Source organism: Haliotis cracherodii, unplaced genomic scaffold, assembly GCF_022045235.1.
Source record: "Haliotis cracherodii isolate W230 unplaced genomic scaffold, xgHalCrac1.p SCAF_1, whole genome shotgun sequence".
In the NCBI taxonomy this organism is placed as follows: Eukaryota; Metazoa; Mollusca; class Gastropoda; order Lepetellida; family Haliotidae; genus Haliotis; species Haliotis cracherodii.
The window spans coordinates 53,660,985-53,733,073 of NW_027266264.1; the positions used below are offsets into that span (position 1 = coordinate 53,660,985).

Below are 72,089 nucleotides of genomic sequence, written 5' to 3' on the forward strand. Positions count from 1 at the left end.
GAAATATGTAAGGTGGGTTTGGGAAAATCCACGATGGCTGTTACTGACGGTATACGATGTCATATGAGGTCAGTAACAACCATCTTGGAGTTTTACAGGCTCATATGGGGTCAGTGGTTCTGCTCTCTGATTGGTCAACCTCACTTTGAGGCATACGCATGGAAACATTATTCCCAGCGTATATTTACATCATCAGTGTGTACCAAGAAAGGGAAACGTAGTAACATCTTTGTAACCTGTTGCTGTGCTAAATTATAAAACGATGGTACTGTGCAGTCACGAAACATGTCCTCGTGGTCTAGCAGAGTGAAGCAGCACTTGACATGCTATACCGGAAACCTGCCCTCGGATGCCCAAATGGTTTTGGTAGTTGGTATCTATTGGTATCTTTTGATAGACTATGTTGGACATCCTCATGGAGTGTTTAACCCAGGTCCAAGTTGTAAATAACATCCAGCCAATGTCCTCATACAGTTATGTGAAGAACTTTTACTATCAACATTTGTTCATTTTTAGGCGCATATCGCGTCACGTTTTGTTTCCTATCACGCTGCAGTATGTTCCTGTCTTATAGGAACTTTCACGCACACATGTTCTGCCCTGTGAAGTTATCAAGGAATTCTTTATATTCATTTGTAATTGGGCCAAGAAGTTTAACCTAGCTTCAGGTATGTCGATGATCTGATATCGTTCTATAATCTTTAAGTCGCCAATTCCTTTGCTCTAATTTACTCACCTGAACTAGAAATAAAGGAGACCAGTTAGTCCGCTTCCTCTGTTTCATATTTAGATCTATGCATAAATAATCAGAGTGACAAAGCACTCCCCACAAGACTGTATGGCAGGAGGGATGACTTCTACAATCAACTTTCCCTTTATGTGGACCAATATGCCTGCAGCTCCAGCCCTTGGTGTCAGCATTTCACAACGTTTGGGGTAACATCGAGCATGCTCTTTCTATCAAGATTTACAAAAGTGCCACACAACTCTATGGCTGGAGTTTGTTTTTGTGGGATTTTTGGGGAGTGTGGGTGGAAGAAAGAAAGGCTACATGAATTTTAAACATGGAACAAATACTTGGAATAAATTTCTTTCAGTTGAAACAAATGCTCTATGTGTAAAAATACATATTTGACATTTTCGTTAACATTTGAGAAAATAACGAACTATTAAAAAATATCTTAAGTATGTAATGATGCTGTTATATTATTCGGCTTCCAACCCAACAGCCGTAGTGTCGACTGCTCGTTTGTTAATTTTATTCTTGAAAACATGGTTGTGGTTTGGGATTCTGTATTCTATCCGTTTCTATCTTAATTACATGTTTTCACGTTTTCCTTTATCCTTAATAAACCGGTATTTGTTTAATGCTTATTCTTTTTTATTATACCAATTATTTTAACTTTAAGATGATATACATTACCTATTCATATCTGTGAAACATATTTTTAAGAAACAGCAACACTTTCTTAATATTAAAGGAAAACCAACCTGTCTTATAACTCTCACTGATTCAGGATGAAGAATCAGTTTTCAAATCCCCATTAAATTGCAGAATTAGAAAACATCATGATGGAAGCTTGGATTATACATGTAAACTAAGACTAAAGAGCATGCTTGCATTGGTCCCATACTCTGAAGTTTGGCTGTCCACAGCTGGCCTCATCTTTTACCTTAAGTTGATGTTCTGAAAATGAGCATTCTGAATCTTGTCAGGTTTCTTCTGGTTGTAGATGTGATGCTCGATCATGGGAAATTAACATTGAAGGGTTCTGGAGCCTTGGGGACATAGTGAGCAGGGATCTTAGCCTCATGGCTCTGACGATGGAGCTGGAATTGGTATAACCTGATAAATAAAGGCATGAAAGGACATTTCATGTAATGATTACAAGATGTATACGTATTTTGATATTACCTTCTTTGGATTCTACACCCAATACGCTTTCTCTTGATATCCAATCAGGGAAGAGTTTTATACCGTTCAAAAAAACGTTCCCAAAACACACTTGAGTACAAATCAACACGGTTTAAATAGAATATAGGATTACTCATAAGATGTCTAAGGTAAAGTGATCACAAGTCGGTTGTCTACGTCAAAAACTGTTCCCAGATATATCCTACACCTCAATTTACCATCAGATCATATCGGTGACATATCTTCTCATTACACATTGTGTATTTCCAGTGCCATAAAAGACAGAACGACCATATCAGTGATTTAGGGTGAAATCCTCAAGCATAAATAATATGTTCCGTCTGATGTATGAGAAGACCAATTTGGTTCTGGAACGCGCATCATATTATGACTGTTCAGACATAATGGCATTCCTTCTGGTTCTGCCACTTTGATTCAAGTGAAAGACTGCTTGCAAAGGGAATAATATACAGATGAATATCATCTTGAACGTGTACGTCACAGTTTTTAGAATCAGGATTGGGACTAAGGAATTGGAACAAACAGAGGCTTGTGTCTGTATTCAGCCCGGGAAGTAAGATCGTTGTATTGATAAAAGGAGACCACTCCGTCCAGTGCAATTGTGCTTAGTTCGTTATTGAATAAGTCATGATGTTACAGAAGTAGGAGTCAGAGAACTGTTTTGCATGTGGAAACTTCGGATTAAAGAACGTGGTGAAAAGGCGTGCACGAAGGTAAATACCCCATGAATATAGCTTTGTACAATAACGTCGTGCGCGTAGGACACTAAGTCCATTAGATGTTGCCTTAAACAACGGAATCCTGTTAATCCGGATGATACTGTGTCAGGTTGAATTGTCATAGTTAAAAGAAAGTTGTAAAAAGACGGAAGTAAAACGCATGATTACTGTCTTGGTCTTATATGGCGTAGCGTAATACTACAAAACCATAGTCCGTTTTGAAAAAAATCCGGATAAACAAATCCTACCGTAATCGTCCAGAACGTTGAGGTGGAGTAGCAAAAACAAGATTTCAACGTAATTGACAAAGCGCACACACATCTAAAAATCGCTCAAGTTCATTGACAAATCACATAGCGTATGTGACCACCCCTTCCTTGAAGTCACCCCAAAATTCCCCGGCGCACAGAGAAAGTCGTCTTGGATACGTCGCACTTCTTCTTGGATCAGTTCTTTTCGGTTGGCCTGGGAATGTGGTCGCTGTCGAACACGACGATCGATGACACCATAGAGGTGTTCTATGGGGAACATGTCTGGAGAGCGTACAGGCCACGGCAACACGTTGACATTGTTGGCTGCAAGGAAGTTCTGTACGATTCGGTCTGGCGATGCTATGCTGATAAAGGACACCACCTGGCATCTGTTGTAGAAATGATAGGTCATCAATCGAACGAATAATATCATCCATGTAACGCTGAGCTGTCAACTTTCTGTTAACGATGACTAGTTGTGTTCTCTCCTGCTCACAAATTCCTCCCCATACCATAACACCACCCTCCACCATACGCACGTCTCATCTTACTACCGTATTGAATACCTGCATGTATTTCGCTGATAGGATTATTTTGATGTCGATTTCTATAATTTTAGTCGACTCTTACAATAAGCAGTGGATCACTGAAAATCAGTGATGAAAGGATAAGCATATCCTGACATACTAGTAGCACCCACCTTACGCATACAAATTGCATACAAACGGGATTAAGACACCTGTTCTCACTTTCACACAAATATTTAAAGCGAATGAGAACTATTCTACGCCGCTTTTAGCAATCTTTTATTTGTTTGTTGTTAGCAGTATTCCAGCTATATGACTGTTTTGCAGTCTTCCAGCAATGTCATGAAATATGGGCTTGGACCACTAGGCTACTCCTGGTGCTGAAGACTACTGACGCGGCGTACAGCAATCACTCAATCTGCTGTCTGTTTAAATTGCAAGATGTCTTATTTTACTGTCACATAGGCACACACTAATGAATCAAAACACTCAATAACGGTGTTAAATTAATCTGATCCTATTTAGAGATGAAGATGGCACTAGACAGTTCTTTTGCATGTCTTATTTGCTCTGTAAACAGAGGCATTAATGCAGGAATGGCGAAAGAGCAATTATAACAGAGTCTGTATTATTTTGCGTTAGTGTTGATTAGGAATAGTGCCAGCGATAGATTGCATGGGTTACGGATATCAGTGGAGTATGTGAAAGAAAGAGTTTTTGACATCTCATGTTTTATTGTTTGTTGGTAAATGATAGCTAGTTGGGATTTAACGTAGCTTTCCTTACTTCATTTATATGTGACGGAATAGTAATAATCGGGTTAAATGTCAGAGCCTGAGCCTTAAAGCTGAGGCGATGATTTTTATAAAGCTTTGTTTGTGGTTCCATCAACTCCCACACACCCCATGACAGCATGCATATCAACAAAAACGCTGTTTTTTAAATGGATGCAGAACTGTTGCAATGTTTGAGAAGGATGAGAAGTATAACATTATATTTATACTCTATATTTCATACATGTTTAGATTCAATTATGCGTCGAACAAAACGCACGTGCCATTGTAGAAAGACCATCATCATTATATACAGTTTGATTTTTATCATCTAAGTTATTTTTATATAAATAATGTGCTCATGATAATCCACGCTGGTGCGATCAACGGTTCTGGTATGGAATACTTCGTACCAAATATGTCTTTTTTACTTTCATTTTAGAGACACCAACAAATGAGTTTAATCGTCTTTGTAATGGACAGGCCTATGGACACTCTTTTCTAATCATCAGTCGCTTCAAAAGAATACTAACCAGAAACAAAGAGGACCTGTGTCTAACTGGTTCAATGAATCTCCAAGCCAATGATGACACTTGTCCTCGTATCCTGACGCAGATGGTTCTGAAGGAGCTTCAGGGTCGCCACACAGATGGTGCAAGGACGCATGCGGGGACTGTGGAAAAGTCTAAGTGAAATTGAACTATCATTGATATGTTCTGACGGATACCCAGCAATGGAATATTTGATATACATGTTATAAACTATAATGCAGTAAATTGTATATTGAATTATTGACATAACACTTTAAGATATATAAATTGACAGAAATGACATACAAAATATATATGAATAATGGTCGTAAATGCTATGAAATATATAAAAAAATGGACGCAATGACTACTGTATTTTGTATATAGAAACATTAAGGAAACAATCATATCTAAATGTATTATTGCTTCGAAATGGATTTTTAAAAAGCTTACATACATGTATCTGAACAAACAAATCATGTCAGTTTAACATTTGATCAACTGTCGCCTACATAGAAAGCCTTCATTCCATTCTCTTGATGAAAAACTTCCATTGAGGTCCTTTGAGGACACTAAGTTGAATCCACTTGAGACAACATTGATGTAGATTACCATTGAAGAAACAGTTCAAAATCGATATAAGTTCTGGACAGCGTACACCTATATTCAGCTGAGAGTAAATTTCCATCACATATCCATTGATTGCCCTCTCAGCACTCAATTAGGATTTCTGGCATTTAAAGGGACTCCCACAAAAGGAGGTTAATAGTTGAGAATAATTGGGTCCTCGAAAAAAGGAAGGCACATGGATCACAAATCTTGATATAACACAAAGTAGTTATGATTGAAACATGTATGCTTGCGGCCATAATAAACAAGTCTCTACCAGACAATCTAGTGATTGAAATTTGAGTAGCGGTTCACTCTGCTTGGATATGAGGACATGCAATGAACCAAGTCACCGCCTATTACGCCCTGGGGACGACATCTAACACGAACTCACTACAAGGAAAGTACATACAAGGACGCTGATGTAGACAGAAGGAACCTTCCTGCAACAAGGCAGGGGATGTATAATATTTCTATGTTCATTGAGTTGCACCAGTGGCCCAGTCGACAAAGGCACCGCAATACCTGTGATCGTGCTTTCGAATCCTGGTTCACCACGTTATGTTCAGCACAGGTTTGTCAGCACCATACCCGTGCTCTTGGGTTTTACCAAAGTGGTAAACGTCTTAGTTCTTCATCCCTTCGGGCTTTCATCCCACATGATGTTGAAATGCCGTGATATAACTGGAATAGAGTTAATTGAAACTCCCTCACTCTTTGTTCATTGCGCGCAGTTAATCCTGAAATTAAAAGACTATATAACACCTTCTCCCAATAATGCAATTAACGTGGAAGAAAGAAACGATGCTAAATCATTTGAGATGTGTCTACATCACTAGATTCAATTATGTACGAATGAAAGAGTCTTCAATTAGGTGTCTGAAAGCAGGAAGGGGTCTGCTTCGTGTCTATAGGATTTCATTTGATGAGGGTGTTTCGTGAGGTAGCCTGCTAAAGGGAGCATCTTTATTATCATAATTCACGATGTACATTATTATTATTTACATTTACACATTTCGGTTGCAAACTCACAATTACTAATCATAATTCATTGAGTCTTATATTTATCAAGACGAATTATTTCAACGGGAACGGTACAGTCTGGATTGTTAGAGGTTTACAATATATACGTTAATGTCTGCATTCATTCGTACGTTAAGTAAATCAAAGACTGTGTTATGTGTTCTGACACTTATTAACCGTGGTTACACAAAATATACATTCCAGATTATAACTTTCACTTGGAACGACACTGTCATTAAGATTTGTGCAAAGTATGGTTTATGAATCTTGGTTGCGTTTTATAATACACCCATTCTCATAATTATTGTCACCCCAGCATATATCTTGGGGTGACAATAATTATGAGCACGGGTATATAAACAAATTTTATATAATAGAAGAGGGGCGGTGGGTTAGCCTAGTGGTTAAAGCGTTCACTCGTCACGCCAAAAAAACAGGTTTAATTCCCCACATGGGCACAATGTGGGAAGCCAACTTCTGGTGCCCCCGCAGTTATATTGGTGGAATATTGCTAAACGCGGTGTAAAACCATACTCAGTCATTTATCAGATGATGGAGTTGTATGGACCGTGGTAGACATTGGTAGACACTTGTCAATCATCACAATAATATGTTGAATACTATGATATCTACAATGTACTTGCAAGAACTACCTTTTGTATAACGTCTGGAATTATTATGTCCTCAAAACATACATAGGGTAATTAATCTGTTAACCCAGTACATCACATCACAAAGACGAATGTGATATATTTACGTCTATCAATGACAACTATTTAAAAAAAACAGCGTCAGTCTCCTCTGGTCGAGAAATTGATTTGGTTCCAAATGGTCGAGTATTATGTTTGTCGTATTCCGGATTGAAACACCATCTGTTAAGGTTATTTCCCCTCTAGGCAGGACGGAGTGGTTGACGCCAATGTGGGAGGATCAATGTACTTGAGGATAGCCTTTGAACTTGTTAGAAGATAGACGTGTGGTTGTATGCAAAAGACCATCAAAATTGTAGTGCCCCCAAACCATCAAAGAGTATCAAAGAAACAAATATCAATCGGTACATTCAAGGAGGCATTGTCAGTTAGAATATAAAAAAAGCACGAACACATATTCACAACCGCATTCATATCCGGAATAACGGTGTATAAATTTCTTTTAATTCTTCGGAAACGTTCTATTAGAACTGTCTGCCTCCGTGGAGTAGAGAATAGAGCGTCTGTCCGGGGTCATACAAAAAGACGTTAAAAGGTCGTACCCTTGTTTCTTTTTTTCTCTCTCGTTTTTTTATAATTAATAATAGTTTTTTTTGTTATTGATCTTTAATTATTAATTTCACAAGACTGATATGTTACATTTAACATACAATGGGTGAAATGTTACGGCGTTTTAACAAATAAAACTTGTTGTTACCCTGACTGGCGCTCGGAATTAAAGGGACTTGTCGGTTCGGAGTCAGTATACTGTGTCTGGGTGGGATATACAATGTTAAACATGGTACATGTAGTTCAGTGGGCTAGCACCATAAAACAGGAGTCCATGTACATGCAGCCATATGTAAATGCAACAATCTTGAACGCGACGTTACACCTAATTTTGATCTCACCTCACTGTGTCTTTCCATTATGACTACTGTTTTATAACTTATACTTCATGGTTTAGTGACTGCTAATTACTACCTATCACGTCTGTATATCTTGTGGAGGCAATGGTAACCCAGTCGCTTAAGGCGCCGCAATTAATTGTGCATTGTTACGTCTCGTGAGCACCCCAGAAACCTATGATCGTGGGTTCGAATCCCGGTTCACTCCGATTATGTTTCTAGGTGTATCAGCACCATACGCCTTGCTCGTAGGTTTCACCAAATTGATAAACATCTGAGACCTGCATCACTTCGGGATTTCCTCCCACTTCAAGCTGGCACGCTGTGATATAACTTGAATCGCTTTAAACACAACTCACTCACTCAGTAGGTGAGGCTAGATACGGATTTGGAGAAGTCAAAATGGGTAAAAGACTTAACAGATTCCTTGTATTCGTTTGAGTTCATATTCATGAATTACATATTGAAAAAGTCACACTGGGGCTGAATCGGGTGGTGCTCCTCGTCGTATTCATATTCATGAATTCATCCGTTTCAAGTTACAAGTGTCATACCATGTCATTCAGCACGTGTTCGGCAAGTTATGGTTATCGGTTCTAAATTTAAGAATAATTTTTTTTTATGAGAAGAGATACTTTTCAAAAGATCAAGTTTCAAAAATTCTTTGCAGTACAAACCCTTTGAACTATCCATAATAGAGCTTCGCCAGATTTGCAGATGTTGATCTTTAAATATTTCTTTGAAGCGAGCCTTTGCACAGAACATATAAATGGCTTGTCAAACAATTCAGTAAGTCGACACAAAACAAGACCAGTTGCAATTTTAAGAAATTATGAATGAACTCTGTGACTCAGGTTTGTATTTTCAGATCCTAAAATTCCTTAACCATTAAAATCGGGGCAATCATTGTGTCAAATGTAACATATAGTCAAAAGGCAAATTAATATGTCGTACTATTTGTCGAGAGGCTAGGCTCTGTAAGAGGCGTAGAAAATGTGTTTGTTCAACACCTACTACATAAAGTCCCTACTACACAGTTTGGTCCAGGAGAGCCCACTGAACATTTCTAAGTACAATGTAATCCCAAATTACAGGTAAAAACTAGAAGGAGTCTTATGTCAGGTACCGGTTGTAAAAAACTAGGTTCATTTTATAAATACATCTGCATGGTAGGATAGAGGCAACATTTGTAACTGTTACATCAGTCATAAACTTACAAACATGACTTCAGAGACCAACAAAGATTTATGGTTGTAGACATTTATTTTATTAAGTCAATGCCAGTCACGACAGCCATATATAAAAACTGAACGAAATAACTGTGCTTCAAGTTCAATAAAAATACAGTTATTCTAAATGAAATAGTTCAACTTTCAATACATATTCATGAAGACATATCCTTGACCTTAAGGTCATGATTCACAATTTGCATGTGCATGTGCATGTTTCATGCATGGTGCACAATTAGGGTTTGTCGTGTCTGTCATGACATTTTATTGAAACATAATATCATCGCTTTGGAAACGTTACCTACAGCTGGGCGACACTCATAACTTGCTACTGGCCGGCCGACCGTCCACGTGTGATGTCACGTCAACAAGACAATCATATTCGGAATCGATACGAAACACAGCTTGGACAATTCCTGGGTTGAGACTCATTAGCATGAACACAATCAGTTGATGGAGCACAACATCCGGTTCTGACGTCCAACTATCCGCCCAATTTTCATGCACGCCTAGCTTGATGTGGACAGCATCTGGGGTTCAGAAAACAAGACTGCAAGATGGGAGAAACTGTTCACAGATGAGGCCAGGTTTCATCTGGACAACTCTGATGGCGTCCAGGCGAACGTTTAAGTGACGATTGCGTTACTCAACGTCGTCATTCGTGGGGTGTAATGGTATGGGTGGCATCACAACTCATGGGAAAACACAACACATTTTTGTTATTGGCATTTTGAATGGCGTAGGCTACAAGGACGATATCGTTCGAGATCATGACCTAGCCTTTGGGCAAATGTAGGGGCGTAACGTCACATTGCAGCAGTATAATGCCCGTCTATATGTTGCACGCGTTATAGCACTTATTGAGACAGAATAACTTCAGACATCTCCCCCCATAGAACCTGTTTTGGATGGATGAGATAGAGGACGCCTACGACAGGACCCGTACCAGCCTGTGGCGCCAGCTCAGTTGGAACAATCTTAGGTTGACATTTGGAACAACATCCCCGAGGTTGTTTATGATCCCCCGGTGTCGTTACTGCGCCACCGTTGCCTCGCCTGTATGAACAGAAATGGTCACACGATACGGATGCTGCTTTGCTCTGCGCATTTCTTTTTTGCTGATCTTTTTACAGTCTCAAAGGTTACCACCGATCTCAAACAAACTTGTTCATCACATGAGACGAGCAAACTACCACGTATGTGTTTGGTGATGTGCAATGCAAGCAATGCATGATTTTCAATCTATTGATGGTCATGGATGGAAGATATAAGACGAAATAATTCAGCACCCAAAGAGACTGACACCAGAGACTCTGCAAATTATACTACGGACAAAATATAAAGGAACTGATGAAATGACAGTGAAGGTGTAATCATGGTAAATGTCTGTAAAATTAATTTCGGGCGTGTAGATCAATATATCTGGTGTGTCCACTGTGTTGGGTGATACAAACATGACCACTTGTGTATGTTGCCCTTGATATTGCACAGCAATCAGAGGGGCGCGGTTGGCCCAGTCCCTAAGGCGTCCCGAAGGCGTCCCTTCGGCACGCCAGAAACCTATGATTGTGGGTTCGAATCCCGGTTCGCCCCGATTATGTTTCTAGGTTTGTCAGCACCATACCCGTGCTCGTGGGTTTCACCGAAGTGGTAAACGTCTAAGACCTGCATCACTTCGGGCTTTCCTCCCACATTAAGCTGACACGCCGTGATATAACTGGAATACTGTTAAAAGCTCACTCACTCACTCACTCACTCACTCACACCAATCCGCTTGAAGAGCTGCCCCGAGCTGGGGCACGTCGGTGGGTGCTAGGTCCCTGCCAGAGAACATCCTGCAGATGCTCTATTGAGGACATGTCCGTCGGAGGATATCGGCAATGACCTGGGCACGATGTGGTCTGATTTTGTCATATTGCAGTTCAATAATTCTATCAGATACTGATACGATTGGAACAACGAGAGGACACAAAATGTCATCAAGATACCGCTGGTCACTCAAATGCAGTCACAATAACCAAATCGGTTTGCTTGTCATGCTCAGTTTTATGTGTGAATGAAACCAATATCAAAGCAATCATTTGCTTTAATAGGCATGTACCATACTGGTTTTAGGATGGTTATTTCGCCAAATGTCGTTATTAGAAAATATGTTTCCATCCCACCATGCAGATATATTTATAAAATAAACCTAGTATTTACAATAGGTACCTTGCATTATCTAGACTGCCTCTAGTTTTTTAACCTACCATATTAGGTAGTAATGAAATGTCTCGTAGACACTCCAAGACCAAACCAAACTTTGATATAGTTAGTAGGTGTTGAACAAAACCTTTTTAGCTTGTCTCCTGTACTATATCTTTAATAATGTAAACATGGCTTTTGTACATTTTCCACAAGCATTTTTTATTGCTATTGTGAATAACCCAACATTTTTCTCGGTAATATCTTCTCTGTGATCGATGTGGAAATACAGAATATAAGAACAAATGATATATAAAACATATCGATGCATTTGACAAAGGCTGCTGATAATAACTAGATCCCAAATTGACATGACAGATTTAATAGCAATAGTCATAAAGAAACAAATGTGTCTTTCAACTTCTTTTGAGTAGTAGGTAATATTTTTCGCTCTCCTCTTTTCCAAAATTATGTCTTCTTCGTTCTTGCTATATCGCACAACCTTCCGGCCTTTGAGTTTTTGGTGTTTGTTTATGTATGTTTGTGTTTGTTTGTAATACTATATATATATTATAGTATATATATTAAGAAATGAGAGAGAAACAAACAAAATGCAATATTGAGTCACTAGAAACCTAATCTCTCCAAACTTTAATAACAGCATTCTGTACGAATGTATGTAGACAAAAAAAAACTAAAAAACAGAATCCTATTTTTACTTAATGTACATGTAACATTTCATTAACGACCAAACGACCAAATTGATTAATGTCAAATCACTAAATGAAAATAATGTCCACCAACAGTGGTGATGTTTGGTGACGTCAATAATTTGACAATGACACGCTGTGTAATGACAAAAACATATAAATGGACATTGTGTGACTTAATATGCGTTTGTTGTCTCACGTCGCACTCGGTAATTATCAGCTTTGTGACGTTGGTAATCATTCTTTTGACAAGAAGACGTTGCGGGGGACCTATTCTAAAAGTAGGTTATTACATTAGTTTATGTAGATGTGTATCACCAAAGTAATTTTGGCGAGTCAGGGTCGGGATTTGGGGAGTTGTAATGACAGATTGAACACAAATTTGGGATTACTTGGCAAACTGACTGTGATGGAAGACCAAGAATTCGCATATGGCGTCAACGGCGTAACGTCACAATGCTGATGATGTAAGCTTAACTACGCTGTGACGAGGCTATCATCCATTTCCTGTTTTATGAATGACCATTGCAGTAAGCATATGTCCTTAAATATAAATTATTATTCAAACATTACAACAAACAAGTCGATGATGTGCACAAAGTATATTCTATTGACATCAGTAGGAAATACATACGAACAAATGTAGGATACTATTTACAAAATAACGTATATTTACAAACGATATTAATAATGATAGTTATTTAAACAAAATGACTGACAGTACAAATAGTCAGAGGCCAAGACAGAGGTTGTATTCTGATGTATCTTCTATTAAGAAAGCATTGCTCTTTACATTTCAACATGTCATAGATGGTGTAGATAAAAACAGTAGATACCGATATTTTGCATATACAGTATAAAAGTATAATATAATACATGGTAATATTTTACATATATTAGACAGATCTGATTGCACTGAGTACATATATATATAATACAACAAAACCTGAAAAAGACCAATCACATATATACAACTAGAAACTACATTGCACGTTGGTGTTCCAAATAGCTTTGTATCAGAACACAAATAAAGTAATACTCATAAAAGGTATCCATTCATTAGGTTATGAAACGTTTTAAATGTTTTTGGTTGTGTGGATACGTTAAAACAGTCGGCCAAAGACATCAATACGTCTTGGTCTATTTTCCGGTAAATATTTGTTTTTAAAGTTTTTCTTTCACTATCAATTTTGTTCGGATTTTAACAAAAGAGTATCTTAATATTTTGCCTACAACTAAGCTTTCTAATCACGGTTTCGCAATTAACAGCCTAGTTATGTCATTTCAGAAATTCCATGGCAGACATTAAGGGGAATTTGCTAAATATGATACGTCGCTAAATTCAGATATTCGAGACTGATTAGTCTCCTGCGTGAACTGAATTTCCTATCACTGATTTCTCCCTAGTGCCTAAACCTTTAACATAACTTTGTCACCTTAACGCTTTCAAAATAAGCTATTTCTGACAAATATTTGATGGCCTTATATGAGAACACCTTTCTTCTTCTGATGACCTCAAGAATAATGGGTCGGAAGGCTTAAATTGAATTTTATCTAAATTCCTCAAATTTCTTTGATTTTAAATTTCGATTTCTCAACCACTTCAAACTGAGTTCAAATTGTACCAAACGAATGTAAATATATATTCGCGAACAACTTGCTCGGTGTCATATCGGGTTACATAAAACAGTATAGCTTCAAAACGGAAAATACCTCCAGATCTGGAACCGACTTTAGCATGCCAGAAAATATTTTAAGATTATTGTCAGGTCTCTTTAGGATCATTCGGGGATCAGAACAAAAACCATAATGTCACCTTGGCGTATTAAATACAACCATCTGAAACTGTAATCCCTTATCGAAGGATTAAGAGAAGGAAAACGTTCGTACTCTCGTGAAATTATTGCGAGACAACACCAATTCTTTCTGAGTGGCTGCATAAACATCAATCATGAACATCACATCTTTCCACACAGGGTTAATGTACCGGTAATGACATACAAGGATCCTCACTCGATCTAATTCAAATACATTCAGCCTTAATATCAAGGGCACTCAATTAACCAACGCTCTAATTATATAAGACGTTTCATCCATCTGAGTGTGTTGAATCCAAAGCCAGTCTTGATTGTAGATTGTCTTTAGTCGACGATGTCGAGAATAACAACGGCGCTGATGCTTAGAAACATCTCTGTTTGAGTTCAGCTGAAACACATAATTAATCATTTATACATACAATTATTCATATAAACATACAATTACCAATATAATATCTAAATATCCATTTGAACATATACCCATCCATATAATTTATTATCCATGTAAAATATAAACTGCCGTCCAAAAATAATAGTATTTGATAGTGGCTAAAAATGAAACAAACAGGATATGGTTATTCGATTGTGATGCATTTCATACAGGTGTCATAGTGGCGTTTTGGACCTTACGTTTGCAGTGTTTCGGAGACTTGTTGCAGTAACGTTTTGATAATTCATGTAACATTTTGGTCAAATCCAATTTTCAAATGCCCGGCTATTTATGTTTATCCATATAATGTGTACATCTTATAACGGTTTACCAAGCATAAAAGCGAAACATATTAATGTCATTGAGTGCTTTTATACTATTCAACCCTTTCATCCGTAGAATTCACAAGGACATGAACCAGAACGGGGGTTAGAGCAAAGCATATTTTGCAAATTATGTTGGAAGTAAGTATTCACATGAGGTATGTTTTAGTGAGTGAGTGAGTTACGTCACATTGGCAATATTTCAGCCATATCGAAGTATGTTTTAACAGGACTGTACGATGCATATTCTGAGTCGAAATATTCTAAAAAATTGTAAACTATCAAGTATAGAGACAAACCATTGCTGCAACAACACTATTTTGTGTAGCACCTTTCCTGTTGTTCGTCTTCTAGTTCTCCCAAAGGATTTGAAACAGGAGCCTCACGAGTGATCAGAGATGTGCAATCATTATGCCTACTACTAACGCATCCTTGTTCGTATGAGACATGCTACATACAAGGAAACGTACTTTATCGAATATTGTAGTTTAAACCATTAAACACAAACTAATTTCATTCGGCTAAAGCACGTTGGTATTTTTTATCAAAAGATAATTATTGGACTTATACATCTTATAAATTGCAGAAAAACAACCATCGCCTGCCGGAGACCCTGAGACCTAAAGATTATAGTAATCTCAATTCTCACGTGTTAAAATGCGAGACACTAAAAGCGCCTGCAGTATGCTTTAGTGACGCTTGTTCCGTGAATTAAGTTATTGATTAGTCCTGTTCTTCGTCATTGGGTTCTCCCAGTGGATTTAACACGGGAGACACGTGTAGGTTGAGCCAAGGGATCCTGAAGGCCTTGTTAAACCCTATGCACTCTTTCACTCAACTGTCTGGTTCATGAGAGGTTCTTGGCTGGTATACCACCTGCTTGGATTTTGAATATAGGATGGAAAACTGCCAGGCAAAAGAAAGTATAAAATTGACAATCGGCTTTGAGTAAAGCATTACAAACGTTATCAAAATGTTACAGGGTTGAATACAGTTGCAGAAACACTTCAAAAGTAAGGTGAAAACAATGATACTGGTATCGAATACATCACCATCGAATAACTATTTCTCGTTTGTTTCATGTTTTGCCACCTTGAAACATGATGTATACTTTCTTTTGCCCGACACTTTATATCTGTGATTTACAGCAGAGTCTAATCATGTCATGGTTTCGACATGTTCATAAATATACACATGGCATTACAGCAAGTAATAGTGCACTGAAATGAAGTCGAAAGATGACGAAGGAAAAAAGGATTGCCCTTAACTGAATTAAATGCCAACTTATAATGCCGACATATGATCGAAGCGATTACAGTTTTACGCCGCGTTTGAATTGTATTTCATTAACAAATGTATAGCGTGTCAGAATTATATGTGGAAGGGCTGGTTAAAATCAGTATCTATCTTTTGTTATTTCATGTTAATGTCACATGTTGTACTTTTCTGTATACGCTTGTGGTTGTATGAGAACAAACATCTGAATCTGAATCTGAATCAGCAAAGCGAAAGATAAGGTAAGTCGTAAGCATTGACAACTTTAACGAGAGCAAGAGCATAAGTAAAGAAAATGATTGAGTGAATATTATTTTATGCCGCTTTTATCAACTATTCCAGCAAATTCAAGGCGGGGGACACCTTAAATGATCTCCACACATTTTATCAATGTAGGGAATCGAACTCGGTTCTTCAGCGTCACGAGCGAACGCTTTAAACACAAGGTTATCCCACCGCCCCAGAGTAGCAAATTGGTACGTTTTACGCTGATTTGAGCAATATTTCATTACCACCACGACATATCAGTTTAATGTGAGACTAACGCTATTCTCGGCGCTATGACTCGGTACTATCCACTTTGGTGAAACCCAGTTTCAAGGATTGTAATAAGAAAATCTGAGGTTTGCATCCACCAGCACATCCTGACCCACCTAAGGGCCACAACTCTACGACGCCTGGGAAAATCACGTTGAGACAACCCTTGAGTAGGATTATGTGGATAACCTCGGAGTACACAGTGTGGCTTATCAACTAGTTCCTATCTGAATCGCTGGACAGTCATCTGTCATAAACGGATGCGCTTGCATACTGAGTGGGGAATATGAGTGACAAGACGGGGCATAGTTCGCCCGGAAGGTTATCAATAACCAGCTGATGACAGAGAAGTCATTATAGACGGATATATGTAGTCTGTGTACAAAACACGAGAGTACCAGTCAGGCAGCTAATCATGTAGGAGTGCAAAACAAGTCACATTCTTAGATGAATTTCTGTCTTGCGACAACAGGATCATTTTCTCAGCATGATTCGCGGGTTAAAATCAGGACAGTTTTGAAACATACTCCGAATCGCTTCACAGTTACATGGTGATATATTGATCCAAAACGAAATCAATATTTAGGTTTCAGCACCTTAACTATGGGAACTGACTACACAGATACAGGGCCCCTAATATAATTATTAAAACGTTCTTACCACTACAGATGTCTATGCTGGAGTATAGAGAAGGTACGAAATACCTCTATGTCTGGTCTTGGAGGGTCAAGATTTGGTTTTGAAAAATCGATACAATTTTATTATTTATTTTTCACAAACATCACGCCATATAAAATGTATTTTATTCCCAGAACCAATGTACAGTTCTAAGATGTATCAACAATATCACACTGAATAATCAGTATGAACGATAACTGAGACTGCTAGTTATCCACTGCGTCTCTGTGCAGGATCCAGCCCTTTAAGAACCACAGGAGGAAGCAAGGTTTAGGAACTGAATCGGGTTTAACCTCGGACGGTAAATGAATAATTTGAGAAAAAATAATTATTGGTGATAAATCTCAAGCTCGAGGACGTCAATAGAATTAAAGAAGGATCGTGACTAACTCTTTTAACCTAAATATCCTTAAACCTATTGATTCAGATTAAATTACTTTCACTGAAACTGGTCGATTCGAGAGGATCTTCTCCTATGAGAGTCGTCGTGCCTCCCAAGCTTGCTAACAAAGTATGGTTCGTAGAAGATTGGACGATACAACAATTACAGAGAAGATGGTGTCTCTGGAATATCGATGAAAGACTTGAGCTCATCGCAACAGGAACTGACACTCAAGATCAATGCAACCTGTTGAATGACTGCATTCATAAGTCGACTTGTCAATTGCTCTCTGACAAACCGTCAACCCGGATCGTAAAGCGTTAATGTGTTCATATGAACAGAAAAGGCTGACCTTGATGAGTGTATCAAGTATTTTTTAGTGCCTGTCTATGATAAACTGTCGGGCAAAGGAAAACATACACCATGTTTGATGGTGGTTAACAATGAAACAAACAAGAAATGGTTACTCGACGATGATGTACATACATCATATCAACGAGTATCTCGTCTCAAAGGACAACATGGGGGTCGCAATTTCAAATTCAACTTTCAAGTGTATACTTTATTTGCCCAGAAGTTGATATCAATCTGACTACCCTCAACCCTAAATAGATTATTCTAATAAATAGAAAGCTGAAATGTGTTTTAAAGATTTAATAATTGAAATATAATGTGTTTTTTTAATTTTCAATTAGTTTGTTTTTTACACCCAATGGAATCGGGTTCGGTGGATAATCGAGACTGGTTATGCTCTGGCATTGATCATGAAGTTTCATATTTGAAACAAGAATGTAAACTTGATTTGAAAAATTGTGATATATTGTTTTTGTTCTATTTAGCAGGTTTTAATGCCCCTGTAACCAGTTTTGAAAATTGATGTTGACGCTAACTACTTCATGTTCGTTCAGAATGTTCCTTGTCATATTACGCATACAGTGAATTGATCCCTATCTCTACATAAATAAGGAAAGTATTTGATGTCATTGACATTACACTAAAAAGCTTGAAGGATCAATCACCTGGTCGTAATCTTACACATATCCAACAAAAATATTATGTATAAGTATAACTCCATTCCATAGAGGGGTATGCTCCAAACGCCGGACAGTATTACTTTGTCAACGGACCGATGTACATTTAGATGGAATTGAATTAGTTTCAGGGTTAAGGCTCATATATACAGCCGAAAGTTTTTGTATTTTGTTTTCGTTCTTCCGGGTACCCAGGTATAGATGGATGAACTGATACAGATATTTAAATTCTCCTGCCTAAAGATTTAAAAGCTCGTCATACGACTCTTGCATATATGTTGTTTGATCCGGCTTACAACGTTAAGGCCTCAGGAGAGCTTGCACCGGGTTTTATGGTGGACATGTGAGGACATTTCCAAAATGAAAACCGATGCAATTCCATACCTTGACTTACATGTTCCCGTGTTTGTTCAGGTGAGCACTTGACTAGCCTTTGCATGTGTCTGTGACGGGTGCAACCTGTGGGGCAGGATACGCTTTTCGCGATTTGATAGTTATCACTATTTGCTAATTATTCATACACACGAGAACATGCTTATTGAAATACTAGTAATCGGAATCGTACAGTGGACTTTGTCGCGTTTATTTCGGTGTGTGTAGGGTCGAGTCCATATAAACTGCCAGGAATAAAGTTCCCGAGTGCAGTCTCCAGTACACCTACCCCCAGTGCTGACCTCAGGGCCCCCGACAAACTGCACAAGCTCGTTACAGTTGCTACCACGTGACACCACCTGGTGTGTTTCTTGTCTCAGAGTTTCCAGATCAGTTTATTAAACGAATGACACTTTCTTTTTGTCCTGATAAAAGAAAGACATGGCGATTTCACACAAGAAGCGCATTTAAACTTCGCCCACCGATATTGATTTAACTATAAAATGGCAACAGGTTGACAGAGTTTAAATTCAGAACGGAGCTTTAGAGAATTTGTGTTTTAAACGTGTGGGTGAGAACATGTTGACCTTTCACTTTGTATCTCTCAAAATTATCCCTTGGACAAAGTTCTTCTCATTTTGGATAAATATATATTAAATGAATGAATGAATGAATGAATGAATGAATGTTTTTTTTCAAATACCTTATCATAAACAAACAGGACCCAACAAGGACTCGCTTAGTAATCCATGTACACAATCGAGGTTGTAGCATACAAACGTTTGGCAGTGTTTATCAATATATCGGTGTATCAAAGTATCAATGAACCAGTGTATCAGTGTATCAGTGTTTAGATGTATCAGTGTATCAATGTATCAGGATCATAATTATACAATGTGTATACTTCTTAAGAGCATAGCATAGTTTTACTAGCTTTATGAGAATTTTTATGAGAACCAACTGTCGGACTGACTATGTAATACCGTTTCAATAGCTGATAAACGTGATGGAATCGGCATTCTGTAACCATAAAAACCAATATCATTATCCCTCGACGCCACAACAGTGATTCTCACAAGTTTTACCCTACACATTTATGCTTTTGAATATGTTCTTTGCAAGACAAAACATTATCTCTAGCTGCATCAGTCTATACATATATATATACATACACATATATATATATTCTGTATAATTGAGTGTAAGATCATTTGCATTCAATGTTTTCTTCTGTATCCTGATTATGCGATAGGTTTTTTTTAATGACTGTTGTTCAGAAATAGTTCCAAAACTTAATCGTTTGTTTGTGGATAATAGCAAAGCGTCAGTACTATTGTGTTAATAGTGTACATGAATAGATTGGTTGATGTTGCTCGGAAAATAAGGTAAAGGAAAAACTTATTTTTCCCAACACACCTATCAAGGTTATTTCTTTTTTTAACAAATGTGAGAGCATATAATTGTATAGGATTAAGATGTGGTCGCTCCATATCTGTAACTAATTATTTAAGAAAACAAGAAAAATGTATTTAATATCTACTTTGGATTACGTCAAAATAAATATGAATGTCTCCTGTTTCAATTCATCCCTAACATATGGTACGTTTAGGTAGGTCGTTTATGTCCATTCTTCGAAAAGCGGTAATGTGTAGTTTGTCAGAAAAAAAGCCTGATTTGAAATGAAGATATTGACTGTTTTTTTTTTAATAAAGAAACGCGACAAATTTACACAGGTGGCAACCTAAAATCATGTTAGGTTTGGGGTTGGTGATTATGGACGGCCTGGAAACCAGATGTGCCCTGTAACACAAAACGTAGCAGCTACACGATATGTGGTCAAAACTGTCAAAACTATGGACAAGGATATTGTCTTGATACGGGCTGTGACAATGTATCTTGTAGCTTCTATTTATAACGTTACATGACCATTTGGTGGAGAATGGATAAGTGTTTGGCGTGTGGTACAAAGGTTCGAACCATAGAGTGTGGGCAATCTATATGTGGGGTTTATTCCGAGTCAAACAAGATCCCAATAAGTATACTTTCATAGGAGCTTCAACAGGGATCGGGAAGCAAAGGGTCTCTGTTTGTACTTATTGTGCGTCGCCGTGGTGTTATGGGTCGTTGTTCTTGCTTTCAATCCCTGGTTTGCCTGATCCAGACTCGAATATTTACAATCCATCGTGATATAGCTTAAATATCGTTGATCTCTGAAGAAACAAAATGTGTCTCGAAAGCTGTTTCCCGACTGAAACGATACGTAACGAGGCATTTTGGCGACAGACATTTCCTTTTCTTTGAGGCAATAAATGGGCAGACATATGTCAGATTCCATATTTCACTATGTTCATGTATACTCTATTATAAACATATCATATGACATTTCACTTAAAACAAAGACAGTCTTGTCGCGGCAATACGTATGTTACACACATGGATATATAACATGCATTATGTTTTACTTTGATCAATAGTTATATTCGTATCCTTACACTGATCATTGTCACCAAGTTTTGTTTGAAGTAAAGAGCATGTTTTTATCTATTCACCGTCTGGGCTTTTGAGGCTGTTTTTAATACCTCAATTATTTAAACTTTTAGTAACTACCCATACTTGACAGATTTCAATTTAGACTTGATTTGACTAATTACTAGTTTACCATTGAATGCCACATTTGACTTAGATATTTGTTATCTTAAACTTTTATTGTATTTGTTAACTCACTCACTCACTCGATCACTCCCACACACTCGCCAACATACTCACGCATTCACTTGCTCACACACGCAAACACACGATCACGTTCGCATTCACTTACTCACTCATTTAGATAGTGCCCCATCACCCCTGTACTTGTCTCCCTGATTAAGCTGACGCCCACACTCGCTTTAGCTTCTGTCATGATAACGGACTTATTTTCTCACTGTTGTTTACTGTGGTGTGATGACTGTCATTAGTACAACTTTTTTTAATCCCTTGGAGTATTTTTTGTGCAAACTGTCAAAGTACCTGTCTTTGGGATTTATAGCATGTGGGTGTTATTGTACACTGCGTTTAACAGACAGGAATGGTTTAGACATACTGCATCAATATGGGGAATAAGGTGTGACGAGGGAACGATTGAACCGTTATAAGTGGTCTAAGAACTAATATCAGTCTTGAAATCGTACATGTTGTTTTTGGTTTATGCGATAGAATTACATGCCCCAGGATATATGTTAAAATTGTTATTTGGCTTGTAAGCTTAAAGGGGGATTATGCTCGGGGCAGTTGGCAATCCAAGCAAATTTGAGTCATTAAAGTCCGCTGAGACATATTTTATTATATAAACTGCAGGGCAAAGGAAGGTGGAAACTCAAAATTGGTGGTGGCTAAAACTGAAACAAATACGGAATGGTTATTCAATTATTCACACGGGTATCATTGTTGTGTTTTGTTTTCGGTGTTTCGGCATCTGTTTCAGCTTAGTAACTTCTTGATAGCTTTTGTGTTGTTTTGTGTGTAAAATCCAATTTTCAAAAGTATGCTTCCTTTTGCCCGGATCGGAGAGTCTATCATGGACCCCCACCCCCAATACCAACAAGAAAACTACAACCATACCTTGGTATAAGTCTTGACACACGCTGGCAGGTAGGTCACATCTTGTCATCTTAGGACTGAAGAGAAGTCCCCCTTGGTCCAGATTACACTGTCTGTAGGTGATGAAGGCATTGTTCTTACACTCGTAGAAATACTGAAGTCCTTTGTTGAGCGCTGGATATAAGCCATCGGTTTTACTGTTGCACGGTGGCGCGATGCCACAAGGGGGCGACGTACTACCAACATCATCACATATTTTGAGAGCTTCATTATAGACTAAGTTATTTTCACACTGAAATTTAGCGACAAAGAACCCTCTATCACACTGTATGTAACTATGACATGACGCGTCTGGAGAAGGATGGTAGCCATCTTCTAAACGTAGGCATGGGTTTGTTTTGTTCCCGCAGGGTTTGACAATGTCTCCAGATACGTCGCATATACGCTTCTCAGGGTTGAAAATTCCATTCGGGCACATGGATACACCAGCCAGTTTGTTTCTTGTACATTCTAGGTAGTGTGTGCATCTTCCAAAGGCGTCAAGAAAGAGTCCATCTTGTCTGTCCTTGCAGACATTGGGCATGTCAAGGTTGCCACAAGGGTAGGGGACATACTCCGAATCTTCACATCTCTTTGTTATTGGATTGAAAAGCTGTTCGGAGTCGCATCTGAAAAATCCCGTAAACATTTCTCCTTTGCAGGCGTAGTACACGTCGCATCTACCGTATTCGTCGGCGTAGACATTGTCTCTTCGTCCTTCGCAGCTGGGCCTCCATCCACCATGTTGTCGTGGGATGCTGTATGGAGTCTCGCATGCTCGGGTGAGCGGGGAGAAGACGGCACTCTTTTCACAAATGCCCTGGAACACAGTTCTCTCCTGGTAGCACTCCACGAAGAAAGGCTTCCATTCCAGTTCTGGCCATGCGTTCAGTCCATCGTCCTGGCCTAGGCAACTGGCATAACGTACCCAGCATGGAATGCAATGTGAGGTCTCATGACAATGATTGGCGCGGTAGTCACCTGAAACAGTAACGTCAAATCAAACCCATTTTAGGGTATTCATATTGATATTTCTCTCACATTTGTGAGTGTGGGTGTGATTTTCCCGAACACCCGGTGTCATCGCTGATTTTCAGTGATCCATTGATATCATTTTCACTGCTATTTTGCCTTTTACGCCCAATGGAATCTGTTTCAGAGGATGATCGAGAGTGTTTATTCTCTGGCGCTGACGTTTTGTATTTAAGCAACTTTTGCCCATATCCAAGCCATATCATAGCAGGAATAGCAAGAATGGATTTCACAATGTGTACTAATTTCGGGAATATAATTTGGGTATTCGAAGTGACAAGCCACTGCATCACTTCACTAATCCCCTTATAGACGAGTACAGAAATATGGAAATGACACATACATACACATGTTAAGTGACGAGTGAGCAAATCCTGTCATACCTGCCAAACCCACTAGCGTGGTGAAGGGTGAGATCACGTTACAGACATCCCTAGATATAGATATCTTCTACCAGCTGAACCAAGGAACTATTTTTGTCTCCGTAAACATGAGATGGATGTTTTCCAGACATTTGTATTTGATCAGATTTGTGAAAGGTGGTGCAAAAACACATGGACATCAGTTGCAGTGAAACTCAGTTTTCATTCCCTCGCTGCAGCCCTATGTAAAAAGGTCGCGGCAGACCTCTTATCTGTAATATCGGCATATATTCATTGTTCTCTATGAACACCTAAGTACGGGACCACGATTGGGGTAACTGTATTTGAAGTTTATTGTTTAGTAAACAACGTTTATAGCGAACACGCTTATGACGAACTGACGGATATAACGTACTGGTTTTGGTCCCAAGCATTTGCTTTATATATCCTGTATATATGCTTATAACGAATTACGGTTATTACGAACTACAATTTGTGGTCTCATTGGGTTCGTTATAACCGGAGTTTACTGTAGAGGAATTTACATGAACATAGCTTATAAGAAGTAAATAAAGATAATTTGATCTCAAATTAAAATTGAATAACGAACCGAAACGCCTACTGCTCAGAGAAAATCATCTGGGATTTTTTGTCAGAGACAGATAGTTTTGACTCAAACATTTTCTCTGTAAGTAGCCGAACAATTGTTTTGTCACAACACATTTTTTAGAAGATTGTTTTAAAACATAAACCTGGGGACAAAGCACCCCCACTTTTTTTCTGCTACACCTCTTATGTTCGATGTCAGGGTGTGGGGAATTAACTGTCTTCGATGTGAGTATTAAATAGGAGAGCTCGTGAGTGTTTCGACTTACATGGCGATTTTGGTTCTTCTCTCCCTCTACACTCAACATCTTCGAAGTCCTCACACTGCATGGTATCCGCTGAGAACAGCTGAGGATATGGACATTCCATGATAAAGCCGTTGTAGAAGGTCTCCATCACTGCATCTGGCGTCATGGAGCAGTTGAAGTACCAGGCACAGTTGTCCGGGTGGGGCTGGAGGGGTGCTCCTCTACGACACGACATGCCGTCAAGATCATCATCTGGAAAGGTAAAAATGGGTGAGTGAGTGAGTTGGGTTTAACCCTGATTTCTTTCTCTGAAATAACGGCATGTCAGTTTCATGCATTATGAAAGCCAATTATGAAATCCAACGAATTCGAGAATGGTGCTGACAGACCAAGGTTCATGGGATTGACCAGTGGATCCTGACAACTATGGAAAGCCACTCTGCAAAGCGAGTTGCGGCAAATTACATCATAAGGTTGGTTGGTTGGTTGGTTGTTTAACGCCGCACTCAGCAATATTACAGCTATATGACGGCGGTCTGTAAATAATTGAGTCTGGACCAGACAATCCAATGATTAATATCATGAGCATCAATCCACGCAATTGGGATTGATGACGTGCATCAACCAAGTCAGCGAGCCTGACCACCCGATCCCGTTAGTCGCCTCTTACGAAAAGCATGGTCGCCCTTTACGGCAAGCATGGGTTGCTGAAGGCCTATTCTACCCCGGAATCTTCACGGGTCTACATCACAAGGACGCCATATGTGAAAAAAGGAGAAAGGCAAACAGTTTGTCAGAATTAGAGAATATGAAAAGACGGGATAAAAATTTGAGTGCTTTGGCAGTTTGTTTTTTTGTCCTTTATCAGAACCTTCACATCGGACAGATTCACCATGCCATCCTATTACGGACATGAGCTCTAGACAGCGGGAGAATCCGTGCCAGTTGTTTGGATGAGGATTTTCGTTTAAGAGGGACTTATGTTTATAGCATGGGAGAATTATTACATCGTTTGTCATCCTTTGTCAAGAGCTACAACTTAAGCACCATTACATTTCCGTAATGCGCGAAATAGTATGTTTAGGTTATTCGATGCTGATTGGGGTAAATAAAAGGACGCAACCATAAACATCTAGTATATATTTATCATATAATGGGTAGGTTTCTCGGCAGGATAAAGCCAACGGATAAAAACGATATCCGTTGGGATCATATGCGGATAGAGATGCAAATATCAAAGGTCAAGTAGGGACTACTTTCAATGTTTATAAACAAACATGGCGTCGCCCTTGTCATTCGGCGATCGAGTTAGAATTAACCATAGGGAATCTGGATAAACTACAGAGATAATTGCTATCATTATCAAAGGAACAGTCTAATATACTGAAAATCAGTGTCTAAGTGTGACGTAGCGAAGGCATTTTATAAGTTTTGGCAACTTTGTAGAGATAATTTTGCGAGGGCACGAGGGATCAGTAGACATATCTGTGCTTGTAGACCTCTGCGGCTTGAAACCTTCTCCACAAATTAAAATAGTTGGATTTGGCCGAAATATGTTTGAATTGTTACCTTGTTTCGTTTTGTCGCTGTGTGTACATCTGACTACACTGCTTAACGTTATGACAGGACAGACCGACTGTCAACTGTCTGAACGTGGCCGTGACGTTTCATAGACTAGGGTTAGAGTAGCTTCCCTTTGACAAAGTGCAGCTACTCTAGCGGACAGACCGATGGATTGCCGCGAAATGCAAGTAAAAACAATTGTTGTTTTGCGTATATGTTGCTTCGCCACTGTATAAGAAACAGATTTCAGTATATATTATATACTATATTGGCTACTGTCACTATCCGACTGACACATCACTTACCCTGTGACGTAATAAATATCAATGCGCGCATTCCAGGAAAACTCGCAATGTTTCGGTAATGTTTATGAGAGAGGGAAAGCGATTTTAAAGCACAGAATTAAAGAATGACATTATATGATAAAGAGGTTATCACGCTTGTGTGTTTGGGGTTTGGTAAATATCCTGTATTAGGAATAAACACTATGTATTTAGCTCGCCAAGCCTCGCTAAATACAATGTTTATTCCTAATGCAGGATATTTACCATCCCCAAACACACTCGCGTGATAACCTCTATATATATGCAGCAAGATAATGTTAAGTAGTGTAGTCAATAGAATATGTCTAGCGAAATGCTAATATCTGGAATGTTCACCACATGGACCACTCTTGAGTGTTCTTTTATTGCCGAATAATCCATAGAATTCGATGAGGTACTTACCAATTTCATAAAACAATAAAAGCGACAAAACCCTTTCCAAATTCATACGATATCTCTGCTCAAAGCAGTTGTACACTGTACGATTCCGACTATATCATCAGCATGTGTTTATGAATCACTATCAAATAGTGATGATTCCATGTGTTCGCGAAAAGGTGAGCGTCTCCTTCTCACCGTTGGCACCCGTCACAAACACATCCAAAGGAAAATCAATTGTTCACTCGGAAAAAATCACGGGATCATATTATGGTACAAGTCAAAATAGGGAACTGCATCGTTCAACATTTTTGTCACTGATGCTTCAAATTTGAAATGTGATCCTGCAGGTTTGTCGGGTTGTGCAGGCGAAATCTGTGTATGCATGCCCTATCAGTGCTGATGGGACACACGATACAAGATCATGTGACAATTGTCAGACACATGATACAACAAAGAACCGAGCTATCAGCTACCAGCTGTCGCTTTTATTTTTGAATATCCATTGTATTGTGTTTGTAACATAATATGTTTCGGGGTGTAAACAAATGACTACATGTATATAAGTAATATTCATAAAGTTCATCGGCAATGACAAGGAATTGGCATCGCCATTTTTTGCGATCTTGGCAATATATACTGCCAGGCAAAAGACAGTATTCACCCATGTATGGTGGCTGAAAATGAAATAAACAAGAACTGGTTATTCGATGGTGATGTATTTGATACAAGTATCATGGTTTGGGTTTTATCTTACCTTAAGTTTACAGTGATCCAGCGACTGTTATTAGTCCGGTAACGTTACAATAACGTTTGTAAAATATCACATCCAACTTTCAAGTGTAGCTGTCAATTGTAAATCAATACAGGACTTGGACTATAGACATAAAGTCTACCGATCTAAACGTTAACATGTAAGATAACAAATCATAAAATGATCTTACATAGTTGAGTTTATTTAAAACGTACATTAACGGTGGTGATGAGAGATACCATTGATTTCCTCTTGCGGGCCGACCCATCATGGCAGGATATCTGGCATGTCCAGGGAACATTCACTTTTTAAACACAAACCTGGGACAATATGATTTGTATATTTTGTTTGTGTTTAGCAATTACCCGATACAGTGACGTGATTGTGTGTCTGTATGTCCAGTGCATAGAATTTTAATAGTCTTGTGATGATAATATGAAGTTTTGAGTTTGAAATGAGTTGACGATTTGCGTTCCCGTACGAGTGAGTCTATGACTATGATTACACACCGCTTTGTGCCAAATTCAAGCAATATTTCGACAGGCGAATGTCCTAGAAATGTGGGGAATCGAAACCGGACAGTCGGCGTGACAGACAAACGCTTAATCCAGTCGGCTAGCCTACCGGCCGCACCTGAAAGGAGTCTTTAGCATGCGACCTTTCATCCGTTAAACAGTTAAACGCAGTGGGTGCAAGAAATAATCACTTGCTCCAGGTTTCATTCCCTCAATTACGATGACAGGATCACGGCCCTGACGATCGTCATAAATCAGAGTATTGCAAGTCACTCAACGCGCTTTTCCGATGACCAAAGGCAATATCTATGGGATTACACTTCAAGGTTCCTAAGCCACCCACTGATTTCCTTTACAGTTGCCTTCACGGAAGTTAAAGTGGTACCTTCTATATTAAGGTTGAGAAATATCTAACATGAAAGGATGCATTTGATTATTATCTCCACTGGTAACAATCCCAATGGCTACAACTACTTCGCCAGATGATAGGGAAACTGGGGATACTTAACATTTGATAGGAGTTCAAAGATAATCCACATTTGATAGCAAATCAGAGATACTACTTTTTGACAGAATTTCAGATGTTCTCCACATTTGACAGAGATGTAGAGATACGTCATAGTTCATACGAATTCAGAGATACCGTGCAGTTGATAGGAATTCAGAGGTACTCTAAAGTTGATAGGGATGTTAAGATGCTCCACAATTAATAGGAGTGAGTGACTATGGTTTTACGCCGCTTTAAGCATTATCACGGCGGGGGACTCTAGAAATGGGCATTGAGCCCATATTGGGAATCGTATCTGGGTCTTCGACGTGACGAGAGAGCGCTTTAACCACTTAGCTACCAACGTCACGACACATGCACAAAGAAACAGGTCAGCAAGAAGGGGAGCAAAGTAAGTGTACATAGGGATATCTACTTCTTGCCTTAATGTCTTCTCCTCAAATTTCACATGGATGTTAAAGAGGTTGCATACAAAAAACAAAAAATTCAAGAAATTGGTAAATGTGGTATCATTTTGTAGGAAAATATGTCCTGAATCAAATTACGAAATGAAAAACCCAAGTCACAACGGCATTTTTTTAATAAGTGGCGCCATCTAGAGGCAACGGATGATAAAATCATTTTGCCAATAAAATGGTCATTTTAAAGTTTGATTATTAAATGAGTGTTTTTAAATAGACATAATACAGTATTGATATGACCCAAAACAGAAAAATGAAAATTCAGATCAAAACATTTTTAATTTCACACATCATTTGACTTTAAAAAAAGCACATTTTCCAAAAAAAAATGATTCATCAGGCAGAAAAGCATTTTACGAAACAAAGATATTTTTCAAACTGGCTTATTCCTAATGTTTTTATTCATTGTAAAATAAAATTATAAAATAAAAACAACAAGTTACCAGAGGACATTCAAATTATTTTCAATCAACACAGCATACCCCTAAAATAATGAATCAGGGGAGGTAACTCTTGCCCAAATTTACATTTCTATGAGTAAAGTACAATTAGCCGCGAGTCAAAGGGACGTAACCGCATTACAAATACTCGCCGTTACATGCGCGTCCGGTATGCGCATGAACAATGGTATCCAACGTATTTAACCACTAATCTACCAACGTCACGACATATGCACAAAGAAACAGGTCAGCAAGACGGGGAGCAACGTTAGTGTACATAGGTATATCTACTTCTTGCCTTAATGTCTTCTCCTCAAATTTCACATGGATGTTATCAATGAGGCTGTCCAGTATTTCACATAGTATGTGAGTGAGTGAGTGAGTATGGTTTTACGCCGCTTTTAGCAATATTCCAGCAATATCACGGCGGGGGACACCAGAAATGGGCTTCACGCATTGTACCCATGTCGGGAATCGAACCCGGGTCTTCGGCGTGACGAGCGAACGCTTTAACCACTAGGCTACCCGACCGCCCCTCACATAGTATGTTCTCACTAAACATTTACTTTCTTTTTTGATTCATTGAATCTGAAGATATTGATGTAACTTCATCTATGTCAACATCTATGGCTGTCACCAAGTTTAAAAACATATGCCCCATGGATCTTGGAATAACGTTTTCTACATAGGTATGTCGTGTGGGAGAGTGATGTACAAAGTTGAAAAATCAAGTGTTTTGATAGAAATGAACTTGGTTGTTCCTGAGTTTGCAAAACTTTAAGGGAATCCTTTAGAGGTTTTAAGAATCCACATAGTATTAATTCCACTTGTCTCAAATGCTTGTTGTGAATTTTAGAAAACCCTTCCTTGATTGTATTAAGGATCATTGTTAGTCTTTGAGACAGGGATTTGGTGGTACATTTTCGGGATCCAGCAATATCTCTCTTATGGAGCTTGGGCATCCAGTACAAAAGGGGAATCGACAGGTCTTCAGGATTTCGAGTCAGAAGTTGATTGTACTGATATATGGGTTTGGCAGATTTCTTCTAAGGGTAAATTACTGACCTAATATGTGACATTATTTGATATGTCAAAAATGCAAAGTTCTTTGATCAAACATTTAATTAAGTGATGCTTACATTTAATGGTTATGTAATCTGAGTCCTTATCAGAGGGTTCAACTGCAAACGTTTCGTGTAGGGCAGCCTGACTTTCTTTGAATGACAGCTGCCTTGGATAGAAGGGTTTATTCCAATTCTGTTTCCTATTGTTCAGCTTGTGCATCCTACCGATCAAGCTTCGACAGCCTCCATTATTTTTTTAAAGATGTGATCACAATTGGAAAGAGACTGCTCTGAAAATCTTACTTAAATTTAAGGCATCCTTTCCCATGTTTCAAATTTCAAGAACTATTCTCTCTAGTCGATACTGCTCTTACAGTTTGTAGACCCATCCATCAGCAAAAAAATCTGAAGCCGTTTGATTTCCTTGAACTGCACAGATTATAGTCTTGTTCTTACTTTTCGCAGTCCCAATGGTTCCTGAATTAGAGGCAACTAATCTTCCAAATGAATGGAATTATTTGGCATTCGTCCTTTCTAGCCACCATACCCCTTTGAGATGCTGAAAACAGACTCAATACATTGACGTTGGCAGTTCGTTGGTTAGAGAGACTAGAAAAGTATATTATTTTGACATTACACACCTACTGCGTTAGCAATTACTTTCTGTTGTCTTTCTTTTTTGTTTAACGCCGCACTAAGCAATATTCCAGCTATATGACGGCGGTCTGTAATCGAGTCTGGACCAGACAATCCAGTGACCGACATCATGAGCATCGATCCACGCAATTGGGATACGATAAGGTGCATCAACCAAGTCAGTGAGCCTGACCACCCGATCCCGTTTGTCGCCTCTTACAACAAGCATAGCCTTTTACGGCAAGCATGGGTTGCAGAAAACCTATAATTCTACCCTGGATCTTTGCGGTACCATTAGCAATTAGATGAATTATGTATTTACTATAATAATTTACATTTCATGGAAAGGATGGAGTGATTTTCATAAGGGAAATGTTGGTAGATACAAATGGAAACATTTCTGTTGATGATAATCATCATAAATAATAAAGTAAATAATTCATTCTTAGAAAGGTAAACTCAATTATGATATATTTAAAGTCTGTGCAATATTGCAAAATTTGTCGATGTCAATGTTGAGTAATTGCATTTTATTTATTTGAATATATCAATAATTGATTAATTGATGACAAGACTTAAATTAGATTTAAACAAGAATTAAGTAAATGTCAACACGCTTTCTGAAAATGAGTCATTGATATCACAAATTATTCTTTGTGTCATGAGATAATTATTGCTCTCATAAAATCTATTTCATGACATCACAAATTCCGTTATATTCTATGATTTCAACAAATATTTGGATACAAATAATTCATTCATAGAATCGGAAAATCAAGTATGATATATTTAGAGACCGTGCAATAGTTTAAGTTCGTCAATGTCCATAATCTACAAGGAATTGTAAAAGATGTAATTAAACCGTGATTTGTATATCGCGAGATGCGATGTTGACATTTATTTTCGCTTTGTCGGGTATTATCTATGGCTGAGACAAACAACGTCACGACTGGAGTGATTTCAGATTCCGAGTAAAGGACAAACCAGGATAAGCATCACACAGCCTTATCATTATGCATCGACTATGGTTCCATAATTGCCCCGGTTCGATGGCCTGATCTCACCTCCATGTCGTGTCCCCAGTCATGGGAGTAAATAAGACCTTCTTATAGTATTAGTAGCGAAATTAGAAGACTTGAAAATTGTGCCTTTGATTAGGCGGTCTGTCTTTGATGTTCAGCCGTGAAATCTCCTGTTAGATCAATCTCAACACGTAAATGACTGCCAAGATGCTTCGGAATGTTTTGTCTCACAATTCGAAATCAATATCAGAATACCGACTTTCATCTACTTGTTTTTAACGAAACCTCATTGAGTCGATATTATTCGATGAGGAGCAAACAAAATTCAGTGGGATATCACCAGTTAATGTGTGAATTTAAAATTATTATTGAGCCTTGAAAGTAAAATAATGGGTCTATCAAGGGTAAATTTGTTATTTGCTTTTTGTATTACGGCTATAGTCCCTTCTCTTGACGATGCTTCTGGATGCCATTATTTTTACATTTCATCAATGTGTTTTATGCGCTTACATATTATTATTTACAGATTAAGTAAAAATAAAAAATGCAGCAAAGAAGGTTTGGGTGATCCTGGCACAGTCAGACTGGGAAGGCTCATCATCATCTCACCCCCTCCCCACCCACACCCCCCTCCGCGAGCAGCCCATACAACGAATGGGACTTCTCCCAGGAAGCGCTGCCTAGTCGAATCCACCCAGAAATTTTCGGAGAATGTGAAGACTCCCCAACACCGCAGCCTTCTGCATTACACAGATTGTCATGGATGGACCTCTGAGACAAAACCACAAGCATGGCGAACACGGTAATAAAATGATCGCGCCACTCCATATAGTCGCTTAAGATAATGTGTTGGTGCAAAAGCTCGACATCAACTGGCAATGTGTTGGAGATTCTCATTAAATTCATTGCATATTTACATTTTGATGCAAAATCACAAGTTGATTATTAAAGAAGTTCGGGTTGACATTGTTCACTGTTTTTTTCATTGTTTTCGGTGCTTTTGTTTGGTTGATATAATTTGACCAATACTGATCTGGCCTTATATCAATCCTTTCCCCAAGCATCTTAATGACTACTGTATTTCTGTACATGGATCATAATGAAAGTTTACGAGAAAGTATAAATGAAAGCTACAATCTATCACTCAAAATATTGAGTACATTACTGTCTTTGCGCAACGAATTTAACTCGTCACTCGAATGTCACGCACACTTCTATGGCGTTACGAGTTGAAACAGAAGGATCCTACAGTAGACGAAGGTAAAAAACCCTCCAGGAATACATGTACTGATGTTACAAGCTGACGGGTTCATATTATGTGACTTATACGACTATATCACACCACATATCATATTATACGACTATATCACACCACTACACTGTGGTAAATCGTTAGAAACAGCAGAGTGGACTCCGAACATCAATAGTGAACCAGATGGTAGCTTATGTAGTTTGTATCCTTTCAACAGTCGGTTAAACATGTGCCTACCGTCACGCATTCCTCAGCTGTGCATAATACATTATGTAGAATACGGTATTGACAGGCTCCACTAATTGAAGGGTAACATACTTCTTACAAATTCCACACTTACAACATCCTTGTTCATATTGGTTATAGTTCATGTGACGAACTACGCCTTATATACCACTCCAGTGGGAGACTGGGTGAATCTTTTTTACTCCAACTTTTCCACAGATCTTTGAAGAATCGAGTCAGATCCATTCAGGCCAGTGGTTGAGAGCATAAGCACAGATTCACCATGTCGGGGCTTGATGCCACACAATCAGCAGGTTTACATATGGCATCCACAAGATAGTAGGCTAATGCCAAAATAAGTGAAACCTTTGAGATGGGTGAGTGAGTGAGTATGGTTTAACGCCACTTTTAGCAATATCACGGCGGGGGACTCCAGAAATGGGCTTCACACATTGTACTCATGTGGGGAGTCGAACCCGGATCTTCGGCGTGACGAGCCAACGCTTTAACTACTAGGCTACCCGACCGCCCCCCTTTGAGATGAAGCATACATGTATATGCAGCGCAAGGGTGACGTTTGGCGGATCACGCCACGCGCCTTTCTGTGGTGTCGAGGTTCCTTTCAGAGAGTGCGACTTGTTCTTAAATAACATCAAAACATTGCTTTGACAAAAGGTATATGATGATATATACGTAAACGCCAGAGAATAACCCATCTCGATTATCCAACGAAAATGATTTCATTGGGTGTAAGATGGAAAATAGACGATAACACAAGGTGTTAAAACTTAGGATTAAATATATTGCTAAAATAATGGGTAAATTCAAATCAACAACAATTCAATTTTCTTTTTCTTGCATTGCTCTGACAAAGGGTATATGATAATATATACGTTAACGCCAGAGAACAACTCATCTCGATTATCCAACGAAAATGATTTCATTGGGTGTAAGATGCAAAATGGACGATAACACAAGGTGTTTGCGAAAAGGGTACGCTTGTTATGGTTGTAAAAAAACAACTAATGACATGATAGTACAGATGTGTAAGTGATCGAGTATATACACAAGAACAATGTGTCTCTTGTAAAACGCGGCCTGAAAATAGAATCACTGCTCTCCGTGAATACGTCAACATAAGACATGTCAAACGCGGGTGATACACACATCGTTACGCTTGTGATTGGCGTGCTATATGTAATGTTTGTGTTGGAGGAGGGAGGCAAAACAACCAGGCAACATATTGGAAGAGCGATTGAAATTATATGGGATCAATGCTGTTAGTATAACATCATAAAACTGGCCCAAATAGCTAAATGGTTCTGCAGGTAATGTGTTATCAGAATAAAACACAACGCAAAATTGATACTGATAATAGTATGATTTGTTATAATTCCCATACGATTTTAATTTCCTGTAGAGTACGGGTTTTTGTAAAATCTGAAATATGTTCCCGCATATCACAATATATACACGTCCGACAAAGTGTCAATTAGAGCGGCACTCCTTTATTGTATACTCCTTCTGATACAGCCTTCTGCCAGATTGTCAGAAGGGCTGTATTCCTGGTAGCAAACCCGGGTACTCTCCCAATATCACTCAACAGATTGGGAGATACCAAATCTAAGACACCGAGGACAATGGAGGGTCGAGCAACTTGGTACTTTAGATTGCAGGCGTGACATATCGAAAGCGTGGTCCGTATATTTGCCATGTTTTTCCTCAATCTTGTCAATCACATTTGTGTCAAAAGGGACAGAGAATTCAATGATATAAATGATTTCATTGGATTTATCAAAAAGGACAAGATCAGGTTTGTTGGGCTGGACGGATCTGAGGCTGTATACGGGCCCATTCTAAAGAATTTTGTATTTATCATTTTCCATGACGCCCTCAACATATTCCGGGTCGTACCATGGATGGACCTCTGTGTCAAACCCACAAGCATGGCGAAGACGGTCATAAAAGGATCGAGCCACTCTATCATGTCGCTTAAGATGTGTTTGTGCCAAAGCTGGGTACCCACTGATAATGTGTTTGATAGTCTCATTAAATTCATTGTATAATTTACATTTCATATTTACATTTTTAGGCAAAATCACACGTTGACGGTTTCGAGTGGGAAGTGACTGGTCCTAAGCAGCAAACAGAAAGCCTTCTGTTTCACATTTCAGGCCAGCCGACCTCATCCAAGAGAATAACTCTGTGGGGTTGCTAAACTTCTCAACACACTGCACGTGATGCATAATAAAATTGGTATTAATTCTGTTGACATTTAAAGCCCATTTCTAGAGTTCCAACGCCCTGATATGTCTAAAATTGGTGAATCGTTAAGTGAATCAAACCCTTTCGACACCATGAATGAGTCATGAATCTATATATTCTATTCACATAAACAGAGTCGTTTGTCTAGATCTTAAGCATCCAGAAAGCCGCTCCTATCACGAAACCCCCATAGCACCTATTCAGTGTATAACAAAGGCATCCAGTCAACGATCATTTCAGTCGCAAACGGACATGTTGTCACTGGCTTGTGAAGGACGTCTTACTGCTTCAACGTTTATAAACGACAATGTGAAATTTTATCTGACAAAGAAAGAGGGGATCGTGGACAAATAGAAGAACCATCCGCTGTAGTCATTCGCACCTGTGGTCGTACCAGAATCCAATGGTCCACGTGTGATTAGTTGCTGACATGGTTGTTGTAGCAAGTGATGGGGGCGTTGTAACCGTTGGCGGGGCATTTTGCAGTTTTTGTGGTAGACGTATAACCAAGTACAATTATTCTTATAACTGTATCATTGTGTGCATTGTATTACTGGGTGATGATCATACTGGATGTAATTAAGAAATAAGCTAAATCATGATCATTAACATAAAAGTATGTACTATCGCTCTTCGTTCTCAAGAATATTATCAAAACATTTTTGCAATATTTTCATAGTGTGGATCTTAATGTTACAAATTGCACATTTTTCAATTGTAATTATATATAATAATGTTTATAATAATGTTTCGTCTCAAAAATTATTTCTCCCATGAAATGTGTAATTTAAATGAAACATTTGTATCTTGGTACAATTATTTCATACAAGATTATTCCAACTGATCGACCGCCTCCGTGGTCTAGTGGCAGCGCCTCCGCCCGGAGAGTGGATCACAATATCTTTGCCACATCCCTATCCGTATTGCATGTTTGATGCATTGGGTTCTAGCATGATTTACTTATGTTCTTTTCATCCCTGGAAACCCCACGGGTGGTAATTGTGAGGAAGCCATACACAAGACTGTATGACAAGAAGGATGACGTCAACTTTCCAGTAATCGACTTTCCCTTCCATCCTTTGACGATGTCATGGTAGACATGTAGAGGACATTTACAAATCTGACGCATCAGTGACAGGAATGATGTCCGATCCAGTACCTTAATGTTTCCCTGTTTTGTTTTCAAATTAACAGTTGACTTGCCATTGCATGTGTTTGTGACGGGAGGCACAGGTGGGGCATGATAGACTCACCTTTTCGAGAACATATCTTATCATCACTACTTGGTAGTTACTCGTAAACACGTGCTAATGATATAGTGAAATGGAATCTAAAATGGACTCTGATTAAAGTAGACAATTCTTATGCATATGAAAATGTTAGTTGTCGCTTTTATTATTATATCCGTTACTCCGTTACTCAGGGCGATTTCCCCGGGAACAGTGCTATCCTGATTGACGGGTATTCATTGCATCGGCATAATAGTTACTATGCATATTTTGCAGTTCCACTTACAGGAATTTCGTGTAGCATAATTTAAAGAAATTATTCAAATTGAAACCAAACCGTATGTTATACTGCCCATGAGGTAATGTGTATTTGAGAGTGTTTGCAGCAGGTGTATATTGATATAATCAATATTGCCTTTCGGGGTTATGCGACTGCGTCATCATGGCCAGTTCAGGACGTCAATGCTCCGTCGACAGTGTGATAAATGAATAACCATCGCCAATCAATTTAAGCCGTGGGTTACATATGCTGACTACAAATTAGCATGACATACACCCAGAAAACTATGACTACCATTAACTATCCCGAGGTCAAATATCATTAGCCAGTGTCAATTACCCTTATTTCCAAACGGACGTTATATGACTGTTGATCTGCCTGATGAGGCCTAGCAGCCACGGCCTCATACATACTTATGTGCTCGTCAAAGAGAAAAATCAATCCTCGCTTTTTTATCGTTTATATTGTCTCTTTTTGCGCTTGAACAGTGTATTAAAACTGTTTGTCATATCTGGGTTTTTTAGCGATCTGATTTAACGTTGTGATACATCGTTTACTTTAGATGGTATTATATTGTTTTGGGTATACTTTGCGTATAGAGCAATCCATCTATCCTATACATATCTTTTACGTTAAATGGTAATATATTGCTCTGAGTATACTTAGTGTGTAGAGAAGTACATCTAAACTTAGTACCCACATCATGTCTACAGCATGTAAACACAATGCTTGTGTGTCAAAATGACATTAAATCACAGATAACTATGTACTAGTTTCTCGAAAGACGAAATAACAAATTACGAGAAATTTAACTCGCACAAGCCACAATTACAGTTATCTTTTATCTTTTCAAACTTTGAACCTTTCATTTCCTCACGTCAATGGAAAACTGGGTTAATAACTAGATAATGATTACAACGTAGAAATAAAAACCGGTAAGCAATATATGGTAAGCATGAAATAGCAACTAGCAATGTCGGTCCCAAATCAATACTTAATGACGGATGTTTGGCATCTGAAGTTTATTCTAAAATAAAGATACAAATTGGATACCACGTACTTCATCTATGATGGCGATTATCCTGTCTACAGTTTTATTTGCAATGACTCCCTGCATATGTTTGTGATGACACGTGCATGTGTTCGTGATGACAATATAGAATGTTTGTGATGATCCCTGCATGTGTTCGTGATGACAATATAGAATGTTTGTGAGGATCCCTGCATGTGTTCGTGATAAAAAAAATATATAATGTTTGTGATGATCCCTGCATGTGTTCCTGATGACAATATAGAATGTTTGTGATGATAACTGCATGTGTTCCTGATGACAATATAGAATGTGTGTGATGATCCCTGCATGTGTTCGTGATGACAATATAGAATGTTTGTGATGATCCCTGCATGTGTTCGTGATGACAATATAGAATGTTTGTGATGATCCCTGCATGTGTTCCTGATGACAATATAGATTGTTTGTGATGATCCCTGCATGTGTTCCTGATGACAATATAGATTGTTTGTGATGATCCCTGCATGTGTTCCTGATGACAATATAGAATGTGTGTGATGATCCCTGCGTGTGTTCGTGATGACAATATAGAATGTTTGTGATGATCCCTGCATGGACTTGTGATAACAATATAGAATGTTTGTGATGATCCCTGCATGTGTTTGTGATGACAATATAGAATGTTTGAGATGATCCCTGCATGTGTTCGTGATGACAATATAGAATGTGTGTGATGATCCCTGCATGGACTTGTGATAACAATATAGAATGTTTGTGATGATCCCTGCATGTGTTCGTGATGACAATATAGAATGTTTGTGATGATCCCTGCATATGTTCGTGATGACAATATAGAATGTTTGTGATGATCCCTGCATGTGTTCGTGATGACAATATAGAATGTGTGTGATGATCCCTGCATGGACTTGTGATGACCCTATTGTATGTTTGTAATGTCCCTGCATGTGTTTGTGATGTTCCTATTGCATGTTTGTTATGGCCTTATTTCATGTTTGTGATGACCCTATTGCATGTTTGTGATGACCCCTGCATATGTTTGTGATGACCCCTGCATATGTTTGTGATGACCCAATTGCATGTTTGTGATGACCCCTGCATATGTTTGTGATGACACCTGCACGTACTTGTGATGACCTTATTGATCATTGGAATATAAGTAGTAGTATATAAGTAGTAACACTGGTATACTTTCAAAACACCGATTATCAGGTGGCGTCGGTTTAGAGTGAGTGAATGAGTTTTTACTTTACGTCACATCGGCAATATTTCAGCCATATCGTGACGAGTCGACGGTTTAGAACGGTCAAACAAGAACTATGCATTTACTGTACTTCCAATACGAATTACTGACTTGCAGAGAATTCAAACCCGCGGGCATTAAGTACACCTGCACTTCACCCGTTCAAAGTGCAATGTGTGCAGCGTATATACTTATCCACAATGTGATATTGGGAACACTTTCGTCGTAAAGATACATCAGTAACCGTGACACATTGATATGAGCATATGGAAATATCAATACCCTACAAACACCATACTTGGTGTGGAGTGTGTATAGGTGGACTTACGTCTGTCTTTCATTTATATCACGGCATGTCAATGTGTGGTGAAAGCCCAAGTTAGGCAAGTCTTAGGGCATCTTTCCTACTTTGGTGAAATCCACAAATACGGATATTTGGCTCATTGGCAAAGATCTACATCTGGGAGAATCTGATCAAAAGTGTCATTGTGTTGACGAAACTGACATTACAATCCCACGATTCAGCGGACCCTGGGAGCTAAGACGCGCAGCTCTGCACAACGAATAACGACGCCTTTGGTCATTGGGCAATTCATAACCCACAGAAACGGCAACGACGCCAGGTGATTATCACCAGATAGATATAAAAGACGTTTATGCAGCAACATCATGGTCCGGGTTCCAATAACGATTATCACATAGATTGCACATGTGAAAATATGAACCCTGAATGCATGGAAGGGATACATGTGCAACCAATTGCCTACTCAACAACTGAACTCGACCTAGCCGCCGAATGAGGCATAAGATGTACGTATATTAACGGGCATATACAAAGACTTTGGTGTGCATTTAGAAGTTGGATGAACATGAATACATGGAACATGTTATGGATAACAACTTTTTTATTATTTGTCGCAATGTTTCAGGGCTACTTCCTGCCTCTTTCATATATTCATATAATCCTGAGGGGGCAAGAGGTAGACATGAAATGTCGGAATAAACAAGAAGTTTTTATCCATACCAAGTTTCATGTACATTGTCGCTTAAATCTCAGTGTTCTTCAATCTGGAATCTTACAGTAAAGTGCGTGGCAGATGAATATGAAGAATAACATCTTTGTCGCCGACATCAGTTTTGATTATCTGCAGACACAGATTATATTGGGCGTGTTTGTCAAGAAAGTTGTGACAATTATATGAAGGATCACTGACTGAAAATCAGTGATGACATCACGAAAAGGGTAAGCATGTCCTGGTGTACCGGTAACAACCCACCATTCATATAATTTATGAAAGAAAGAAAGGTTTTGAAATCCTTTTTATAGACTTGTCAATAACAATATTATACACATTGGCACTTTTTTATCATATGGTCACTCTCGAAGTACCGATAACGATATGTTTTCGATTGTCTTCGAGCTTAACGTGGTTTCTCCGCCGTTGTAAATCAAGTGTTTGTACCGTTATTTAGGAAGCCATCACCACCAATGCTGGATGCGAACCTCGTAAAAAACCTAATGTGTTCATTATCTCCATGATCGCTGTTACCATAACATTTGATGCCTGTGTCGATTATGTCGACTCAGTTATTTCATTATTCCATACATAATTCATCGCACATTTCGTACTTAGGTCGTATTACTTTATTGCGAGGTCGTAGGTCGCTGACCAGATATAATCGGGGATTAAAATATAAATCCCCAACGCCAAAGAATAAACAGTCTTGGTTAATCGCCGAAACAGATTGCACTGGTCGTTATACGCAAACGATGAAAATTATACGAATTGATCAATAAAATCAGTCACATCAGGGTGATCATTCCCTGTCCTGCTCTGTCCAGCAGAACTGTGTCGATGTGGAACTCCTTTTAATTTCATTGTACAGCATATTGAAGAGAAAAATACACACGTGGTTTAGCAGTTAGTATTGGTGTTCTTAAATTGTAATGAGATAAATATAACTATATACATATGTGGTCTTGTAAGTCTTAAAAAGCTTGTACGTACATCCCAGGCCAAAAAGTATTGAAGCTTAAAATTCTAATAATATAAATATACATCTTCTTGTGAGCTGAGTAGATTAAGGAAGCACTCAAATGTGCATCTGTTGTTCACAGCTTATAATAACGCCTTGCGTGTGTTTGACCTGCCTACTCATACTATTATAATTTATATAAAATTGTACAAAGATTGATGGCCTGCAACCTCACATAAACACACATATCAGCATAGAAAGTGTATTCAACTTGAGCTAATGCCCAACATACAAACAGACACGGAACAAGTTGATAACAGTGACATCTGGCTGTTGTGGGCAATCGAGGTGTTTCTAAATAAACAAGGACGAGTGTTTCCGGAGATTTCGACGCTAACATCCTAAAAAGACCTTGTTTGCTCAGAATTCTGTGGCTTAAAATAAGATTCCGTATCCTTGCGCTTTCACTCCAATGTTGGAAACAAGCACTTGTCTTACCCTCAGTTCAGAAATGCTGTTGAGCACAACTGGTCATTGTGACGACTTCTTGAACATGTCTGGCGGTTGGTAAGTGGCCGATTGTATTGACGACAGACAGAGAGAGAGAGCTTGGTACACAAACTCCACACGTCTCCGGATGGGCCGGCGTCTGGACGAGCCTCGAGGCCATCATCGTGGGTGTGAGGTGAACGACGCTTCTCCCCAAGCCCACTCGCTTGGCCAAAATTAGATTAGGAAACAAGCCAGAAACTAATACGATTGTTTTCTGACTGACATTATTCGTTTAACGGCGAGCGGGGTTTTAAGACGTCTTAGAATAAAATATAACTTTAAGGGATATGGAAAGGAAATGCCTGATATGGGAAACGATTGTGACAAAATATTTTCAAATCATTCGAAAGTGTGAGAAAAGTGCTGAGGAAATGGGTAGAGCATATTTCTTTGAATGTCTAAATCTATTTCACAGACATCATAAATATACTGTGTGCCGGGTTAAGTGTTCTCAGTGCGTCTGTGAAAGGAGTGAGGGTCTCAATCACGAATCTGTTTAGAAGGATACAAACGAGAACGAGACACATATTATGGATGCAAGGCAGCTCACTCTATCTTTCTATATTAGCCTCATTACAGGCAGTCGAATCCGTTTCATGTTCGTCTTACTATTTACTTACTCATTTGAGTCATTACAGATCATGATGTTGATCTCGTGTTCATCTTCCGACATTTGAGTCGCTGCGGGTTATATTGTCCGTCTGTTGTTCATCTTCCTACGTTTGAGTCACTGCAGGTCATATTGTCCGTCTGTTGTTCATCTTCCTACGTTTGAGTCGCTGCAGGTCATTTTGTCCGTCAGTTGTTCATCTTCCTACGTTTGAGTTGCTGCAGGTCATATTGTCCGTCAGTTGTTCATCTTCCTACGTTTGAGTCACTGCAGGTCATTTTGTCCGTCTGTTGTTCATCTTCCTACGTTTGAGTCGCTGCAGGTTATATTGTCCGTCTGTTGTTCATCTTCCTACCTTTGAGTTGCTGCAGGTCATATTGTCCGTCTGTTGTTCATCTTCCTACGTTTGAGTCGCTGCAGGTTATATTGTCCGTCTGTTGTTCATCTTCCTACATTTGAGACCCTGCTGGTCATTTTGTCATCTTTCTTCGTGTGAGTCGATACAGGTCGTGTTCTCCGTTACTTTGTTGTTATCCGTCAAGTTTACATGCACCTATCGAGTATAGGAGGTGTGGTTATAGATATAACTGCAGTGTCCTATTTCAGTCTTTGGAATATTTGTAAAATAGGCTAGCATATATGAACCATTAATTATCAGATTCTACATTCACGGACGGCACCAAAGCCAAAACACTCACTCACTATTATTCGATTGATTCATGAAAGTGTAACTGTTTTCCGCATCTGCTAAAAAGCATGTCAGGAGGTCACACCGACATACGCTCTTTCTTTTATTCTCAACAGCTGAATCCGAGCATCCGTGGTAATAAACAAGATAAATGATACAGAGATGAAACATTACCACCGCAAGATACCGTTGTAACGGAAATGGCCTTGCGATTAAACTGACGTTTTATGGCGGTTTCCTTGGAAACATGTTAGATAGTTATACAAATATGCCTATTGTCTAACCAGTGACCAAGGTTTTTATTACAAAAAGGTGAAATTACGGTATTTCCAAACAAAACGTGTTTTTTCAGGGTTGGGATAATTTCTTTACACAGACATCAAATGGACTATCTCAGACAACGCAACCAAGCGCAATCTAAATAATGCAATGTTTAACGCCGCACTCAGCAATATTCCAGCTTTATGACGACTGTAAAAAACTGAGTCTGGACCAGACAATCCAAGGATCGACATCATGAGAACCGATCTACTTAATTGGGATCCGATGACATGCATCAACCAAGTCAGCGAGCCTGACCACCCGATCCCGTTAGTCGTTTCTTACCACAAGCATGGGTTGCCTAAGACCAATACTAACCCTGATCTTCACGTGGCTTCTCTTGATTGCCTAATTATACATAACTAGTTATACATATACAATATCAGCTGAAGTGTTTGGTTGGCATTTAGAGGGTTGCAGAACATTAAAACACGAAACTTCAATATATCTATTCAGTAATTTCTTTCTCATAAAATAGACATGTTTCTTTAAGAATATACGAAAATTTCTCATTGTTAAAGTAGACGTTTCAGAACTTCTTTTCTTCTGAACTGCTTTTCTAATGATTCATCTGATAGAGTGCATATTGTTTTACACTGCAGTCGGCAAATTGCAAAGTTTATCACGGCAGTCTATAATTGAGTCTGGACCAGACAAATCAGGACTAAAAGCATCAGAAATGATGTAGTCCTCGGGGCAGTTTGTGTTTCTAGGTTTGTTAGCACCACACCGGTGCTCGTGGGTTTCACTGAAGTTGTAAACGTCTGAGACCTGCATCACTTTGGGCTTTCCTCCCACGTTATGCTGACACGCTGTGATATATCTGGAATACTGTTAAAAGCGGCGTTAAATCCAACTCACTTACTCACACTACATTTAATCGACTAAAAGGTTTACAGGGACTATATCTACTCTGGAGGTGAGGTGAGGTAAAATGTTGTTTAGCGTTGCGTCCACGATTCTATCGCGATACATGCACGTGTGTGTGGCTGCTTGTACAATTCTGGTTTATAGACTAGTGGTAGCCCAAAGACACCATGCCGAAGTGTAACATGGATACACGGCTCAGAAACATTACCCTGACTCCGATCCGACCAGATCTTGTTTTGTCCCAATAATGTCGAGCGCGAGACATGCTCTTTTGGAACTACGCGGCCAGGGGATCAAACCCGGGGAGGGGGGGTGGGGAGACAATTTGAGGGACAAAGGGTCGAGTGAGTGAGTTGGGTTTCACGTCGTGTCATCTTGTTGTGGGAGGTAATTCCGACTGAGTCGTAGGCAGGCACACTGAAGTTTCCTTCATCTTCAGAGGAGCACAGGTGGCCCAGTAGCCTTGCGTGCCTTGCGTGCCAGAAACAGATCGCGGGCGGGAATCAAGGTATGTCCTGCTTGTGGTTCTAGGTCTGTCAGCACCGACACATTACTCATGGGTTTCACCAAAGTGGTAAAACATCTAAGACCTTCATCACTTCGGGCTTTCCTCGCACATTAAGCTGACACGCTGTGATAAAAATACTGTTCAAAGGGGCGTAAAAGCAACACACTCATGTCTTCACTCATAATCTGCTGCATGCATGATCTGTATGTATATGTATGTATATTAGTCTTATTTCAGCATAAGCCATTGGATTAGAAATTAGAGCTCACACCAAATCTCCAACCCTATTAGGTTGCAATCATTACCCCTCGTCAGCCTTCGAGTACGACAAGACCGTAATATATTGACCTCATTTACCATAATGACAAGACGTTAAATCAGTATATAGTTTACACCAGAACATAAAACGCTTCAATACAAAATCGCATAATGATTACTTTCAGCTGCAAGGAAAAGATGGGATACCATGACTTAAAAAGTACAGATAATTGTGTCCTTCATTTGCAACAGTGTAACGTTCTTACCGTCTACTTTGATAGAAGTTGCCTTGGCGCCAGGTCTCAGAACAGGATTCTTCGAGAGCTGTGGGTGCCACAGAAGTGACTGACCATTGGATTGTGGTGCTGGAACTGGTATGGTGAAGATAAGTTCATCACAGTCATCAGAATCAGATTTTGCTGTGACACAGGTTTTTGATTTTAAGGAGAAAACACGACCGTCATCACAGGGTTTAAGCTCGGTAACCTGCCCATTTGAGCATACGAAATGACGGGAGCAATTGGTTGGGTGTCGCAGCCAGATTTTGTCATACACACTGCGATCACAAAATATATCATCTGCAGCATTGTCGGATACAGACGTGTTTGACTGGAACGTTAGGGCTGTTTCCACAGTTTCAGATATCAAGAGCATGTAGAGCCACATGTAATATTGGACACCCATGATGAAGACGTTCTAATTGAATACTCCACGTATCTCCCTCAACGTTACGACAGCGAATTCTGACGGAGAATGGTTTTAATTCGATGAGTGAAACGTATATAGACCTCTGTTGCTTGTTTGTATCGGAAGTGACTGCGTTTACCGTGGCTGGCCAGAAATCAAGTAAATTAAACATGAAATGTTTGTATTTGTTGTTTATTTTTTACCTGCCGCATCGCGTTCGCGTGCCTCCTCTTTCGCCTGTGGTATGCAGGCTTAGAATTAACACAGTGTCCGGAAGTTTTCTTACTGCGTTTCTACCGAGGTGACTTCGACGGTGTTTATTGAAACAAAGGACGAAACATGCAGCACTTGCTAAAAGAAATTGTAACCATTATAAATTACACTTGCTGATCTTTACCATGGCAAATATAGGACATTCCGTATTTTTCAAATGGCTTGGTTTCGTGCTAACAATTACACTGCCATCTTTTTTCGTTTTGAGTGCACTTTCGTATTTTCGTATTTGTAAAATAAATCATTTGTTCGGACAGCCTAATTATGTAATGTTGGTGTAGAAATAACAATTTGTTTATATAAATGACTGCATTCAACCGCGGATCGTTGCAAGGAGTTTCAACGTTTAGGAGAGTCAGACATGCTATCAATCGTGAGCAAAAACCATCTTTGGTACCGTTTAGCTGTTTTGGCATCTTAAACTCATATTGTTATCTGTTCATAACGGTCAATCAACTCCTGTTGCGTATGAGTTCCATACCACATGTGGGGGCACGGGTGGCCCAGTCGTCTAAGGCGCCGCGATTCGCCGTGCAGAGTTGCGTCCCTTGGACACGCCAGAAACCTATGATTGTGGGTTCGAATCCCGGTTCGCCCCGATTATGTTTCTAGGTTTGTCAGCACCATACCCGTGCTCGTGGGTTTCACCGAAGTGGTAAACGTCTGAGACCTGCATCATTTCGGGCTTTCCCTCCACATTAAGCTGACACGCCGCGATGTAACTGGAATAGTGTTAAAAGCGGCGTTAAACCCAACTCACTCACTCACTCACCCATACCACGTATAACTTGGAATCCACATCTGGTCAAATCAAATTTCCAAAAACTCTACATAATAAAAAAAACGTTTGTATACGGTGATTTATTAAGTTTGAAAAATAGACTTACTGTTGATTTAATATGGAACAAAGTATCGTTCAGTATAGATCCTTGGAATGCTATTCCCTGGCAATATTTTAATATAAAATGATGAAACTGACAGGAAAAATTATTCTATTACTAAAATCCATCCTATTATTTTTTGGAAAATAAACTTTTAAACATTTTATTCCCAAAGTGTAAGAAAGCCAACTGTCTCTCTCGGGATCGGGTGGTCAGGCTCGCTGACTTGGTTGATGCATGTTATCGTATCGTATGTGGATCGATGCTCATGCTATCAATCACTGGATTTTTTGGTCCAGGCTCGATTATTTAGAGACAAACAAACAAACAAATAATTTCACCTCACGTTATATCGTTGATAGCGATCTGAGTGAAACAATATGTATAGACTGTTCTCATAGTGGGTGAGTGAGTGAGTATGGTTTTACGCCGCTTTTAGCAATATTCAAGCAATATCACGGCGGGTGACACCGGAAATGGGCTTCACACATTGTACACATGTCGGGAATCGAACCCGGGTCTTCGGCGTGACGAACGAATGCTTTAACCACTAGGCTACCCGACCGCCCCTACTGTTCTGATAATTAGGAAAGAAAGAGTGTTTCAGTCGGAGGAAGAACGAGCTCGCTCAATCACTCGTATTGTAAAGACGTCAAATCTCTTAGCATCTCCATATTGTGTTTGATACATAACGCCTTTTACGAACAATCCATTTGGCCCAGATTGCATCAAGTATTCGTATCACCATAATTGTCTCTACACAAATAACCATAACCATTGTTTCATTCAAATCATAGATAACGAAAATGTGTACTTCTAAAGTGCTTTACCTCGAAGCACTACATATATTGCTGCCTAGGCGACCATTATCATCATGTTTTCCTTTGCAACAGATGAATCATTGCATTTGACACGCTAAGATGTGATTCGTATATTACATGCAACATTTATATGATAGAACTGTGATTGACATCTACATATGAGAACATCAAAGTGTGCTGTAAAGATGATTTACAGAAAGCCATTATATAGCTGGAATATATATTGATGAGTGCGGCGTTAAACAACAAGCAAACAAACAAACAAACAAAACAGACCATCATTGTTATTAATTCAATCAACGGCAGCTGCCAACTAAGTCGTATCAGCTGAAGCCGTTATCGACCTCCCCCGTGGGGTAGTGGATGAGTGTCTGCTCGGAGAGCAAAGGTCGGGGTTCGATCCAAATACGTTATGGTAGTTGCTGTTACCTTGACTGGCGCTCGGTATTAAGGAGCTAAAACAAGGACAGATCGTTCGGGGTCAATATGATGTGTCTGAGTGGGGTATCCATATTAAACTGCGACTTGGTGTCTCTGGGTTAGCATTAAAAAACTACATTAGTCCGGACTAAACACACACACACACACACACACACACACACACACACACACACACACACACACACACACACACACACACACACAAAACACACACAAAAAAACACACAAAACACACACACACACACACAAAAAAAAACAGACACACAAAACACCCACACAAAACACACACACACACAACCTGACCATGCATGTCACTATACAAGTGCAAAAGTATTCGACAAGACTTTAAACCCCATTTCATCTCACATATGATCTATCTAAGTGTTCCTAAGTTCCCTTATCATAATGCGTCTTTTATTGAATTAGTTCTACAGGTTCAAGAGTACATATTCAGGATACTTTATATTTTTACCAGTTAGAAGTGGGCAGTGAGGTAGCCAAGCGGTTAAAGTGTTAACTCCCAACATTGCCGTCCTGTGTTCATTTCCCAAAATGATCCAACGTAGTAGGCCAATGCAGTGTGTCCCGGTCGCTTTGTGCCATAAACATTCAAAGAAGCAACGTAAAACAATCCTCACCATGCCCGTTAATCCAGTTATACCACGGTAACCAGTTAATAATCGAGTGCAGGTTAACCAGTGGTTGACAGCATGAGCCAGACAACACAGTGTAGCTACCCAATCCACATTTGCGCCGACTAGCATGGACATTTTACATCCCCGAATCCCTGGCTGAAATGACAATAAATTGGTTTTTGTTTCATGATCAGCTGTATGGCGGCGGTGGTTGTTGATATAACGATCAGCGATCCAGGCCGCTATCGAGCAAGTTAAAGAGCCTAACCAGCCCATCCATTAAGTCGCGTTTTATGACCAACATATGTTTCTGGGAACTATTATAACACGCAAGGTCCGACGTTCATACGGTTTGGCCCTCATGAAGGTTCATACTCCAATGAACTCACACAAAGTGAAAGTCATTTACACGCTACAACAATACTATGAATATGCGTTTTTGTGTCCAAGTGGCACAGAAACCTATATATACATGTACGTGTATTTGCAACATGAGTGATCTATTCGATGTTTGCTGATATATTAATGTTGTTTATCGTCGCCCTAATAAATATCCCAGTTACATGACGGCGATCTGTAAATAGTCGAATATGGACCAGACAATCCAGTGATTTATATACACAACGATCCGAGCAATCGGGGTACGATGGCATCCAATCAACTGATCACCCAATGCATTAAGTTGTCTATTACGACCAGAAAAGGTTGTTTGGGACATAATTCGAACCCGAAATTCCATGGGGGATATTCAATGTTATTAAATTGTAAAAGGTACATTGTGTCTATATATGATAACTGTAACGACATGCCCCTGAAGACCCGGGATAGATTAGGTCTTCAGCAACCCATATTTGCAGTAAAAGGCGACTATGCTTGTCGGAAGAGGCGACTTACGGGATCGGCTGGTCAGGCTCACTGATTTTGTTGATGCATGTGATTGTATCCCAAATGCGTAGATCCACACACGTGATATCAATCATTGGATTGTCTGGTCCAGACTCGATTATTTACAGACCGCCGTCACATAGCTTGAATATGGCTGAGTGCGGCGTTAAACAATAAACAAACAAACAAACAAACAAACATGTTATTATTTTAAATGCATTATGTGGGTTCCACAAAACAGGTATAACTCAGAGTAAAGTAACCATCAGCTGCATTAGAAATATTTGCATCATTTGATCATGGCTTTGTTTATCTCTACTTGAGTTGTCAAAACTGTGAATAATCAGCCCTTTAACTCTGAAACAGGAACACTGGTCTAAACAGTGATAAACCTTTGTTTGAAACCAACAGCAAGAAGTGCAAAAAATAGACCGGTGTCGTTTGATGTGATGTCCCTGTTTGAATGTTTGCACGTCTAGCCTGTATTTCCTGCTGGATGGTCAGTTCGCACTTCATCCACTGCCCTCTCGCCATCAGGCTGACGTCCGTCGACCTGACATTCGAAGAGTAAACAAGGGGATGACAGAGGCAATTGTTTTGGTGTTGACATCATCTCTTCCAGCCCACACACCTCCGTTGCAGATAGGCAGGACACGTACTCGACAGTTAGCGCCTATTTAAGGCCACTGGGAAGACACAAAAGCAATAGGACATTTTACATAACACACTCGCTCTCTGTGAACAGTTCGTAATAGAAACATTATGTCACTCTGGTGGTAACAGGAGGATGGAACTATGGATTTCGTCATATGATTAGGTGGTATAATTTGGTAAGTAGAATTCAATTGACTCAAGTCAAAGACATGAAATTATCTGCAATATTGTAATAAGATATTGCATAACAATGAAAACTGTTTTTGCTGTTACGACGAACTTTCACATTTGAGCACTAAGCTTTTAAAGTGAGCAAGTTTGATTTACATTTAACTGTTTTTCACAACTTAGAAGAGATCAAAAGATGTCCGTACTGCTCAGTTAATCGCGACAATTTAAGTAACGAGGCACACGCACGTTAAAAAGACATTCCAACAGGAATGCCCAAAGACACGCACTCCATTGTAACCTCCTACACCTGGGTTACCTCCAGAAACTTGGTGCCTAGCTATTCCCTCTGTAGTTCACTGCTGTATTTATGTCAGTGAATAGTGAGCGAGGTTTTTTAACGTCAATTTGGATAGAATGACAGTTATATCACTGCGGGTCAGCTTGATGCGACAGGAAAGTCCGAAGGTATGGAGGTTTCAGATGTTTATTACTTCAGTGAAACCTACGAGCATGGGTATGGTGATGATAAACCTTGAAACCTAGAATCAGAGCGTTCTGGGATTTCGAACCCGCTATCACAGCTTTCTGGTACGCCTCAGGAACGCAGCTCTTCACAGCGAATAGCGGTGTTCTTGGATTACTGGGCCTACTTTTTGTAGTACGTGAACAAAACATAAACTACTAAGTTCAATTGCAAATATGAGATATATTAACTGGCAAGGCCAAATCTTCTATTGCGACAAAAGCTGAAAATCACTTCAGATAACAATCTGTAATATTGTAACGTAAGATAGTCTAATGGTCAAAGGGTCTGCCCACCTTACGGTAGCACAGGGTTCGATTCCCACGACTGCCTGTGATATATCACTAGAGGTAGGAGTGGAGGGTATGTCAGAAGTTAAAGCGTATGTTCTTCAAGACGTTACTACCATTCCCCACGTTAACACTAAGATCAATTGTTGTTAAACTATGGTACTTGTTGTTACCCTGCCTGGCGTTTGGCATTCAGAGGATATGACAGGGGTCGGTCTGCTCGGAGTTAACATATTGTGTCTGATTCGGGTATTCATATTAAACTGCGGCATGGCATCACACACACACACACACACACACACACACACACACACACACACACACACACACACACATACACAAACACACACACACACACACAGGCACACATACACGTGTATACATGTCGCTATATAAGTGCAATAGGCCTGAACGCAACGTTAAACCCTATTTAACCTCATTTCTCGCTGACTTGGTTGAAGCAAGACATCGTATCACAATTGCGTGGGTCGATGCTCATGATGTCTATCGCTGGATTGTCTGGTCCAGAGTCGATTATTTACAGACATATAGCTGGAATATTGCCGAGTGCGGCGTTAAACAACAAATAAACAAACAAACAAATCATTTCACCTCACCAGCGATCTGAGTGAAACAAAATGTATATACTGTTCTGATAATTAGGAAAGAGTGTTTCAGTCGGAGTAAGACCGTGCTCGCTCAATCACTCGTATTGTAAAGACGTCAAATCTCTTAGCATCTCATTACTGCTTTTGATACTCGTAGATAACGCCTTTTACCAACAATCCATTTGGCTCAGATTGCATCAAGTATTCGTATCTCTAGACAATAACCATAACCATTGTTTCATTCAAATCATAGATAACGAAAATGTGTAATTCTGAAGTGCTTTAACTCGAAGCACTACATATATTGCTGCCTAGACGACCATTATCATCATGTTTACCTTTGCAACAGATGAATCATTGCATTTGACACGCTAAAATGTGATTCGTATATTACATGCAACATTTATGTGATAGAACTGTGATTGACATCTACATATGAGAACATCAAAGTGTGCTGTAAAGATGTCCGTTTCCATTTAAGGGGATAATTCTTACAGAGGCATCACATTAAACACATTGGATTATGATATTATTTTCTTTTAGTGGCATATAAACGATGTTTGTATTCAGATTTGCAAGTATCATTGATTATTGTGTGCTTAGAAATCCAATTTATTAACCGACAGTGTTTCATCTAATAAATAAATAAGTCAATAAATAAATAAATGAATGAATAAATGAAAACTGTTTATGCTGGTAGAACGTATTTTCGCATTTTATCACTTAACTCTTATGAGTGAGTGAGTTGGGTTTCAATTTGATACTGTCCACCGCGGAGGAGAAAATCCATATACTTGCTCAATTAGCCGCGACAATTCGGGTTCGAAGCCCATTGAAGTAACGAGGCACACAAGCACACGTTAAAAAGACAATTCAAGAGGAATGTCCAAACAAGAAATCACAACGGAATGTGACTTCAAATTTATACTCTGTCCTCTCCAGGTTATATTGAGTACACTCTATCAATTTCCAAGGCTTCGGTATTTACTAATGCACACTGCAGACGTCTTGTACGAAGTAATTTGTGCTTAAGAACGTTCCATTTCTCTTCAATGACCCCCTTGAAGACTCAATTTTCCTCACAGATGGTGAATCCGATCGACCTGGCAACGATGGAGGAATTAAATGTTATCAAGTAGGCGTCATGACGGGTTATCCTAATTTACTAGAAGGGCTATACCTGGCCTGCTTAACCACTGGTTGTAGTACACAGCACAGAAATGGAGACTGGTCTGCCGAATGTGCATTGATAAGATCACTATAATTGAAAAACATTTCCCCGACAAGTGTTAATTCCAGGTTTGGTTCCTCACAATTTGTACCTCAAGAGACCACTGGTTTCTTTTCCTTGAAAATATTAAGTTTCCAGAAGGTTAAGTGTTATTTTACTTCCTTCTGGTGAACTGAATCCAGAGAAGAAAGTAAATGTATAAATGTGCTCGGCATGCAGCAGTTGCTTGGCAGAGTATGAGTCGAAGCACGGCGGAACATTCAATTGTTTTGCGTAATTGGCAATTCAGAGGTAGAAAACTTTGAATGAGAAAAACATGCTGCCACCACCGGTTCCTTAATAAAAAAACCCATTAATTGTTGTGTGAAAAAAGTAGCATACGGATCTAGAAGGTACCCGTTCTCTCAAGGGAATTTGCTGATATCCCTATTTCGTAGCGTGAGCTGGAGCAATGATGTTTTACTGTTAGTTTACGGGTATTAATCGACGCTTTATGTTTTGGATCTGTTTGAAAGTCAATCCATGTAAATTAAAATTGGTGTTTATATCAACGATTGGTTGAAATGTTGTCGATGCTGCGTAAAATGTGTATTATAAGCATGGATATGACTGCACATATGTATATAATAAGTTGTCCACCGCTCTCGAGTGGGACATGGGTTGATGTACGGTTGATGTATGTTAGTTATTGCGTCAGAACATAGATGGCACATCAAGCTATGTCACTCTGGACAACGAATTTACCTTACCTTACCGCAAATGTAATTGCTGGTATGCCTTATGCATGCATGCTTTGGTCCGAATCTGTAAGAATACCACACTTAGGCATTTATCCACTTTGTTCAGTTTTTACATCCATTGAAAAATAGTAGACGACAGAAAAAATTTAGAGTCCCCACCCGCACCCGCACCCGCACCCCCACCCCCACCCCTACATACCCTGAGAAATGCTTCTTACATAAGTAATTCGAGATACAACATTGCAGTTCATATGTTGCAAATGTAATGCCAACAGTTCGGCAATTCAAGCGTGGAACATATGAACGGTCTATGTGAATTAGACAATAATAAAAGGAAACATTACGTCACTCTGGTGGGCGGTGGCGTGGAAGATCAAACCATGGATGACCTCAAATGATTTTACCAACCCCTTGATAGTAGAATTCAATCAAGTCCAGTTAACATCATGAAATGTTCTGCAATATTGTAATTAAATATTGAAAAATAATGAAAACTGTTTATGATGGTAGGACGAATTTTTGCATTTTACCACTAAGCCTTGGTGAGCAAGTTTGGTTTAAATTTAATGTTGTTTCTTTATCGCTTTTGAGAAAAAGTCACCTTGGAAGAGATTCGAAGAACCCATATACATGCTCAATTAGTCGCGACAATTCGGGTTCGAAGCCCATTGAAGAAACGAGGCACACAAGCACACGTTAAAAAGACAATTCAAGAGGAATGTCCAAACAAGAAATCACAACGGAATGTGACTTCAAATTTATACTCTGTCCTCTCCAGGTTATATTGAGTACACTCTATCAATTTCCAAGGCTTCGGTATTTACTAATGCACACTGCAGACGTCTTGTACGAAGTAATTTGTGCTTAAGAACGTTCCAACGTTCCCCCTTGAAGACTCAATTTTCCTCACAGATGGTGAATCCGATCGACCTGGCAACGATGGAGGAATTAAATGTTATCAAGTAGGCGTCATGACGGGTTATCCTAATTTACTAGAAGGGCTATACCTGGCCTGCTTAACCACTGGTTGTAGTACACAGCACAGAAATGGAGACTGGTCTGCCGAATGTGCATTGATAAGATCACTATAATTGAAAAACATTTCCCCGACAAGTGTTAATTCCAGGTTTGGTTCCTCACAATTTGTACCTCAAGAGACCACTGGTTTCTTTTCCTTGAGAATATTAAGTTCCCAGAAGGTTAAGTGTTATTTTACTTCCTTCTGGTGAACTGAATCCAGAGAAGAAAGTAAATGCATAAATGTGCTCGGCATGCAGCAGTTGCTTGGCAAAGAATAAGTCGAAGCACGGCGGAACATTCAATCGTTTTGCCGTAATTGGCAATTTCAGAGGTAGAAATCCTGGAAAGAGAAAAACATGCTGAAACCACCGGTTCCTTTAAAAAAACACTAATTGTTGTGTGAAAATAGTAGCATAAGAATCTAGAAGGTACTCGTTCTCTCAAGGGAATTTGCTAATATCCCTAATTTGTGGCGTGGGCTGTTTCGGTTATTTTGTACTGTCAGTTTACGGCCATTAATCAACACTTTATGTTTTGAAGCTACGTCAATCCGTGTTAATCGGAGGTCTGTTTACATCGACGGTTTCTAATAGATTATGTATACAACATGTCAGCAACCACACAGTTGTTTGGGTTTATTTACTTCCAAACTACTTTTGAACACTTTACTTTATTTTTTATGAATGTTGACTTGTGGCCTTGTCGACACAATTCGACTTAACGTACCCTCCTCCATGTTGGTTTATGTCATTGCTGGTATCTCCTATGCGTGCATATTTTGGTCCGAATCGGTAAGAACACCACAGTTAGGCACTTATCGTCTTCGTTCATGTTTAACATTCTTTGAAAGATAGCAGACGACAAAAAGCAAACTTCAAACTTTCCTAATTCATTCGGAAAATATCGTAAATATCCGGCGTCTTACATTATTAATTCGAGATTTAACATGTTGCAAATGCAACGCCAACAGTTCGGCAATTCGAACGAGGAACATGAGAAATGTATTTGCATGGGGTTCATTGAAAATATTAGAATAGGTCTCAGTCAATCAGAATCCGACATTTATGTGTAAGGTAAGATAAAACAGACATATACCATGTTAACACAGAGACATAAAGTTGAAACATCAGTTCTAACCCGTATTTTTTCGGGTACCGACCCAAGTAAACACCCATGGTGCAGGGAATATTTTGATCGAATTACATTGTTCCTAACCGTTCCCCTGAAAGCTGGGATCCGATATGAGCGGGTTTGATTTAAAATCTCAGCGTGTGTCAGATTGATGTGGAGGGAGGCCCACAGTGATGAAGTTCCAGTAAAAGATATAAAAAAAACCATGAAACCTATTATGTCTCGAGTGGGACATGGGTTGATGTATCGTGTCAGAACATAGAGGGCACATCAACCTATGTCACTCTGGACAACCTTACCGCATCCCAAATGTCATTGTTGGTATGTCTTATGCATGCATGCTTTGGTCCGAATCGGTAAGAATACAGTTAGGCATTTATCCATTTTGTTCAGTTTTCACATTCATTTACAAATAGTAGACGACTGAAAAAATATCCCGAGAAATGCTTCTTACATAAGTAATTCGAGATACAACATTGCGGTTGCAAATGTAATGCCAACAGTTCGGCGATTCGAGCGTGGAACATATGAACGTTCTATGTGAATTAAACAATAAGAAAGAGAAACATTACGTCACTCTGGTGGGCGGTGACGTGGAAGATCAAACAATGGATGACGTCAAATGATTATGAGCCAACCGCTTGATAGTAGAATTCAATCACAGTTATATCACTGTCTGCCCAAAGTGATGAAGTTCCAGTAAAAGGTATAAAGACATGAAACCTATTATGGATAACAACTTCTTTCTATATTTGTAACGTCGTCATCGGGGTACCTTTTGCCCCTTCACCATTTAATGATGACGCTGCCTTGAACAGTCGTTATAATAACAAGAAGTTGTTATCCATAAAAGGTTCCATGTTTTCATGTTCTTCCAACTTCTAAATGATACATATCATTGCCTGGAACAGATATGTACACTGACCAAGCTTAACTATTGATACGGTTTTTGTTTGTTTCGTTATTGGGGCACGGGTGGCCAACTCGTCTAAGGCGCCGCGATTCGCTGTGCAGAGTTGCGTCCCTTGGGCACGCCAGAAACCTATGATTGTGGTTTCGGATCCCTGTTCGACCCGATTATGTTTCTTGGTGTGTCAGCACCATACCCGTGCTCGTGGGTGTCACCGAAGTGGTAAACGTCTGAGACCCGCATCACTTTGGGCTTTCCTCACACATTTAGCTGACACGCCGCAATATAGTCTCCCCAGTCTATCCAACACACTTTCAATCATGGCCTAAAGTATACCGAAGTCTATGCTTTACTAAAATTGTATTCAATTTTGGTATTGGGACAGGTATAATTTTAAGAGTGAGTGAGTGAGTATTCAAGCATTTTCCCGACTGGGGACACCAGAAATGTACCCATGTGGGGAACCGAACTTGGGTCTTCGGCGTGACGAGCGAACGCTTTAACCACTAGGCTACCCGACCGCCCCTATAATTTCAAGAACTGTTTCTGTTAATATTCATAAATGGTGTCTAGATGTCATGTTCAAAACTATTATAGTAAGTAAGTAAACGACGTGTCTTTGTCTTTTGTGTTGGAATATCAGAATATTCAGAACACAGTCTTACAGACATGTGTAAAGGAATGGCGTGAGGTAATTACATGAGGCATCACACGTTGATCGATGTATCCCAGAAACAAAAAGATTAAATTACTCAGGTTACTTGACTCATAATGAACATTTTCAACCATCCCACATACACGAGAAAGGTTGGTATAATGTTGTATATTGTGTAACCTTGAAGTAACACCGACCCCTCCGCAGGAACAAATAACCGAGTTGGCACTGTCAGTACATACAACAATTATCCCCAGTTTCCATAACCCTTACATCCTTGACTTTTTAATGATGACAGGTATCAGCTATCATGAGAAAATGAGCATTCCTAAATACATTCTGTCCCAATGATACACAAGATTGGAGGCTCATCAGTGCCACCTTACTGTTTGCATGAAATCAGATGATGGCGCCTGGAAAGTACTGCTGTGAATATCTGCTTGATGATGAAGAGAAGAGATGCATGATTTATCATAAAAGGATCTGTCGGGCGTGCAGGACGAGAGATCTATTGATTCACGCCATACTTCATGATTTCCCTACAGTGGTCGGACGACCTGGAAACAAGGGATTTCAATCTGGACTACGGTCTCGGGTTAGCAGGGGTTAGATATTTAATCAAGCTGGGCCGGGAAAAAATCTTAACTCGTCCCTAGATTTACCTACGCCATATTGGAGGCGGATACATGAAGAACAGAATGGTATTAATCAAGTTATTTGATGTGGTCAGCATTATTACTTTGTAAATTGGTACACGTTAGATAATTCAATTACAGCTGCGTCGGTAAAATCGTCATTGGTTTTAACTCGGATCGGAATCCAAAAATAATTTTGTATTGACGAAAACCTTTACGAAACTGTTTTGACTTTATCATTAAGGATATCAAACACTGTAATACTGCTCATGGAAGCTGGATACACTAATAGCTTGTTCACAAAGTAAAGTTATAGACGCACATGGTTGTCGAGTTGGGCTTGTCTGTGTCAGTTAAGGAACCAGCCGTTACACCTGCACTGACATGTTTTTATGAGGTACAAAGAATGTAAAACGTCAAAGCCAGAGAAAAATCAGTCTCGAGTATCCACCGAACGTAAAATAGGTAATGGAGAACCATATGATGATTGACGAAGCTATTGAATTTTCAGGATATTAAGGTTCACAATGACACCTTTGTAATCTGAAAGGAGTTCCATTTGCTGATGTGTTATATGCACGTGTGCCCATGGCTGTTAAGTAGATCCACGGATCTTGATCCAGACTGAAGAGGACAATTCTTCTGATATTTCGATAATTGATTTTGTCTGTCATATGTTTCAAAGATTCCATTTCCTTTGAAGTAAGAATCAAATAGGTAGCTAAGTTATTTCAATCTGTAACTTAAGAGAAAACAAACATGGTGTTCTTCAACAGTGTTGTTTTGGTTGTCATCAAAGGAAGATGGCCATTGCTCACGTTAACAAGGAAAAAGGATTCGATCACACAAGTCGCCAACAACGTGTAAAGCAAACACCGGTACATGCAATCGAGAAACGCTGAAACAAAGTCGACTGCATGGTTGTTCATTCAACCTTTCCGAAAATGTTTATTTAATGAAGAATGACATCAGAGAGTTATTTTTCTTACGTAGCGACATGGTTATGTTCTGTCGTTGCATGTCATAACGTATTATGTTTTCCAGTTTATAAATAAATGACACATGGCAGGAGCAAATGCGGGAAAGTGTTGCCGTTTCAAATTCCTTAATAAACCATATGTGAAAGAAGATCCGAGAATGAATAGTTTAAGTTTTGTGTCGATTGAGTTTGTTTATTTGTTGTGATTGACAATGGCAGCAAATGGGCAAATATTCGTGGGAGACATCGGCAGCGAGTATATTAGCGTTACTGCTCCTGGTTATTGTTGAACAATCGGACAGGCTTGATCGTTCGAGAAGTTTCGGGATAGATGTTAGCAGGCTTGCTGTACCTCTGTAAGAGCGACACGGGGCGAGACATTCTACGGTGAACAATTCTGGACATTCGTGAGTGAACAGACATTATCGGGCCTGACACTCTTGCAGCTGATACATTGTATTGCCTGGTTTGATTGTAAACTTAAACCTGTGTGTTTCAATATTATTTATTGATTATTCATTGATCTTGAGTGGTTATTAACTGATTTCATAGTTTAGATATGTACGAAAAAGATGTAATTATGCTTCATACTTTTAGAAAAAAAAGAGAGGAAATTTCTGTCATAAAAGTGACATTGTTGAAATGTGATTTTTAGAAAAAAAATATGTTGGCTCACAGTTTTAATTTAAAAATATTTTTTTGCAGCTCAAGCTGAAAACAATATCTGGTCTCAATGCAAAATCCCAGAATATCAAATGGTAGGTCCTCCAATGAAGTTTCAAATATTCAGTTGGAACTGGTAGTGGCGTATCCAGGTTCTTCAAGACAATGGTTAGATTTTCCATAAAGCTACAATATGTGAGTAATTCAGTCAGCTTGGATTGACAACGCTTTGAGCTACTGTCTGCAGCATGTCGGTTATATCACGGCGTGTTGGCTTCACGTGGGAGTGAGTGAGTATAGTGTTACGCCGCTTTTAGTAATATTCCAGCAACATCATGGCGGGAGACACCAGAAATGGGCTTCACACATGTCGGGCATCGAACCCGGGTTTTCGGCGTGACGAGCGGACGCTTTAACCACTAGGCTACCCGACCGCCCACCTTCACGTGGTAACAAAGTCAGACACAAAATAGATGGAGCCCACTCCTGGTGGACGCATATCTTCACTGGGACACTCGTGACCCTTATAATGTGGGACGCAATATGATGGCCTCTTTGTTATTAAAGGGGATAAAAAAACTTCCATATTCTTTTGAAATCTGTTAAAAGCAGAGTCGATTCCAACTATATCATGATCATGTGTTTATGAAAACACTATCAAACAGTGACATCACCAGGTGTTTCTGAAAAGGCGAGCGCATCATGCAACATTGGTGACACCCGTCTCACTCGCTCTCACAAACTCAGTCACGTATGTGTGCACATTAAAGCTCCCCTAAAAGTGATGATACCAAGTTCATTAAGTAAGAAATATACGACGATTGCAGGGAGAATAAACCATGACTGGTTTATTCTCATTGCAGTATTTCATTGTACGATAAACAACGACCACGAGTCGTTTCTTATGTGAGATATCAACATTGTGTGCAGCCTCTTTAAGGAGGAGGATACAATGTACAAGCTTTAACAATATTTTCCCGCAGTTAAATAATGATGGCTCCCTCAAAAGAATCCGGCCTCGGCAATGTCGGACAAGTCCATTTCAGCACAGGTGGGTATTTCCCGCATATTCTCACAATCCTCACGTCAATTACATGTACCTTTTCTCCCAATACCGATTGTCATATCTCTCCTGTTTTTGGATGCGATCGTTCGGCCATCGTGTTTATCTGCGTTGCCCAGCAACATCTACGGGGAAAATAACGTCGTCCAAGATACGACGTTATCAAATTGCGAGCGCATGTTCGAATCCTCAGAAATGATAATGTTTTATCGCGAAATTAACCACACTACGTTCTTGAATGTTCTTTGCGATTGATCGCGTCGCTGTCATATTTTTTTAGATTAGTAAACCAGGACGAGTTGATATACAGATTGTTTGTGCTTAGTGAAGGGATAGTGTTGGTTTGCAATGAGAAGGCAGGTGACAAACAAGACAAAGTGTGTAATACCGCAAGGCCAGTCCTTTCCTAATAGACTGAGCCGGGATCATCAGATAGTATTATTTCCCATTGCTTTGTACCAATTATACTAGTCCGGTTTTGACAAAAAATATAGTAGTTGATACGGCGCCACCTTGCATATTCGTCTAATGACACCGACGGCAGAGTATCTGGGAGCATCCTCTTCCATCCTCTGAGACACAAAGACCCTTGACATCAATGAATTATTAATAGCTACCTGTCCGACAAAAAACATACATTTCGCACGAACGCTGTTTCGCTATCACCTTTCTGTATCACTTCTGATTTGTCATACGCTAACATTTATGTTATTAAGTGCATCTCATAACACTGAACCCATCCTAATAGCAGCAGGTTTTCACTATTACTCGGTAATGTGTTGAACATGGGTGACTTGGCTTTTAGCCCGAAAAAAACGAGGAGTTCTATACATTATGAATGTCAAGTCTGGTGATCATGCACAGTCACAACCAAATGTTGTCCCATAGACTTCTATAGTAACGTTATGATTTTTTTAAAATAACTAAGCATTCAACAGCTATTACCTGTATGTGTGTGCACAGTTTGGCCTTAGAGCAGCAGTAAAAAAAATAAAAATGACTAGCTTAGTCAGCTCCTTTTCCGAGTACCGGAAGCTAAACACACCACCCCCAGTTTCGCACCAAATGTCACCTACTTGAAAATAGCTGTGGTCACATTCAGCATAAGTCATCATGTTGGAAAAGACAGTACTAAATATAGAAAAACATGGTCAGTTTTAATAACTGGATGGATGTACATTTGAAAGACATAAAAATCTTACAGAATATCCTCCAATCACAGCCTGCAGATATCTCTCGATCTACACTGAAGGCTACGAAAACTGCACTGTCCAAACTGGTTCTGATTTGGTGTAGTAGAACCTGTACAGAATAAAAAAAATGTGTGTATGTAGTAAATAGAAGGGAAATAAGTAACTTCGATGCAAACAAATAATGTTCTTATATGTCTTTTCTATTTAAGTAACATGTATGTAAGTCTGCATTACATGAATAAATAATATAAAGTCATTCTCATCCACCTCTTTCCCTCCGGGTACAATTATCAGCACCTCAAGGGACTTAGCTTCCTGAGGTCAGTTTTCTTTTACATCCCTTGTCGACGGTGTACACACAACATGTGGCGTACTCAAACCGCAGAGCTACAAAGCTGGTGTTTGTTACTGTGGGAAATCTCCACTTTACAATAGAAATAGGTTCATCTTTATCAAGATGGAACCAGGCATACTTACAAATCCCGTGGTCTCAGGTCGACCAATGGCATTGTAACGGTTTCGATACGATCACATTTCATGCAAATCTTCTATGCTTAGTTCCAGCCTTCAGACTTGGATGGCAACAGTAAAATGCCAGTTTGGTTCGTGAGAGAAATATCAAGGGGTGTTTTTTCATGTATTTTCTTAACATGATAGGGGCCATGTTGTTTCACAGTAATCTAGTAGATTACAAACGAGAAACTATGTCACAAAATAAGGAAAGACACAATTCCAGAGTGGCTGTCAAGTAGTCGTGAAATGCACGGAGCTCTCAAACTATCCCTCGGTTCTATACACGTTACCGACAAATATGCATGCATGCATTTTGGAGTTTCATGTACGTCCTTGGGCGGCGTCAGAATACACTGGTCTGGGTTCGAACCCCGCCAGTTTTCTACAGCTGAATATATCCCCAGCGCCCCATGCATATTGCATGCGGACCTGATGGTTATAATGCGTGTGAATGACTAATTCGGTAACGACGCATCACCATCCGTGCAGCTATTCGGCCATATAATGTAGGACCAGGCTGATTTTTGTGTCATCGTACCCGACATCGTGGATCTTTGATCATGCTATCAACCACTGGTTTGCCTGGATGAGATTTATTTAAAGCCCGCCTTGATATAGCAAGAATATTTCTGAACTCGGCGTAAAAATCAGTGATTGTCTCATCGTTTTAAACCTTATTGTCCCATTTATGACACCTTGTCCGCCTGACATCCTATAAATAGAAAGCGACAGAAACCATTCCATAATCATAAGAAATGTCTCCATTTCCTTTTTCAGGATTCCGACAATGCATGTTTATTAATCGTTATCAAATAGTGATGATACCAGGTGTTCGCGACAAGGTGAACGTATCCTGCCCCACCGGTGGCATCCGTCACAAACACATTCAAATACAGCAAAATACTCATGCTCGTGATCAATGTTTTCAACCTGCGTCACTTCTTTATCTAGCTGTTATATAACTGAAATACTGTTCCAGGCAGTGTTCAGCTCATTTTACTCAGTTGTCTACAAGTGTTCAACTGCTACACTGAAATGATATGCAATATGAAGCACATGACACACACCTCGTGAAAATGTCCTTGTAAATAGTGAGTGAGTATGGTTTTACGCCGCTTTTAGCAATATTCCAACAATATCACTGCGGGGGACACAAGAAATGGGCTTCATACGTCTTATGCGGAATCGACCTTGTAAATAGAACTCAGTGTTATTCTAGTTGCTTCTAGTGCCCTTGGTAAATTAAAAAATACCTCAAATCATGCTGACATTTGCTGACCTACGAAACAGCAATGTCTAAAGTATATGTATAATTTTTTTATTTCCTTTGTGGGGTAGATTCAATAGTTATAAGTATGACATTCTACCGGAAGCTTATCTATATTGGAACATTCAAAACATTATTACTTTTTTCGTATAGGATGTTCTATCATTAAATGCTATTGTAGCTTACCATAGAAAGTCGATTTCGGAATATAGCTTTTGATGTTAGATTAAAAAAAAGCTTTTGCCAAAGGCTAAATGCTGGATAAAGAGAATAATAGTTATAAAATAACAGTAAAAGACGTTACTCTCATTGTGATGCGTCAACGTCGCTCAGGGAAGCCCGGATATATAATGTTCATTGCATTCCATGGTCGATGTTTTCCGCGACAAGTGTTAATTCCAGGTTCGGTTCCTCACAATTTGTACCTCAAGAGACCACTGGTTTCTTTTCCTTGAAAATATTAAGCTTCCAGCAGGTTAAGTGTTATTTTACTTCCTTCTGGTGAACTGAGTCCAGAGAAGAAAGTAAATGCATAAATGTGCTCGGCATGCAGCAGTTGCACGGCGGAACATTCAATCGTTTTGCCGTAATTGGCAATTTCAGAGGTAGAAATCCTGGAAAGAGAAAAACATGCTGAAACCACCGGTTCCTTTATGAAAAAAACCACATTAATTGTTGTGTGAAAATAGCAGCATACGGATCTAGAAGTTCCCGTTCTCTCAAGGGAATTTGCTGATATCCCTATTTCGTGGCGTGGGTAGGATGGATGATGTTTTACTGTTAGTTTATGGGTATTAATCGACTCCGCGGTCACGCAGTTGTTTGGATGATATTTACTCCAGAACTAGTTTACATCATTTTACTGACTGTGTCTTTGGTAAATGTTAACTTGTGACCTTGTTAACGAAGGTACCACTATTCGCTGATACGTCCTTTATGCATCCGACAAAACTATGGTACTGGGTTCGAATCCCAGGTTAGCCCTGATTTTGTATTTAGGTTTGTCAGCACAATAGCCTTGCTCGTGGGTTTCACCAAAGTGGTGGACGTCAAAGATCTGCAGCACCCTTGGCTTTCCATTCAGACCAAGCTGACAGGCCGTGATACAACTAAAACACTGTTCAAGGTGACGTTAAAGTATGTTCTGTGTTTCACTGTTTCTATCGCCATGGGATTGAAATGTTGTTGATGCAGCGTAAAATGTGTATTATAAGCATGGATATGACTGCACATATGTATATAATTAGTTGTCCACCGCTCTCGAGTGGGACATGGGTTGATGTACGCGCTATGTTAGTTATTGCGTCAGAACATAGATGGCACATCAACCTATGTCACTCTGGACAACGATTTTACCTTACCGCACCCCAAATGTAATTGCTGGTATGTCTTATGCGTGCATACTTTGGTCCGAATCGGTAAAAATACCACAGTTAGGCATGTATCTATTTTCTTCACTTTTTACATTCATTTAAAAATGGTAGCCGACTGAAACAATAAGAGTTTTTCCCCTCTAAATATCCTGAGAAATGCGTCTTACATAAGTAATTCGAGATACAACATTGCACTTCATATGTTGCAAATGTAATGCCAACAGTTCGGCGATTCGAGCGTGGAACATATGAACTTTCTATGTGAATTAAACAATAAGAAAGAGAAACATTACGTCACTCTAGTGGGCGGTGACGTGGAAGATGGAACAATGGATGAAGTAAAACGATTATGAGCCAACCGCTTGATAGTAGAATTCAATCACAGTTATATCACTGCCTGCCCAAAGTGATGAAGTTCCAGTAAAATATATAAAGACATGAAACCTATTATGGATAACAACTTCTTTCTATATTTGTAACGTCGTCATCGGGGTACCTTTTGCCCCTTCACCATTTAATGATGACGCTGCCTTGAACAGTCGTTATAATAACAGGAAGTAGTTATCCATAAAAGGTTCCATGTTTTCATGTTCTTCCAACTTCTAAATGATACATATCATTGCCTGGAACAGATATGTACACTGACCAAGCTTAACCATTGATACGATTATATATTTGTTTCGTTATTGGGGGCACGGGTGGCCAACTCGTCTAAGGCGCCGCGATTCGCTGTGCAGAGTTGTGTCCCTTGAGCACGCTAGAAACCTGTGATTGTGGTTTCGGATCCCGGTTCGCCCCGATTATGTTTCTTGGTGTGTCAGCACCATACCCGTGCTCGTGGGTGTCACCGAAGTGGTAAACGTCTGGGACCTGTATCATTTTGGGCTTTCTTCCAACATTTAACTGACACGCCGCAATATAACTGGAATAATGTTTAAAGCGGCGTTAAGCCCAACTCACACACTGTTTCGTTATTGGTGAGTACGGGATTCATTTTATTGATTTGGAATCTTCTGGAATACATAATTTATTTTCAAACCAAAAATCATCAACGCAGCCTCTTCAGTCTATCCCACATACTTCCAATCATCGCCTAAAGTATACCAAAAATCTAAGCTTTACTAAAATTGGAAACAATTTTGGTGTTGGGACAGGTATCATTATAAGAACTGTTTCTGTTAATATTCATAAATGGTGTCTAGATGTCATGTTCAAAACTATTATAGTAAGTAAGTAAACGACGTGTCTTTGTCTTTTGTGTTGGAATATCTTCAGAACACAGTCTTACAGACATGTGTAAAGAAATGGCGTGAGGTAATTACATGAGGCATCACTCGTTGATCGATGTATCCCAGAAACAAAAAGATTAAACTACTCAGGTTACTTGACTCATAATGAACATTTTCAACCATCCCACATACACGAGAAAGGTTGGTATAATGTTGTATATTGTGTAACCTTGAAGTAACACCGACCCCTCCGCAGGAACAAAAAACCGAGGTTTCACTGTAGGTACATAAAAAAATGATCCCCAGTTTCCATAACCCTTACATCCTTGACTTTTTAATGATGACAGGTATCAGCTATCATGAGAAAATGAGCATTCCTAAATACATTCTGTCCCAATGATACACAAGATTGGAGGCTCATCAGTGCCACCTTACTGCTTGCATGAAATCAGATGATGGCGCCTGGAAAGTACTGCTGTGAATATCTGCTTGATGATGAAGAGAAGAGATGCATGATTTATCATAAAAGGATCTGTCGGGCGTGCAGGACGAGAGATCTATTGGTTCACGCCATACTTCATGATTTCCCTACAGTGGTCGGACGACCTGGAAACAAGGGTTTTCAATCTGGACTACGGTCTCGGGTTAGCAGGGGTTAGATATTTAATCAAGCTGGGCCGGAAAAAAATCTTACCTCATTCCTAGATTTACCTACGCCATATTGGAGGCGGATACTTGAAGAACAGAATGGTATTAATCAAGTTATTTGATGTGGTCAACATTATTACTTTGTAAATTGGTACACGTTAGGTAATTCAATTATCGTCCAAATATACAGCTGCGTCGGTAAAATCGTCATTGGTTTTAACTCGGATCAGGATCCAAAAATAATTTTGTATTGACAGAAACCTTTACGAAACTGTTTGTCTTTATCATTAAGGATATCAAACACTGTAATACTGCTCATGGAAGCTGGATACACTAATAGCTTGTTCACAAAGTAAAGTTATAGACGCACATGGTTGTCGAGTTGGGCTTGTCTGTGTCAGTTAAGGAACCAGCCGTTACACCTGCACTGACATGTTTTTATGAGGTACAAAGAATGTAAAACGTCAAAGCCAGAGAATAATCAGTCTCGATTATCCGCCGAACGTAAAATAGGTAATGGAGAACCATATAAAGATTGACGAAGCTATTGAATTTTCAGGATATTAAGGTTCACAATGACACCTTTGTAATCTGAAAGGAGTTTCATTTGCTGATGTGTTATATGCACGTGTGCCCATGACTGTTAAGTAGATCCACGGATCTTGATCCAGACTAAAGTAATGACAATTCTTCTGATATTTCGATAATTGATTTTTTTTGGTCATATGTTTCAAAGATTCCATTTCCTTTGAAGAAAGAATCAAATAGGTAGCTAAGTTATTTTAATCTGTTACTTAAGAGAAAACAAACATGGCAAATTTTCGTTGGAGACATCGGCAGCGAGTATATTAGCGTTACCACTCCTGGTTATTGTTGAACAATCGGACAGACTTGATCGTTCGAGAAGTTTCGGGATAGATGTTAGCAAGCTTGCTGTACCTCTGTAAGGGCGATACGGGGCGACACATTCTACGGTGAACAATACTGGACATTCGTGAGTGAACAGACATTATCGGGCCTGACACTCTTGCAGCTGATCCATTGTATTGCCTGGTTTAATTATAAGCCTAAACCTGTGTATTTCAATATTATTTATTGACTATTCATTGATCTTGAGTAGTTCTGGACAGATTTCATAATTTAAATCGGTACCAACCGATGTAATTATGCTTCATATTGTTGAAAAAAAAGATAAAGTTTCCTTCATAAAAGTGACATTGTTGAAACGTGATTTTTAGAAAAAAAATATAGGTTGGCTCATAGTTTTAATTTTAAAATATATTTTTTGCAGCTCAAGCTGAAAACAATATCTGGTCTCAATGCAAAATCCCAGAATATCAAATGGTAGGTCCCTCAGTTAAGGTTCAAGTATTCAGTTAGAACGGGTAGTGGCGTATCCAGGTTCATCAAGACAATGGTTAGATTTTCCATAAAGCTAAAATATGTGAGTAATTCCCTCAGCTTGGATTGACAACGCTTTGAGCTACTGTCTGCAGCATGTCGGTTATATCACGGCGTGTCGGTTTCACGTGGGAGTGTGGGAGTGACTATGGTTTTACGCCGCTTTGGGCAATATTCCGGCGGGAGACACCAGTAATGGGCTTCACACATGTATGGAATCGAGCCCGGGTCTTCGGCGTGACGAGCGAAAGCTTTAATCACTAGGCTACCCGACCGCCCACCTTCACGTGGGATCAAAGTCAGACACAAAATAGATGGAGCCCACTCCTGATGGACGCATATCTTCACTGGGAAATCTGTTAAAAGAGTCGATTGTACGATTCCAACTATATCACGATCATGTGTTAATGAATCACAATCAAACAGTGACATCACCAGGTGTTTCTGAAAAGGCGAGCGCATCATGCAACATTGGTGACATCCGTCTCACTAGCTCACACCCGCACTCGCACACACTAACTCACTCACCAACTCACTCAGTCACTCGATCCACGTATATGTGCACATTAAAGTTCCCCTAAAAGTGATGGTACCAAGTTAATTAATTGAGAAATATGCGACGATTGCAGGGAGAATAAACCATGACTGGTTTTTATTCTCATTGCAGTCTTTCATTGTACGATAAACAACGACCACGAGTCGTTTCTTATGTGAGATATCAACATTGTGTGCAGCCTCTTTAAGGAGGATGATACAATGTACAAGCTTTAACAATATTTTCCCGCAGTTAAATAATGATGGCTCCCTCAAAAGAATCCGGCCTCGGCAATGTCGGACAAGTCCATTTTATGCACAGGTGGGTATTTCCCGCATATTCTCACAATCCTCACGTCAATTACTTGTACCTTTTCTCCCAATACCGATTGTCATATCTCTCCTGTTTTTGGATGCGATCGTTCGGCCATCGTGTTTATCTGCGTTGCCCAGCAACATCTACGGGGAAAATAACGTCGTCCAAGATACGACGTTATCAAATTGCGAGCACATGTTCGAATCTCCAGAAATGTCGTCATCATTTTATGACAATGTTTTATCGCGAAATTAACCACACTACGTTCTTCAATGTTCTTTGCGATTGATCGCGTCGCTGTCATATTTTTTTAGATTAGAAAACCAGGACGAGTTGATATACAGATTATGTGTGCTTAGTGAAGGGAAGGTGTTGGTTTGCAATGAGAAGGCAGGTGACAAACAAGACATAGTGTGTAATACCGCAAGGTCAGTCCTTTCCTAATAGACTGAGCCGGGATCATCAGATAGTATTATTCCCCATTGCTTTGTACCAATTATACTAGTCCGGTTTTGACCAAAAATATAGTAGTTGATACGGCGCCACCTTGCATATTCGTCTAATGACACCGACGGCAGAGTATCTGGAAGCATCTTCTTCCATCCTCTGAGACACAAAGACCCTTGACATCAATGAATTATTAATAGCTACCTGTCCGACAAAAAACATACATTTCGCACGAACGCTGTTTCGCTATCACCTTTCTGTATCACTTCTGATTTGTCATACGCTAACATTTATGATATTAAGTGCATCTCATAACACTGAACCCATCCTAATAGCAGCAGGTTTTCACCATTACTCGGTAATGTGTTGAACATGGGTGACTTGGCTTTAAGCCCGAAACAAAACGAGAAGTTCTGAATATTATGAATGTCAAGTCTGGTGATATTACAGTCACTATACAGAATAAACAAACAATGTGTTAGGTAATAAATAGAACGAAAATAAGTAACTTCGATGCAAAACAATAATGTTCTTATATGTCTTTTCTATTTAAGTAACATGTATGTAAGTCTGCATTACTTGAATAAATAATATAAAGTCATTCTCATCCACCTCTTTCCCTACGGGTACAATTATCAGCCCCTCAAGGGACTTAGCTTCCTAAGGTCAGTTTTCTTTTACATCCCTTGTCACACAAAGATGGTGTTTGTTACTGTGGAAAATCTCCACTTTACAATAGAAATAGGTTCAACGTGACGTCTTTATTAAGATGGAACCAGGCATACTTACAAATCCCGTGGTCTAAGGTCGACCAATGGCATTGTAACGGTGTCGGTACGATCACATTTCATGCAAATCTTCTTGACGCAAATGGCTGAGTTTACGGACGTTTATGCTTAGTTCCAGCCTTCAGACTTGGATGGCAACAGTAAAATGCCAGTTTGGTTCGTGAGAGAAATATCAAGGGGTGTTTTTTCATGTATTTTCTTAACATGATAGGGGCCATGTTGTTTCACAGTAATCTAGTAGATTACAAATGAGAAACTATGTCACAAAATAAGGAAAGACACAATTCCAGAGTGGCTGTCAAGTAGTCTTGAAATGCACGGAGCTCTCAAACTATCCCTCAGTTCTATACACGTTACCGACAAGTATGCATGCATGCATTTTGGAGTTTCATGTGCGTCAGAATACACTGGTCTGGGTTCGAACCCCGCCAGTTTTCTACAGCTGAATATATCCCCAGTGCCCCATGCATATTGCATGCGGACCTGATGTTTACAATGCGTGTGGATGACTAATTCGGTAACGCCGCATCACCATCCGTGCAGCTATTCGGCCATACAATGTAGGACCAGGCTGATTTTTGTGTCATCGTACCCGACATCGTGTATCTTTGATCATGCTATCAACCACTAGTTTGCCTGGATGAGATTTATTTATAGGCCGCATTGATATAGCAAGAATATTTCTGAACTCGTAAAAATCAGTGATTGTCTCA

The 72,089-nt window shown here is 39.3% G+C and overlaps 1 protein-coding gene across 1 annotated transcript; it reads right to left on the reverse strand.

Moving 5' to 3' along the window:
* Positions 1 to 14,267: 14,267 nt before the first annotated feature.
* On the reverse strand, positions 14,268 to 46,116 carry LOC139465631 (uncharacterized). The gene is made up of 4 exons (XM_071247337.1): positions 46,038 to 46,116; positions 24,821 to 25,051; positions 22,534 to 23,532; positions 14,268 to 14,293 (listed from the first exon to the last, which is right to left on the reverse strand). The coding sequence occupies exons 2-4, from the start codon at positions 25,032 to 25,034 to the stop codon at positions 14,268 to 14,270; spliced, it is 1,239 nt and encodes a 412-aa protein (XP_071103438.1). The 5' UTR covers positions 25,035 to 25,051; positions 46,038 to 46,116.
* Positions 46,117 to 72,089: the final 25,973 nt, after the last annotated feature.

Bases quoted from the DNA above. Each gene is read 5' to 3' on its own strand.
- LOC139465631 (XM_071247337.1), bottom strand. From the start codon at position 25,034: ATGTCGTGTCGTAGAGGAGCACCCCTCCAGCCCCACCCGGACAACTGT. The intron at 23,533-24,820 runs GTAAGTCGAAAC...TTACTGTTTCAG, and splicing joins AGAAGAACCAAAATCGCCAT to GTGACTACCGCGCCAATCAT. The intron at 14,294-22,533 runs GTATGGTTGTAG...TATGTGTTTCAG, and splicing joins GTGTCAAGACTTATACCAAG to CTGAACTCAAACAGAGATGT.